The following is a 72,089-nucleotide window of genomic DNA, read 5'->3' as shown; positions in this document are numbered from 1 at the left end:
CAGGATGTGCAACCATGACATACAACTATCTACTGGGGCTTTGGGGAGAAAAAGGGAAGAAAAAAAGGAGGAGGATTGGCAATAGATGTTAGCTCAGGGCCGGTCTTCCTCAGCAAAAAGAGGAGGATTGGCATGGATGTTAGCTCAGGGCTGATCTTCCTCACACACACCAAAAAAAAAGGTCTGATGCCAGTATGAGCCAAATAAGGTAGAAGTGTCCCCTTTTAATGCTTACATGAAAAAAAAAAATAGCCCCTAGAATGGGTGACAGGTGGTTCTGTGGAGAAAACGCCTCCAGAGCAAGAATTAGGACTCGGAAGTTCTTGTAGCAGCACTAAAATTCATCAGTCACAAGGGTCTGGATAGTTCAGCTTAAAATGACGTAATAAGGCTGAACTAGTAGCCAATTCCTAAATGCATAAAAATATTTAATATGTACTGTTTCTACGGAAAGACTGACCCTACTTAGCTGATTTCCAACTTACCTTATTTCCTGGGAAGATCAGTACTCAGCGTTTCACACAGGTTGGAGGGTGCTCTCTCATCTTGAGCCCAGATCCTCGGTTCTGGGGTCAGAATCAGCCGGAGTGCCTGGCCCACCCCCAGAGGGTGGGATTCAGGAGATCTGGGGGTGGGCTTGAGAATTTTCATTTCTAACAAGTTCGTAGGTGATGTGGAAGCTGCAGGGCCAAGAATCACACTTTGAGAACCTTTGACTAATCCCCCTAAAAACTGTTGCCAAGGAAGTGGGAATCGCCTCTGAGCTTGGACTTAATGACCAAGGGCCTGTCCAACAAGCATCTAGGGTTTTTCCTCTAGTCTGTTATGCACTGTTATTGAGATTGTAATTTAACATCAGGTAACCTGCAAAAGTATTTCCTGATGTGCAGAAATGCTGTTCTGTGAATTACTCCTATTCCCCACCACTCCTTTCTCCTCTCACATCCATTGCCTCAGTATTTCTTATCCCTGAAGACTTCCCAAGTCAGTACACAAATTCTTCTTCCCTTTTTTCTTCCCTCACTTATCTTGTTTTCTTGTTTATCTTCATAAAAGGAGAACATTGGGAGACTGAGAACTTTTCATTACTGAACCATGTTTCCAGGGAAAGGCAAAACTCTTATTATGTTAATAAAAAGCAAACAAAATGATTCAACACTGGTCTCAGCCCAGGAGACAAGTGCCCTTTTCCACATTCCCTTCCCAAGGAGCTTTGAGAGTAAACACGTTATTTCTTGACGAAGCTCGTGTGCCAGGGAAGAGCTGCTTTCACACGAGTCCTACTTCTGGTAGACCTTCAGATGATCTCTTAAACAAGACTGCAGCGCTTCGCTGATGGTGGCAGTCTGAAGGTCTGTCTTGCTGCTCCAGTACAAGTTACATCCTCCCTGTGAAGCCCAGGCGAGAGGGGAGAGGATCAGAACCCACAGCCGCTTCACAGAACCAGCTGCAAGGCGCTCCCGGGAAGCACGGCAAACCCTATTGTGTCATCAGATTGCCATTTTGGTTTTGTGTGTTTTGTCTCCTGTACCAGCGTAAGCTCTTTATTCAGAGGTGGTTTTATTCTCTTTATCTGATGTTCAGCTATTAATTATTTAGTGAATATGAGCATACGAATGTTTCCATGGACCTTGTGCCTTAGAAATAGATAATAACAAATGAGTACAGTACGTAGTGGGGCATCTGCCAACAACTGCTCTGAAGGAAACGAAGGCAGGAGGAGGACAGTGTACATCTTTACTGTTAGTCGTGCCCACATGACAACGTTTCGGTTGACGACGGACGCGTGTCCCATGACACAGTGGTCCCGTAAGATCAGTACCTGTAGCCTAGGTGTGTCGTAGGCTGTACCGCAGGTTCGTGTGAGTGTACTCGGTGACAGTCACACAGTGACATTGCTTAATGACGCATTTCTCAGCACCTGTCCCTGTCGTTCAGCGACACACGACTGTGTACTTTTCAAACGAGCACGTCAAGGCAGACTGATGTGTCTAGGATCACGTGGTGATTTCAGAGCCATAATTCACACCGTACTTTCTGACACCCACTCCTCTTCCCATCCCATCTATCTGCTTCCAGAAATGCAACCTTCGTGCCACAGTTCTGGCTAAGGAAAAGCACCACCCTCCACCTGTGAACTGCTCTGGAATGAGCCCTCATCTTCCATTCTGTCTGGCAGTAATGGCACAGGATGTGTCATCCACCATAAGTGACCTCAAAAACACGAACTGAGTGGCTGCTTCTACATAAAGGAGCCTCAGAAACTGAAAATACCAAAGGACACTTTCTCTGTTCGGGCCCACTGAGCCACAGAAAGAAAACCAGTGATTTCTCTAAGCCTCCTTTCCCTTCCCTTTCTTAGGATCCGGTTTTGTGTTTGCAAGTATCTTAGAGAGATGATGCTACAGTGGGAAGTCTAGGTGTCCTCACCAGTGAGCACCTCACCATCACCCCGCCCGTGTCCCTCTTGCTCACATTCAGCCACCTCCTGCCCCACGGTCAGTGGTTTGGCCCCACGAGTGCCTCCCACACGCTCCGCTGCCGCCTGACTCAGAGCAGTGAGAGTGACGGTCCCCACAGGGAACAGGTGTCATAATCCGTGGCATCTCTCTGGGACAGAAACTTGTTGTAACTTCTCTACATCATTCCTAATTTGTCTCTTCAGTGGGGAAGACTGTTCTCCGGGTGCTCCTTCTCTTTGCTCCTTCAGGTACTGTGTGGTTTCAGCTCCATCATCTCACCCCTTGCCAATATCCCTCTTAAAATGCAGCGTCCTGGGTGCAACTCGGCTGGCACGTAGCACAGGAAAGCCTACAGTGAGGTCGGGGGGTCTGGTGCTGACGGAACATCGTACCACTTGGCCTGCAGTTCCGGGGCTGGAGCCAGTCGACCTTGCACAGGAACCATGCAAAGCCCAATTTTCCCAGCCCTGCACTTGAACAACTTGAAAGATTTTAGCCTATAAATGTAGATTCAGGCACAAATTAAGATCAAAGAACACAAATGCATAAATGAGAATGCATAGTTTGGGTCCACAGGAAGCTCACCAGCCAGAATTAGCCATGCCTTATTAGACACAAGACCAGCTTCGTCTACAGGTAGAGTGGAGCCAGTCCCAGGTCACATGACACTCCACATCCAGCACTGGCCAGGGCAGCAGGACTGGACCCTGGACATGGAGTCTATTTTCCCTGTGATGGGAGGACTGGCCACCCAAACAAAATCAAGGCTTTGCCAGCAAAGGCCTGGATCATGCCTGCTGCCTGGCTGCAGGGCCACAGTCAGAGGTCAGCTAGAACACTTCAAGTTACCAGTGGTTCACCTTCACTCCTCTGCCGCATGCCCAGCCTCTGTGCTGTGCGATGCTGAGGTGGGAGCATGCCAACCTCAGTGCTCTAATCCCAGGATGCTGGCTTTCCTGTGGGTTCTCCACAGGCTGGAGAAAGGGGTCCAGCCTCTTCAGCATCCCCATCCTTGTCCCTGAACATCGGCCTCTACAGAAGGCTCTGGGCATCCTGTCGTGTTCCACCAGCCCTGGGGGGGGGGGCATATGTCTCAGTCTCTTCCTTCTTTCAGGATCCCAAACCAGTGTCATTGCTTCCCCGAATTAAATCTCCTCTGTGTGAAACACCTGGCACCGTGCCGCTTTCGTAACTGGGCCCTGACTGGCACAGATGTACTTGGGCAGCCCCGGGGTGCAGGGGGCTGAGGGGAACCTGGAGACACGCACTTGGGCAGCCCCGGGGTGCGGGGTGGGGGGGAACCTGGAGGTGCGTGTCGACTCTCAGGCTGTGGGTGTGTTGGGGTGCATAGACAGAAACAGCACTGCCACAGGGGCTGGTAATCCCTGCATCCCCCAAGGGGTGGCATCCCTGCTTCGAGGGAGGAGGTGGTGCTGACGGCTGTGTGGCCAGGCTGCTGGAGGGAGAAAGTATCCCTGTCCCTGGATGGAGGCCTGTGCTTCAGATGGCAGCTGCATTTCCCTCTCTACAGATACTTCGTTTTTATTCATAATAACGACTCACACCTTCGAGAGCCCCCAGGTGACTACATGACCCCACGCTGACGTCACCACACCTCTGAGGAAGCGGGGAGACATGCCTTGCTGCCAGGCTGAGAAAGCCCAGTCACTCAGCTGCACGTGGCCAACTGACATAAACCAAGGTTTTCTGACTCCAAGTTCTCATTCCTGCCACCACACAGAACTGGCACAGACGTGGTGACGTTGAAAAAGCCTCCCTTGCACCGGATCTCCATGGAGCCTCTGTGGGTGTCCAGGCGGGACCCGGACACCCGGGTCTGAGCCGCAAAGTCTGCGCCGCATATGCAGAATTTCACCTCGGGCATCTTCATGTGCTGCACCAGTATCTGCCCTCTTGTGTTCAAATGCATCAACCCAAACCACCCACCAAGTGCTCTGGAAAGTGAGTCAAAGAAATAGAGCCCTGAGGGAAGGCGGCCCCGTGGGCACCCAGACGGTGCAACCCTGACACAGAACGTCAAGTGTGGACACACAAGACACAAAGGCCACGAGCCAAAATGGTGGTCATCTGGGGGATGGGGTGACGGACTTCTAGCTGACTCTTTGAGGCTTCCAGAAAAGTGCAAGCAATCGATTCTGTAATCAGAAAAAATATAGATTTTTCCATTTAAAAAAAGTAGTAAATGGAGCAGATGAGAGTAACAGGTAAACCTTAGGCCTGCTGTGTGGTTACAGGACCAAGGAGAGTCATGACTCCTCAGGGATCTCTGAAAGGTTCCTGGGAGACAAGGCCGTGTGGTTTTTCTTCTGATTATAAAAGTTATATACGCTCATTCTGGAAAATTTGAAAAATATCAAGTGTATAAAGAAGAAAACACCCAGCGTAATCCCAGCAGAGAATCACTGTTACTCTCTAGGTATTTCTTCAGAAGTCATCAGATAGGTAACTTGATAGATACTAGATAAATAATTGAGAAACTACACAGCATTGTGCATCTTACTCTCTCGTGTAATATATCATAAGAATTTTCCCATGGCAATAAAAATTCTTCCAAAACAGTATTTTTAATAGCTGTAAAATATGGATATACCTAAATTAAGCTTGGTGTTTTCCTAATAGATACTGGGTTATTTACAGTTTTCATATTACAAAAAGTACAGAGGCTTTATACATAAATCTTGGTTTAGATTTCTGATTATTTCCTTAGGATAGATTCCTCGAAATGAAATCACTGAATCAAAGAGAATGAACATTTTGAAGTTCTTTTTTCTTTTGAAAGAACCTCATGGAAAAGTTGCAAGTACAGCAAAAAAGCTGAAGGGTAAGCTGCCAAACCAATGCCCTAGGATCCCCGTTACAATATCCTACAAACGGGGACATTCTCTTACGGAGCCCAGCACAGCTGTCCAGATCTGGAAGTGGGAGGAGGCCATCCAAGATGGCTATGTAGGAGGATCCTGAACTCATCTCCTCCCACGGACACACTGAATCTACAGCTGCATATGGAACAGTTTCCTCTAAGAAAGACCTGAAAACCAGCTGAGCAGCCACTTCACATCAGCAAAAAAGAAAAGGGCCACATCATGGCAGGTAGGAGAGGCTGAGACATGGTCTCGCCAAACCCCACCCCAGCACGTGACCCACAGTCAGGAGGGAACTCATACACCTGGAGCTTCCCCCTGAGGAGCAAAGCGTTCATGACCCACATCAGACACCTCAACTTTTAAGACCTGCACCTGACAGAAAGCACCCAAAACATCTGGCTTTGCAAACCAACAGGGCTCACATCCACAAGACCCAAAGAGCTGTAGTGAACTGAGAAATGCCTCTTAAAGGGCTTGCGTACAGACTCACCTGCCCTGGGGCCCAGCGCAGGAGCAGCCATTTGAAAAGTTCCCAGACTATATTTGAAGGAGATTCATTTGCTAACCTTAAAGCATTGGCCTGAGGGGCGGGGCCCGTTGGGATTCTCTGGGACAGAGGTGCTGGCGGGCACCACTTGCACACTCTCTCTCTGTCTCACTAAAGCTGGCAGGTGCCATTATTTTTGTTTTTCTCCTTCTTCCTCAGAGGGTGAAGATGTGGATCTGCATGCGCTCCCTCTGCCATGCTCCACAGCACGAGCATGTCTCGGGAGCTTTTACACACATCCAGTGCCCTGTCTTTTAAGTCTGGTGCCCTGGGTTTTGTGGCTGCTGCCCAGGGGACGTGCTTTGGCCGCCTGGCTCTTATGGCCAGGGGGCTTGTGTTCCTGGGTCCCATGAGACTTTAACAATCAGAGAGAGCGCTTGGCAAACTACGACCCCCAGGGCACTGCACAGACAGCAGACTGGAACACCCCCAGTCTTTCAGAGAAAGAGGCCCATGTGCTTGCCTAGGATCTTAGGCCTGAGGGGCAGGCTTCTGCTCTGGCACACATCCAGAGACCTACAGAGGGGCTCTAAGGATGTAGGCCAGGGGACGCCCTCTTGGTGCTCTCCCCTGGCCTCACTACAGCTCACCAGTATCTCCCAGGAAAGAGTTTGTACACTTGTCTGAGGCCCCAGTTTTTACCTCTGTTGTCCGGGGGACACCTCCAGATTGCCTCGTCTGGAGTCCAGCAGGGCTTATGCTTGCAGTTCCACAGGACTGTATATATTTGCATACTTTAAAAGCTGCTGCCTGAGGGTCTGGCTTCGAATCAGCCTGAATCTAGGTGCTGACTCAGATCCTCCCTTTTGGGATACTGACAGGTCTTGGCAAACCCTCAACAACTGGAACTATTAAAATAGGCTGCCTGGACAATCACAAAGGTTTGAGAGACAACCAAGAGCTAGGGCAAGCTTGAATGTCAAGGTTCATCTCCTACACAAGACCACTCCTTCAAGAGTGGGAGAGGTGGCTGTTTCACCTAATACCTAGAAACAAACAAGAGAGTCAAGTAAAATGAGGAAACAAAGGAATATGTTCCAAACAAAAGAACAAGATAAAACCTCAGGAAAAACCTTAATGAAATGGAGATAAGAATTCAAAGTAATGGTCATAAATATGCTCCCTGAACTCAGAAGACTGGATGACCATAGTGAGAACTTCAACAAAAGATAAAACATTTAAGAAAATACCAAATGGAAGTCACAGAGCTGAGGAATACAATAACTGAACTGAAAAAGACAATAGATGGTTTCAACAGTAGACTAGATAAAGCAGAAGAAAGGATCAGTGAACTTGAAGACAGGGTAGTGGAACTCACCCAATCAGAGGAGCAAAAAGAAGAATGACAAAAAGTGAAGATAGCTTAAGGGACTTATAGAACAACATCAAATGGACTAACGTTCACATGATAGAGGTCCCAGAAGGAGAAAAGAGAGAAAGAGGCAGAAAACTTATTTGAAGAAATAATGGCTGAAAACTTCCCTAACCTGGGGAAGGAAACAGACATCCAGATCCAGGAAGCCCAGAGAGTTGCAAATAAGATGAACCCAAAGAGACCCACACCAAGACGCATTATAATGAAAATGTCAAAAGTTCAAGACAGAGAATCTTAAAAGCAGCAAAAGAAAAACAACTTGTTATGTACAAGGGAACCCACATAAGACCAGCAGCAGATTTCTCAGCAGAAACTCTGCAGGCCAGAAGGAATAGCACAATATATTCAAAGTGCTTGAAAGAAAAAAACTTCCAATCAAGAATAATCCACCCAGCAAGGTCATCATTCAGAACTGAAGGAGCAATAGAGTTTTCCAGATGAGGAAAAGCTAGAGGAGTTCATCACCACGAGACCAGCCTCACAAGAAGTGTTACAGGGACTTCTACAAGCTGAAAAGAAAAGGCACTAATTCGTAACAAGAAAACATATGGAAGTATAAATCTCACTGATAAAAGTAAATATGTAGTAAAGGTAGTGGATTAATCACTTATAAAGCTAGTATGAAGGTTAAAAGACAAAAGTAGTAAAACAACTATAACTACAATAATTGGTTAAGGAATACACAAGATAAAAAGATGCAAAAGGTCAAATCAAAAATATAAAATGTGGGGAAGAGAGTAAAAATGTAGAACTTTAGAATGCAATCAAACTTAAGTTGTTACCAACTTAAAATAGACTATTATAAATATAGGTTGTTATATATAAGCCTCATGGTAACCATCAAGCAAAAACCTATAGAAGATACACAAAAGATAATGAGAAAGGAATCTAAGCATACCAGAAAAGAAAACCATCAAACCACAAAGAAAGAGAAGAAAGGCAATAGGGAAACTACAAAACATCTGGAAAACAAATAACGAAGTGGCAATAAGTACATACCTATCAATAATTACTTTAATTGTAATGGACTAAATTCTTAAAAGACATAGAGTGGAAAATGGATAAAAAACAAGAGCCATCTATATGCTGCCTACAAGAGACTCACCTTCAGATGTAAGGACACATACAGACTGAAAGTGAAGAGATGGAAAAAGATGTTTCATGCAAACGGAAACCAAAAGAAAGCTGGGGTAGCTATACTTATATCACACAAAATAGACTTTAAAACAAAAATTGTAATAAGAGATAAAAAAGGGCTTTACATAATGAGAAAGAAGTCAATCTAGCAAGAAGATAGAAAATTTGTAAATATTTATGCACCCAACATAGGAGCTCCTAAATACATAAAGCAAATATTAACAGACCTAAAGGAGAAATAGTAATACAATAATAGTATGGGAATTTAACACTCCACTTGCATCAATGGATAGATCATCCAGACAGAAAATCAATAAGGAAACATCAGACTGAAATAACCTATTAGACCAGGTGGACTTAATACATATATATAGAACATTGCATCTAAAAGCAGCACAAGACACATTCTTCTCAAGTGCACATGCAGCATTCTCCAGGATAGATCATATGGTTAGGCCACAAAACAAGTCTTAATAAATTTAGAAAGATTGAAATCATATCAAGCATTTTTCCAACCACAATGGTATGAAATTAGAAGTCAATTATAAAAAGAAAGCTGTAAAATTCACAAATATGTAGAGATTGAACAACATGCTACTGAACAACCAATGGGTCCATGAAGAAATCAAAGGAGAAATCAAAAAGTACCTTGAGACAAATGAAAATGGAAATACAACATACCAAACCTTATGGGATGCAGCAAAAGCAGTTCTAAGAGGGAAATTCATAGTGATAAATGCCTACTTCAGGAAACAAGAAAAATATCAAATAAACAACCTAACTTTACACCTAAAGGAGCCAGAAAAAGAAGAACAAACAAAGTTCAAAGTTAGTAGAAAGAAGGCAATAACAAAGATCAGAGCAGAAATAAATGAAATAGAGACTTAAAAGACAATAGAACAGATCAATGAAACTAAGAGCTGGTTCTTTGAAAAGATAAACAAAATTGACAATCTAGACTCACCAAGAAAAAAGAGACAGGGCTCAAATAAAATCAGAAATGAAAGAGGAGACATTACAATTGATACTACAGAAATATAAAAGGTCAAAAGAGACCACTATGGACAATTATACTCCAACAAATTAGACAACCTAGAAGAAATGAATAAATTCCTAGAAACATACAATCTCCCAAGACTGGGAAGACTGGGAAACATGAAGAAATAGAAAATCTGAATAGAACAATTACTAGTAAGGAGATTGAATCAGTAGTCAAAAACCTTCCAACAAACAAAAGTCCAGGACCAGACAGATTCACTGGTGAATTCTACCAAAACATTTAAAGAAGAAGCTAATACCACTCCTTCTTAAAGTCTTCCAAAAAATAGAAGAGGAGGGAACACTTCCAAACTCATTTCACAAGCCAGCTTATTATTCCCAATACCAAAACCAGACAAGGACACCACAGGAAAAGAAAATTATAGGCCAATATCCCTGATGAACATAGATGCAAAAATCCTCAACAAAATATTAACAAATCAAATCAACTGGATTATCAAATTCAACAATACATTAAAAGGATCGCCATGATCAAGTGGGATTTATTCCAGGGATGCAAGGATAGTTCAACATCTGCAAATCAAACAATGTTATATACCACATTAAGAAGATGAAGGATAAAAATCATGCCCTCATCTCAGTACATGCAGAAAAAGCATTTAATAAAATTCAACATCAATTTATGATAAAAACTCTCAATAAAGTGGGTATAGAGGGAACATACCTCAACATAATAAAGTCCATATATGACAAGTCCATAGCTAACATCATATTCAATAGTGAAAAGTTGAAAGCTTTTTATCTAAGATCAGGAACAAGACAAGGATGCCCACTCTTGCCACTTTTATTCAACATAGTATTGGAAGTCCTAGCCAGAGTAATTAGGCAAGAAAAAGAAATAAAAGGCATCAAAATTGGAATGAAATACGTAGAACTGTCACTATTTGCAGATGATATGATATTATATATAGAAAACCCTAGAGACTTCACCAAAAAACTGATAGAACTAATAAATGATCAGTAAACTTGCAGGATGCAAAATCAATATACAAAAATCTGCTGCATTTCTGTACACTAATAACAACTATCAGAGAAATTAAGAAAACAATCCCATTTACAATTGCATCAAAAAGAATAAAATACCCAGGAATAAATTTAACCAAGGAGGTGAAAGACCTATACACTAAAAACTATAAGATATTGGTGAAAGAAATTGAAGAAGACACAAATGAATGGAAAGATATTCCATGCTAACGGATTGGAAGAATTAATATTGTTAAAATGTCCATACTACTCAAAGCAATCTACAGATTCAGTGCAATCCCTATCAAAATCCCCATGGCATTTTTCATAGAAATAGAACAAACAATCCTAAAATTTGTATGGAACTACAAAAGACACTGAATAGCCAAAGTAATCTTGAGAAGAACAAAGCTTGAGGCATCACACTACCTGGTTTCAAACTATATTACAAAGCTATAGTAATCAAAATAGTATGGTTTTGGCATAGAAACAGACACACAGACCAATGGAACAGAATAGAAAGCCCAGGGGCCAGCCCGGTGGAGTAGCAGTTAAGTTTGCGTGTTCCACTTTGGTGGCCCGGAGTTCACCGGTTCAGATCCTGGGCATAGATCTACTCATCGCTCATCAAGCCATGCTGAGGTGGCATCCCACATAGAAGAGCTACAACTCTACAACTATGATATACAACTACATAGTGGGGCTTTGGGGAGGAAAAAGAAAAAAAAAAAAGGGAGATTGGCAATAGATGTTAGTGCAGGACCAATCTTCCTCAAAAAAAAAAAATAGAAACCCCAGAAATAAACTCCCACATATGTGGTCAATTAATTTATGACAAAGGAGCCAAGAATATACAATGGGGAAAGGTCAGTCTCTTCAATAAATGTTGGAAACACTGGACATGCAAAAGAATGAAACTAGACTACTATCTTACACCATACACAAAAATTAATGAAATAGATTAAAGAATGTAAGACCTGAAACCGTAAAACTTCTAGAAGAAGACATAGGTAGTAAGCTCCTTGACATTGGTCTTGGCGATGAGTTTTGGGATCTCACTTCAAAAGCAAAGGCAACAGAAGCAAAAATAAACAAGTGGAACTACATCAAACTAAAAAGCTCCTGCACAGCTAAGGATATCATCAACAAAATGAAAAGGCAACCTACTGAATGGGAGAAAATATTTGCAAATCGTATATGTGATAAGGGGTTAATATCTAAAATATATAAAGAACTCATACAACTCAACTGCAAAAAAACAATCCAATTAAAAATTGGGCAGAGGATCTAAATAGACATTTTTCCAAAGAAGACATACAGATGGCCAACAGGTACATGAGAAGATGCTCACCATCACTAATCATCAGGGAAATGCAAATCAAAACCACAATGAGATACCACTTCACACCTTTTAGAATGTCTATTATCAAAAAGACAAGAGATGACAAATGAGGATGTGGAGAAAAGGGAAGGCTTGTGCACTGCTGGTGGGAATGCAGATTGGTGCAGTCACTATGGAAAACAGTATGGAGGTTCCTCAAAAAATTAAGACTAGAACTAGCATATGATCCACCAATTCTACTTATGAGTATTTATCTGAAGAAAACAAAAACACTAATTAAAAAGGATATATGCACCCCCCATGTTGATTGCAGCATTATTTTCTTTTTTTTTAAATAATTTTATTTATTTATTTTTCCCCCAAAGCCCCAGTAGATAGTTGTATGTCATAGCTGCACATCCTTCTAGTGCAGCATAATTTTCAATAGCCAAGATATGGAAACAACCTAAGTATCCATCAGTGGATGAATGGATAAAGAAAATGTGGTGTAGAGATATAATAGAATACTATTCAGCATAAAAAAGAATGAAATCTTGTCACTTGTGACAAGATGGATAGACCTTGAAGGCATTGTGTTAAGTGAAATAAGTCAAACAGAGAAAGTCAAATACCATATGATCTCAGTTATAAGTGGAATTGAAAACAACAACAAAAAAAAACCACGTCTCTGTCATAGATACAGAGAACAAATTGACCGTTGCCAGAGTGGGGGGTGGGAGTGGAGGAGATGGTTGGAGGTGGTCAAAGGCACAGGCTTGCAGTTACGAAACAAGTCAGTCCTGGGGCTGTCCTGTGCGGCTGGTGACTACAGTTAATGATACCATGTTGCATATTTGAAGGTCGCTTAGAGAATAGATCTTAAAAGTTCTCGTCACAAGAAAAAATCTCTGTGCCTATGTGTGGTGACAGATGTTAACTAGACTTATTGTGGTGATCATTTCACAATATATACAAATATCGAATCATTATGTTGTACACGTGAAACTAATATAATGTTGTATGTCAATTATACCTCAATAAAATAAAATGAAAAATAAGTGAGAATCCAGATATCCTGGCTCCCAGCACTGGATTTTTTCTATTAAATAATAAAATCTCCTATGATGACAAAAACAAAAAAATCTGGAAGTTAAGGTTGGTGTGTACTACTGTCTAATCTTTGACCTCATTCCTGCTTTGCCAGTTGCCTCATTAATGTCCTTTACAATAAAAGGACCAGTTCAGAGTCACTCATCACAATTAGTTGTCTTCAGTCTCCTTCAGTCTGGAACGGTTCCCCACTCCTTCCTTGATCTTCACGTCCTTGACACTTCTGAAGGTTACAGCCCAGCTATTTTGTAATTTAGTTTTGCCTGAAAATACCTCAAGGTGAGTTTCAGGTAATGTCTCTTTGGCAGGAACAATCGCAGAAGCGATGCTGTGTTCTTCACACATTCTAGCAGGTGGCACACCATTTTGATTTGTCTCATTACTGATGATGTCCCTTCACTGAACGCTTCATCAAGGTCATATCTGCCAGGCTTCCCCACCGTAAAGCTGCTAGTCTCTCCTTTGTAATATCAAGTATTTTGTAGGGATATATTTTGAAACTATGGAAATATCACATTCCTTATCAAATTTTCAAGTTATTTATATCAGTATAAACCCATGGATTCCTATTTTATTCAATGAGTTATAATCCATTACCATCATTATTTATTTTGATGTCAGAATGTCCCAGATTGGCTAGTGGGAATCTCTTCAAGCTGGCTTGTCTATCTTTTTTACCTTCCCCCTCATTCCTGAAGCACATTCTTGCTTTCTGGTTCAACAAGATGTTTCATGTTTGTCTTATACTTTTCCTGCCTCAGACCTAAAATCAGCCTTTTCTTCAAGAAGCTCTGGTTCCCGTCTGTGGAGATTGGTATTTAGAAGCCAAGACCTGGGCCCTAGGTGTGCTTACTGCTCCTGGGGTGCCACTGCTCCCAGGCCTCCCAGAGACAGAACTGGGGGGGGGGGGTTTACATGTGTGTGTGCAGTAGTAACACACGTACACATACGTATGCAGGAAAGAGTCGGCTCCCAGGCCTCCCAGAGACAGAACCGGGAGGGTATTACATGCATGTGTGCAGTAATGACACACATGTACACATACATGCACAGGAAAGAGTCGGCTTCCAGGCCTCCCAGGGACAGAACTGGGGGTTACACCCATGTACACTATTATCACATGTGCAAACATACGTGTGCAGGAAAGAGTTGGCTCCCAGGCTTCCCAGGGACAGAACTGGGGGGTTACACCTGTGTGTGGAAATAACACATGTGCACACATACGTGTTCAGGAAAGAGTCGGCTCCCAGGCCTCTTCCCCATGCAGGTACCTTCCTCACCCATCTCCAGCTGCAGCACCCCTTGCAAGCCACTGCCACCACCCCCAGAGCCACACATGGCCGCCCTGTGCACACTGAGGCTGCACCTCCCCAGGCCCCCTCTCCCCACGTGGGCTCCTCCATGTGCACACACGCTCCTCACTCCACTTGCTCTTCCTGCCTCCCCCACCGTGGACCCTTTCTCGTCCCACGCCAGGCAGTGCAGCTGACTCCTCCCCACTTGTGTGGAGCCCAGCCGCGCTCCACCACGATATAGGACTGAGAGGAAGGACGGGTAGAAAAAGGCTGTTTGAAGCTCTTGATATGTGCATACATACCTACAGCCATATTGGTGTTATCAGATTTATTTACTTACCAAAATCATAGTAGGAACCTTTCAGCTTATCAGACTCTGATCCACACCCTGAAGTCAAGTTCTTTGCCACTGAATTTTCCAGGGATCCTCAGACTGCTGGGCCTTTCACACAGCCATTCCTTAAAGCCACTGTGCGCTGTTACTCAGCCTGGAGCAGACCACTCTTCCGCTCCTCCACTCTCCCCTTCATACTTGAAGATCCGGTTTTACTGCCGTCTCCTCTGTGAAGCCTTATCTACTGTTCCCAATTCAGTCTTCCTTCTTGCTCCTGCAATATAGATACAACAGGGTTATGGCTTCAGGGAGCTCTCGGAGGGCGTGAATTCCATTCCATTCACATTTCATCCCCAGCATTAGATGGGGACTTGCACATAATGGGACCCAGTGGATAAAAGATGGTAACACAATTTCAGGAAAGAGGCAGGAGAATTTATAACTCACCATCCCATCTCTGCAGGTAGCTCAGTGGGTGAGACTGAGGGCAGCAGACAGCTTCATTCAAACTTGATAAATGTGGTGCTGAGGGTTTTTTTCCTTCAATAATTATTAAATATTTGTTTAGACAGGAAAATATTTTTTTGCTGTCTTCTGATCCCTTGCCTGTCCCAGTAGGAGTCTCCACTTGGGGTCGCTGGGGGCAGGGGCAGGGCCATGGGGAGCATCTCCACCTGCTGAATGACCTGGAGTTACTGTGTGGAGTCTACACCTGCAGCCTTTTTTGCTTAGTAAATGTGAGCAGTGAAGGAGAAAACTAAGTTTCAAGAACATTTTCATGAGGCTGGTGGGGCAGGAGGACCTGCTTGGGGATGGTACTACTCTTTGTGAGTTCCTTGCACTCAAGTTTCAAAGGTAATAAAGACAATTAATTGTTTACCCTAGAACTTTGCTGTTGGGGGCAATAACAGCCAAGCAGATGACCTGCTTTCTTTGCTTCTTGAACTTCAAGCTTTGAAACGTCTGCACGATCGGGCAGCACTTTATTTCAGCAGTGGCAGCAGCAACTCCATGTACAATGATCTAATGAGTCAATTGGATTTAATCACTTTTCCCAACTGGTAACACCATTAGATGACACACCGCTTATCTTTTCAGAGAACTAAGTAAGTACACATTATTTTAGGAAATTTGTAAAATACAGAAAAACACAAAGAAGAAAATCACTCCTAGTCTCCCCACCCATATGTGGCTAGGGCTTTATTGCACATCATTCATTTATGACACATTTACTTCATAGTTGAGCCATACTGGTACCTCACACATTCAGAGTATTAGTTAAAAGCAAATGAGTACAATATTTGCACACCCATCTTCATAGCAGCATTATTCAAAATAGCTAAAACGTGGAAGCAACCCAAGTGTCCACCGATGGATGAATGGATAAACAAAATATGGTAATATATACAATGGAATATTACTGAGCCTTAAAAAGGAAATTCTGGTACAACATGGATGAACCTGGAGGGCCTTATGCTGAGTGAAACGAGCCAGTCACAACAGGACAAATACTGTGTGATTCCACTTATATGAGGTACTTAGAGGAGTCAAATGCATTGACAGAAAGTAGATGGTGGGTGCCAGGGGCTGAGGAGGGAGGATGGAGAGTTAAGTGTTTAATGGGGACAGAGTTTCCGTTTGGGAAGGTGAGAAAGTTCTGGAGATGATGTGGTGATGGGCGCTCAACAATGTGAATGTACTTAATACCCTGAACTGTACACTTAATGGTTAAGATGGTGAATTTTGTGTTATGTAGATTCCACTACAATAAAAACCTTGGGTACAAGTGAAGACAAACCTCTGGTTGTGAGACGCGAGGGATGTATTTGGATTCTTTGCTGACTTGTCATTGAGGCCCCTTTCCTCTCTTTTTAGGCTGCCCATGTGCAGTCAGTCTTTTGTACACACCCTGCCCTGTTTGCCTGTGGTCTGATAAAACTTCAGAACCATGAGTATGTGGAGCAGTAAGTCATCTTGGGGTCCGTGTTTGCATGGACCTCAGAGGCCCTGGGACACAGCCTTGACCATACCCAGATTACATTAATTTCTTGGCAGTATAGCGGGCTGGTCTGTGGTTCCAAGGAACAACAATGACCAGCTGGTTTCAGCCTGGTTTGGAGTGTTCCAGTGGGAAAGGTGATGGCAGTGAAGTCTAGGGGATGAGCAATAACTTGAATGTGGTGTTTTCTGACTGAACACAAAATTCACTACTCAAAGGAAAAGCACAGAATGAACACCATCCCCTTTCAGCAAAGACAGGTCCGGTGCACCACTTACATTCTAAGGGTTTCGTTTGGTTTGTTTTTGTGTGTGTGAGGAAGATCAGCCCTGAGCTAACATCCAATGCCAATCCTCCTCTTTTTGCTGAGGAAGATTGGCCCTGAGCTAACATCCGTGCCCATCTTCCTCTACTTTATATGGGATGCCACAACAGCATGGCTTGATGAGCGGTGCGTCGGTGTGCGCCCGGGATCCGAACCTGCGGACCCCTGGCCACCGAAGCAGAGTGCGCGCACTTAACCGCTGCAGCACCGGGCCGGCCCCCATGCTAAGGGTTTTAAAGAACAAAAGTTTTCACACTGCTACTTGGCACAAGTCTGGCTGGCACAGCGATTACGGAAATATCCTCACCTACCTTGGAAGAACAGCCAGAGTCGCAGAAAAAATGCTCCAGCCACCCCGGAGGGTTTGCTCCTCACCATGGGACCCTGTGGGCACGGAGGTTCCCTCCTACCCCCACCCTGGGGTTCCAGAGGCCTCTGCCGAAGGGGAGGAGCTAATGTGGTGAGGGGTCGGTGGACCTGGAGACTTGAGTTTCCTCTGAATCTGAAATGAGGGAAAGCCGCGATGTGCAGGTGGAAAGGCTCAGAGCCGTGGACCCTCTCACACATGACTCAGTGCCAACTTTGCAAACTTTCTTTTTCTCTAAGCAGCAGAACCTTTCTTCACGTAAGTCTCAGGCTGTCCACAATGCAGAATCCGTACTTTTTGAACACGGGAACGTTTGCCGACGTCAGGATCACAAGCAGGGATTCTGCAGTCACAGCAGCATGCGATTCAGTCGGGCTTCAAGACTGTCTGGCTTTGAAAGTATCTCTTTCTCACTCTCTTTCTTTGACTTGAATTCTCTTTTGTGGGATTTTCTACCATTCCCGGGTCCAAAACATTGTTGGAGAATGTGAAAGCCAAACACAGGTTGAGTCACTGCCCAGTTTCCTTCACCTGTTGAAATCCTACCAATTTAAAGCCACAGGCACGTTTTACACCTGCTCCCAGAGCGGCCGTCAGGTGTGGTTTATCCCTTGTCTCGCTGCCCTCCCCTCGGGGAACCAGGAGTTCTCTGCTGTTTCCCCTTTCTCTCTCACAGAGGTCATCTGTTATCACACGGTGAAAACATTATTTTTTTAAAGACTTGCCTTCGTTATGAGGTAGCATATGTTAGAAAATAAGTCACTAACTCCAGTTTAAAGATTTTATTTATTTATTTTATTTCCCCCCAAAGCCCCAGTAGATAGTTGTGTGTCATAGCTGCACATCCTTCTAGTTGCTGCATGTGGGACGCGGCCTCAGCATGGCCGGAAAAGCGCTGCGTCGGTGCACGCCCAGGATCCGAACCCGGGCCGCCAGCAGCGGAGCTCAAGCACTTAACCGCTAAGCCACGGGGCCAGCCCAACTAACTCCAGTTTAGACCTGGGTCTCCCAACTACTGTACCACACGACCTGAGAAAAGTCATTTGACCTTCTGGGCCAGTTTGCTCATCAGTAAGAAGAGCCTACTCTGCCCCTTCCACAGGGCTGACAAGACTCAGGTGAGCACAGGCTGCAGGTACTAACCAATGTAAAATGTGCACGCTCAGGAAGCATATTCTATTGAAACATCAAAAAAAAAACACCTATTTCTCATTGGAATTCTCGAGACTTGCCTTTGAAGACAGCCTCACTTATCATCAAACAAGGTATGAGGTACGAGAGTAGGAATGCTCCCCCTCGCACCCCACCTCTGTGAAGGCAGCAGAAGGGTAAGCACAGGAAGGCACGTTTCCTACCCAGTCGACAGGGGACAGGTGGGGCCTCAAGCTCACTGTGCAATGAGTCTGACTGGATGCCCCTCTGGCTCCCTCTGCATCATTGCTTAGTTGTCAGGAATGATGAATGAATGACTACAGGGACAGGGATATGGATGGCCCCACATGCCGTCGACAACTGCACTAGTTACAGCATCGCGTACGTAGCACGGCGCCAATGCACATGATAAGCATGTTTCGAATATGTATACTTTAAAATTAATACACCTCCGGAAGCACTCAGCCCTTGGTCCACTATTGCTGTCAAGTTTCACAAACGGCGTTAATGGAAACAAGAAAAAAGTTAATAGAATTGAATTAATGGTTACTTCTACTAAACAACTTCTATCAACTTCAAAACAGAAGCATTCCATGTCAAAATATTCTATTCATGTTCGCATATCCATGCGAAAATTTGCTGTTCAAATTATCAAGCTAATAACCAATACTATTCTTTAAAGTCATTGAAAACTTTTTAAAAAATTCTATTCATAAAATAAATGCACAAATTTAGTTAATCCTAATGTTTCTTTATTACAGACCAAAGCTTTAGATAGGAGTCTTAAAACCTTCTAACTAGAGTTGATGAGTGTGTGGGTATGTTAGATATGGTGTGTTTGGTTATTTCTCAAAGATTGCTGTGATTTAAACACTAAGATGTAGTCATATATTTAAATTGCCAAGATATTTGGATTTTTAACTGAGCTATCCGATATTCAGACACCACCTGAATTTGCAACAGAAAAAAAATTGATTTTATCTATTTACTGTCTTTTCATTTCAGCTTATTATTTTGTAATTAGCACCTGGCAAAGACTCAAATGTTGGAACTTAAATCTCTAGGGCAGTCCATGCTTTCAGCCTGTGATAGTGTGACACCAGTGCCCATGAGGATCTAGTGGAGATGTGAGAACAAGGCACCTCATGCGCTCAGTCTGTGGCCGTGTGACACCAGTGCACGTGGGGACCTAGTGGAGATGTGAGAACAGATAAGGGGCCTGAAGCAATGCAAGCACAGACCAATTCACACTCGCTGTGTCTAAACCACTGGCTCCTCCAGGGATGAGGGACTGATTCATTTGAGCTCTTTTGGTCCAATGTTAATGACTTTTTAAACAAATTTTAGAAACCTATAATATGTAATATAGGAATGAAGACCACAGTTATCCAGAATTTTGTAGTCAGAGTCACTTATTCTAGCTACCCTTTATATTTAGATTTTAGATTGGTGGGGACTCTGCACATCTGAAATGAAAGCGTACCTCACACTTACCCTAAAGCTATGGAAATGAGGCAAGCTTGAGGTAAGTAATACATTCTGAAAGATTCCGGTGAACTCAAGTTGATACAAATAAATTCACAAGGAACCGGTTCAACAACTGAAGCACTTCATCTTGTCTTATTGGGTCTCAAGCTGCCCTTTGTATTTTCATTAGCATCTTTCTACTACTGAACATGTCATCTCCATGGATATAAGCCTCGATAGGCAGACAAACGTATACAGCATATACCCAGGGAAATTTGGTCCAAAGATACTTTACTGCTTTGGGAAGAAGGTCTGGAGTATTATCCCTATAGTGAAATATTTATAAATTGTTGCTGATAATCTTAGAGTATGCACACAAATAGTGTTTTAATAGTGAAAAAACACTATTGGAAGACTATAACATTACCAAATGCAGGTAGCGGCTTAATTTTTTTAATAAATGAATACTCAATTTTAAATCAAAGAAACTTAATCATTCTGGACTGTCTTCCTGGTGGTCTCTCCTGCACATTGCTTATCCTCGTAGGCGGAGGGACCTGACTATTGAGGATGCATACAGAGGTGTAAGGAAAGAAAATCTCTCAAGACTTTTATGCTGATCTAAGTAGTCTGAGTTATACAACCAAATGGTCCGGATTGAGGTAGACTTCATGTTAGAAAGCAAAAAGACTGTTATGGTTACCCTCGAAAATATACTGTGTTCTAAACTCTTTGATTCTGCCTGTCTAGTCTTTTTTTGCAGCCACCTTGGCAACCCTGTGGGAGAGGAAGGTATAGATGCCAACTGCTCTATTCTTATATGGGTCACTGCAAGCAAGCAGCTTGCTGATCAGCTCTTCAGGAAGTGGCAAAGACCCATTTCTAGTGCATGGAAAATAAAACGTACGATGACATTGAGACCACTTCTTATGAAGCAGAAGGAATCACCTCCTCTACCATTTTGTAAATGGAAAAACAGGTGTAGTGGCAAGAGCTTGGTGTAGGTTCTCAGATGCTGTAGAATAGGTTCACCAGTTCATATTCAGAACTTCTTAAGCATTGAGAAATTAGACTGGGGATATTGTTTAAAATATACCAAGTCCCTCAGATATTATGGATAAATATTTTGATCCAGGAAACAAAATATGTCTCATTTGAAGAACAGTGTGCAGTTCTAAACATATTTAAGGATTTATTGCTAAGCGGAACTCAGATAACAACTTATAGACATGGTAATGTCCCTAGACAATCTAAGTTCATTACTGAATAGATCTCATAGTGAACTTACCAAGTCTTTCATTTTAGTTTTTAAAATACTGAATTGATACCATGTTTAACATTTCAGTAGCAATACATCTATTTTTAGTATCTCAACTTTTACTTTTAGTCATCAAATCAATTAACACCGAATGTTATGTAGAAGCCAAAAATTTGACAAAGGCAATAGCTAGAATATGGCTAGAAGATTTTACAGTACTGGGTTGATATGTGTGCCCACATTACAGGAGTGCCCACGTTAGGACTGAACATAGTTAAGAGGCCTTGTTAACGTACTTGGAGTCCTGTGACTAGAGTCGGGGACAAGTCAGGGCAGGGGCTGAACTTGGGGCTTCCCTAGTGCATTTCAAAAATTCCTGCATCAGTTACCATGCCTTCCTTCTTTTGTGTAAGTTGTCTTACTGATGTACATATTCACTCTATTTAGTTATTTGAAAGCACATATAAAATCTAGACAAAATTGGTTTTTAAAAATAATCAAAAATTACCTTCCCTGCAAAATGCATAATTTCTTTAAAATGATCTCTTAGGGGGGGCGGCCTGGTGGTGTACTGGTTAAGTTCACGTGCTCTGCTTCGGCAGCCCGGGTTCACAGATTCGGATCCCAGGCACGGATCTATGCGCTGCTTGTCAAGCCATGCTGTGGCAGGTGTCTCACATACAAAGTAGAAGAAGATGGGCACAGATGTTAGCCCAAGGCCAATCTTCCTCAGCAAAAAGAGGAGGATTGGCAGCGGATGTTAGCTCAAGGCTAATCTTCCTCACAAAAAAACAAAAAAATAAAATGATCTCTTAGGAATTTCCCATTGTTTTCAGAAGCCATCTTCCACAAGACAATAGCAAACCATGGATGAATCTCCTGCCCTCTTTAGAACCAGACACTTTCCTTGTACAAGAAAACCTTAAGTCTAAACCTGCATGAACACTCTTCCCAGCATTCGTGGGATGTGGTCTAAGTTTGGTATCAGGTTAATATATATGTATTTGATGTTGGACTGTGGGCTTTTCAGTTCATTTTCAGCTGTGTTTCTCAGTAGCATTATTTTACAGACAATGTAGGATTTTCTATGTCTTCAGTCTTCCAATTCTGAAAGCTGCTTGATAGGGCGTTGGGGAAGCAAAATGAAACAACTTATCTGTAAACTTTGGCAAAACTGTTGTGTTTGTTGATTTTACAACTCAACTAACAGTATTATCTTTTCAAAATATATATCTAGATAGAAAAATTATCTTAAGAAAAACTACTGAACCATTAAAGCCTTATTATTATTCATTGTTATTATTCAATTTTCTCTAGCTTACTTTTAGGTAAATGGTAAATGTTTTAACATTATATTAAACTTTCCATATCATGAATTGTCAACTGTAAGAAACTAACCTCTATATTCATTCCTGACAACTAATTCTGAATTTGTATCTGAAAGTATGACCACAGTCTTTGTTCACAGTAAACATGTCTATATGGTTGCTGAAGTTTGGTTTATAATTTAAATATTAGTAAAATTTTAAATTTTTATTGGAAAAGCTTCCCTTCTGAAAAGGACTTTACATGTTTTTTTTAAAAAAAACATAAGCAATCATATTGCTCATGATTTTATGAGTGGAATAAAGAAAAGTGGTTTGGGGTTTTAAAGAAGGTTTAAACCTTCTTTAAAAGGCTGTGGAGGGGCCGGGCCCGTGGCTTAGCGGTTGAGTGCACGCACTCTGCCACTGGCGGCCCGGGTTCGGATCCCGGGCGCACACAGACACACCGCTTCTCCGGCCATGCTGAGGCCGCGTCCCACATACAGCAACTAGCAGGATGTGCAACTATGACATACAACTATCTACTGGGGCTTTGGGGAAAAAAAAGGAGGAGGATTGGCAATAGATGTTAGCTCAGAGCTGGTCTTCCTCAGCAAAAAGAGGAGGATTAGCATGGATGTTAGCTCAGGGCTGATCTTCCTCACAAAAAAAAAAAAAAAGGCTGTGGAAAACTAAACTTGGCTACTATTTAGTAGCATTCTATGTATTTTTCCTCTCAAATTGTGTAGCTAGATCATTTGAGTGAACGACTAGTATTAGTATTTGTTTTCAACATGACAATATGGGGGATATAAAGATTCCTGTCAGATACAAGAGACTTTTTTTTAATGAGTTTCATATGAAAGTGAAACACTTTTTTCTTTGAGGAAGATTGGCCCTGAGCTAACATCTGTTGCCAATCTTCCTCCTTTTTTTCCTTTTTTCTCCCCAAAGCCCCAGTAGTTGTATGTGATACTTGTACATCCTTCTAGCTGCTCTATGTGGGATGCCACCACAGCATGGCTTGATCAGCGGTGCCTGGGATCCGAACCGGTGAACCCCAGACCACGGAAGTGGAGCTCATGAACTTAACCGCTACACCACCGGGCCAGCCCCCAACGGATTTTTATTTTTATTTTAATCTGTCTTATAAGGTGACCCTCCTAGACAGCAGACCCCAAATAAGCACACAGTTCAGGCTGTCTTCATGTGTCATTATCATAGGTCTTTGATGTTGATAGTGCAGGTGAATCTCACTTTGGCTGTATATTATGAAAAATCTGATAATGTAATCTAGACTTTAACTTTCGTGGACATTTACACTTTTTACTCAGATGGTTCATGAATCACAAATTAAGAAACTCCTGAGTGTAGAATCTGAAGGAAAGTAACTCCTGGGTCCTGCAGTAAGGAAATAGTGTTCTATGGCTCCTTCACTGAATGTGAAGTTTCCCAATATAACATCTTTATTGCTAAAATGATTTTAAACTTATAGTTAATTTTAAAGACTAAGTAGTAATTAGGGCAAATTATCAAAAATGAGAAAAATTCTAAAGCTGAGACTTAATACCTGCATAACAGAAAAAGTAAATTCCAGACGCGTTAATTTAGGAGGTACAACAGAAAGCTCCAAGTACGGCTTTTTTCTAAGGAATGTGCGATGGTTAGACACTCACTCTCACCACCTCCGAAAAGGGAATTGGTTTAAGAACAATAAAATTATAATAACCAAAAAGAGAATGAAATTCCCCTTCAGTTTTTAAAGCTAAAAAGTTTTCTGGCGGTATCTCATAGATGGAATTTTTATTCCTTAGTTGATGAAAGTTCAGCAGGGGCTCTAGTAACATGAGGAGACACCATAAAGTATCTAAATAGCAAAAGGGCGTGCATTTCCTTTATTTTTGTTCCAGCTCAACCAGGACTGCCCTCCTTCCACTCCTCGTTAATAACATATGGCATTGCGTTCACTACTCAAAGCGTTTAGAATAGTACCTGGCACATAGTAAGTACCGTTACTGTTGATAATGTAACCATCAGGAAAGGGCTGTCTAGGATCAGGATGCCCCATACATCTTGACACCTAAAGAGCTACGTACAAGTCTAGAGACAGCACACAGTATTAGAGATAGTATTCATCGTCATTAAGTGACATGTCACCTTGGGGAGTAAACTGACCTTTGAGTAGGGTGACCAACTTGCCCCTGCTTGCCTGGATGTTCCCAGTTATGGCACATGAAGTCCAGAGAAATCCCTCAAGTGCTGAGCAAACTGGGACAGCTGGTCACTCTCCCTCTGAACCTGCTTCTTCATCTGTAAAATGCAGATAAAATAAGACTTACATCATAGGATTATTGTGGTCTAAGTGGGGTATGACATGAACAGAGGCAACATATCAATCAAGAGCATGAAGCCAGGACTCCCAGTTTCAACCCAGCTCTTTCCACCCTATAGCTCCCTACCTTGGGCAACTTATTTAACCTCTGCCTCAGTTTCCTTATATGTAAAACGGGATACTACCATTTACTTCGTAGGATTGTTGTGAATGTTAAAATGCTATCACCCTCATAACAGTACAGAGAGCACAGTGAGCACTACATATGGCATTATTATTATTATTATTCAGCCTATTTCCTAGCAATAGTAAACGGCTGATAAATGTTTATTACTTACTAGGAAGGCCCACTTAAAAGCTAATGTAAAAACTAGGTTAGAGTTTTGGGGCTGAGTGTTTTTTTCTTTTCTTTCCTTAATTTGTCAGGGTTATTTTGTTGCTTTGTTCAGTGAACTGTTAAGAAATACAGAACTGCGCAATAATCATCAGATTAAGAGTAACAGGAGGTGGACAGCCGCCCTCCCCGCTGCGCACCCCTGGGACTCATGGGCAGGAACGTGGCTGTGCTGCCTCAGAGAACACACGTCCACCGCAGGCCTAGCCTGGGTTGCTACCTCTGAAAGCAAGGGAAGGTCGGTGGAGAGGCAACCACAGCACAGCGTGGAATTTCCAGGTCTTATTGCAAAACTTTATAAAGAAGGAGAACCCCATGGACCTAATCAAGGGAGATGAAACAAAAGGATGTGTGCCGACACCAAGGAGGCTGGGTGGCAGAAGGCCTTGTAGGAGCAACAGCCCTTTCCTGCTGACTGCGGGCACCGCTGGTTCCTGGAAGAGCTCTGGGAAACTGCCCGCAAATATAGTCTGGTGTGGAGACAGCCGCTGTGCCAAGTCTGTGTTTTTGTGGTTATCGGGTGGTATGTAGGCCAGCGATCGGCTTTTTGGGTCCAATGTCTTCTTCACTGATTGGCTGTTTTGTTTGATCTGGTTGCCGGAGGTGAAGGGTGGAGGAGTGGGTGAACCCGGTGGGCCGACTTGAAGAGCGCCCGTCTCCCAGCACTGACACCACCCATGCATGCCAGCCTTCATGCTCCTGGGCCACCTCATCATCTTCAACTGGTGCCAATGCTACCACTGTATCCAGCACACGACTGTCTGTGCTTCTACCTGGCCTCACGCCTGCCCGGGTCTCTGCATGCCTTCATCACGGTCACATTTGCCATCCAGATCTTTGCCCTGTGGCCCATGTTAGGGAAGAAACTGAAGGCATGTCCCCCCGCAGCTATGTGGGAGTCACACTGGTCTGCACCTTCAGGAGCCTGCTGTCCATTAGTGCTGTGGGAGCCACACTTTGCTGGTTTCCATCTCAAGTCTCTGCCCTTTCTACCTCATTCGCCTGCAGCTTTTTAAAGAAAACATTCATGGGCCTTAGGATGAGGCTGAAATCAAAGATGACTTGTCCAGGGTCCTCAACTAAGTTAGAGGCCTCCACTCTGTTATTCAGGCAAGCTGACAGACTGGCTCCCAACTAGTGTAAAGATCTGAAAGCAGAGTTCCACTGTGGAAACAGCATGATGTGGGAGGGAGAAGGGCCATCAGAAGAAAAAGTTAACCAGGGCCAGCCCGGTGGCATAGTGGTTAACTTCGCGCGCTCAGCTTTGGCGGCCCAGGGTTCGCAGGTTCAGATCCTGGGCGCAGACGGACGCCACCACTTATCAAGCCATGCCATAGCAGCGTCCCACATATAAAGTGGAGGAAGATGGGCGTGGATGTTAGCCCAGGGCCAGTCCTCCTCAGCAAAAAGAGGAGGACTGGCAATGGATGTTAGCTCAGGGCTAATCTTCCTCACAAATACACAAAAAGTTAACCAAAGGCTTGGGTATTGAAAGTACTTATCATTTCTGTTATTTTGTGGATGAAAAAGCTTTCTGGGGCCCTCTTGAATTATTGCCTCTCACTTATTATTCACTGCAACAAATGAAATGATGCAGTTTCTATTTACTAAAAAAAATACATCCAAAAAAAAAAAAGGTAACAGAATTCAGAGAAGCGAAAATAGTGTGCTACATTTTAACTGAGTAGACTTCAAATATGTAACATTTTTAAAGTTGATTCTACATTGGTAAAGAAATTTTAAGTATACAACTTTTTATAACCATCGTATAAAAACAGAACTGTCTCCATCCCTTCTCAATTTCTAATCACCTTTTAAATGACAGTTTAAAAAACCACCACTAAACTATTAATCTGGGGTTTAGTTTTTCATTTTCAAATAATAAATTCACTCATTTTTAAATTTGCAAGAACTCCCACATGTGCTTTTGAAGCTCGGCTTATATCAAATTTTGATCTGTAAGCCTAAAAAATTGTTCAATAACCAGTAACTAGCATACCATACAAAGACTCAGCATCAAAAGCTGAAATACAGCTAAAATATAATTCAGAATCAGAATTCCTTTATCACAGTGGGTCTCATCGGGGCTGATTCCGCCCCAGGGAACACCCAGCAATGGCATTTCTGGTCGTCACAACTGGGGGAGTGGGGCCAGAGGTGCTACTGACTTGGAGTGGGCAGAGGGCAGGGATGCTGCTCCATTCCTGCAATGCACAGGACAATTACCCCGAACAGAGAATTATCAGGCCCAAAACGCCAACAGAAGCCTAATTTATGTGAACTAAAGAAAGGCAGATTAGACCATGCAGACAGCAAACTGTCCCTGATGGCACCTCCAAAGCTGGCCTCCTCCACATCGGCACTAGCGAGTACAGCCTTGATAAAGGCAAATTCCAAGCTCCCCAACATCCTCTTCGGACACATCAAGAATCTCTAGCCACATCTATTTTGTGACCCTAGTAATTAATTAGCCCTTTTGGGTTATGCTGACTTATTTTCACAATGACAAGTATGTTTTTTAGAAAATAAATGCCGTATCTACATCCTTGTTTAGATTATTCCTGAATCACAGAGACATTTTAACTGTTAAAAAAATTAAACAGTTGTATTTGCAGTGGTATAACAAATTTTAATTCAAAATAGACACTCTGAAAACAATAGGTAAAAAAAAAATAAACTTCAACAAGCTCTTTTTGAATTTACAAGAGTACACCAACAATCACAGACCAGTTTCACAATTGCCTCAAAAATGCACATTATAGCAATTACATGCGAGTATTATATTTTTTTAAATCCATATAGTAACATTATCCGTTTCCCAGAGACTGTCATATCTTCTGAACACGTTGGACAGGTGCCTCTGCTATGTATCACCAGCAGTATGACTCATGGTCTCAACTGGCTGGTCTCCATTCCTGGCTCTGGTGCTTTAAGTTATTTTATATTGTGTGGAAAAAAAAACGAAGTTTAACTGTCCAAAAGAGAGTAATACAACAGTATTCTTTAGCAACACCCTGGCCCATAGCCTGGACAACTGGGCTATGGGAAAGCCCATTTCCCCAAAACAAATACGTTTCCTTCTAGGAAACCGTCAGAGATTTCATACGCCAACCATGGGGACTTAGCTCTGGTCTGTCACTCCACCTTGTCCCCTGAAAATCTAGCTTACATTTCAGTGAGTGTCCACACTCAGGGGTAAAAACTTTATTCCTGAGTAACACGGTCCTTCCCTTTCACTGGTTTATGAACAGTTACGTTAGAAGGAGAGTCTGTGTGTGTGTTTTCAGTGTTTATTCTAAAGGCACTAAGACTTATGGTTTTACCTTTGAATGGAAAAATGACTTATCACCATATCAAAAAGAGGGGGAAGTCTACACTGAAAAGTATTTCTGCACCTACAGAATTACTTTATTTGTAAAATAACTCTTTTGACTTACGAGCTAAATAGCAGACTTCAGGTTCAGTAATTTTTTAAAAATGAAAACATTTGGTTTTCTATGAGTTATAATCAAAAACAGCTGTTAGGATAAACCTAAAAAAATGTAAATCAAAATTATAATCTAATAAGCAAATATCTTACAAGGAAGAAATCAGCATAAGTTAATGCAGTGCATCCTTAAGGAACCATACACATCACGGGGGTTTGTACTCACTTCTCTACACATTTACTGTATCAATTGCTGCTACATGAGAAACTAACTGAGGGAGATCGATGCTTTAATTCGAAGTTAATCAGGTATTCTCAAACAAGCAGAAATTTCCTTAAATGAAAAAACAAACATGAGACTTCAGTTTTTATCATACGATACTGACACTACTGGGAAAACAAGGCGTGCATGAAATATCAAAAGATTTAATTTACATGACAGAGGAAAAAACTAAAAATAATTGTTACAAAATCAAACTTCAGGAAACAATAAATCCGACAGAACTATTCACTTCTTTATATAGAAGTCTTTCTGAGCACCTGAAATAAATCTAAAGAGCAGCATAAAGACCACTGAAATTGATTAGTCCAACATACAGTGAGAAAATGACGTTTTTTTAAATCTCAATTGAAAAAACTACTAATTATCTAGTACTTTAGATTTCCTAATTTTTTTTAACAAGTTTTATGGTTCATACTCAAAGTTCAACCTGTGTTTAACATTTTTCAGTTCAGACATATCAAAACCTAAAAGTACAGAGGGCTTGTGATTTTTTATTGCTTTCATGCAAATGTATCTTCTTTTTCCAAAAAATGAAGCCACATCAATTTTCCACACCCATAAGAGTGAGGATAACAGTTCTATTTCCTTTTTACTAGGATATGGTCTCTTGTGGAAATAATCTCTAAGAAACTGCTTTTTTTCTTCATAAGAACGGTCTTCATATTTTTTAGGATTTAATGCTAAAATCTGAAGAGCATCATCATTAACAAGTGGTCCCTCAGTCCTGCTTTCATTTCTTTGCCTTTTAAAGGGCACGATGCTCGTTACCTTTTCTGGAGCCGGGGCTGCCTCGGTGTTTATGACGAGAGGTCGCTCCTCCCCATCCCTCTGGTCTCCTGCCCCAAAGTGGCCATCGGGCAGCTTTCTCTTCACAGAGAAACCGGCATCATGGGTCACCTCACCGTTGACCAGCAGCAGTTCACTGTTCTCGATGAGGCCTGGCTGGACTTGCAAGTCTGAGCCGCTGTCCTTCGGGGCGCTTCTGCAGCGCAGCAGGTGTACGGCGATGGCTGCCAGGGTCATGTTGCCAGTGTAAACCCCACAGCAATGGATGCACTTGAAGGCTGGAGACTTCAGGATGGTGTGGACTGTGGGCATGATGTGGTGCCTCTCCTTCAAATGCAGCTCATACGCCTCAGTGGTCACAAAGGTGCCAAAGCAGAAGGGGCAGGTCAAGGCTTGTTTGCTGGGGCTTCCGGGCGCACCCTCCGTCTGGGGCCTCACTTTGATGTACACGGGCACGAGCGACTTGGAGTGTATCCCAGCCAGGATGGCCAGGTAGACCTCCCGCTCCCCGAGCTCCTCCTTTGGCAGTATGGTGATGAAGTCAAGATGGGGAAACAGCAGGTTGCCATTAGCATCGATATCCAATTGAAAACCTTTGTTGCTGTAATCCACAGGTAATTTCTTCTTCCCTAGGTGCATAGTCCTACTATGCTCAGAAAGACCTTTAATATCATGGAAAGTGCATGGACAAAACAAACACCCTAGGCCATGCATTAGTAAGTGATGGATAAGCTCTTCCTCCGATACTAAGCATTTACAAGAGAGACATCGAACTGTTTTCTCTCTCATCCACTTTAAAAACGGTGCACATGCTGCCAGTTTTTCAGGCTCCAGCTTTTCAGCAGATTTGGATTCACTGTGCTTATGAGCCACCTCCATGTGGACCTGGTAGACGTTGGAAGGGAAGAGCTCATTGCAAACTGGGCAGGTTTTCCACTGCTTTGCCTGTCTGAGCGCCTGGCTCGCCTCTGCCCCAGACGAGGAGGCCTGAACGAACATGTTCTGAGTGGCATTTACCACCACTGGAGGGGAGGGCATGCTAGCCACGGGACTGGCCATCTGTGCAGCTGCGCCAGACTGCAGGAGCTGGATGGGCATCTGGGGTGGGGCGACGGTCCCAACGCCTCCAGGTGGCACGGGCAGAGTGACAGACACCGGGGCGAGGGTGTATGTGGGAATCCCATTCACTTGTTTCCCTGTGGGTATTAGCTGTCTGAGAATAGAGCCTGACGTGAGGAAAGTGGTGTTTTGCGAAGCCCCAGGTCTAACTGGCTGACTTGCAGGCAGAATTTTGGTATTCACAGACTGACTGAGTTGCAGGACCCCAGGCCTCACTGGCTGACCCACAGGAAGAACTCCTGACATGACAGGCTGACTGAGCTGAAGAACACCGGAGTTAATGCCCTGGTTCACAGGGAGAACACTTGAGGAGACTGGCTGGCTGGGAGAAAGGAGCCCAGGTGGGACCACCTGGCCTGCAGGGAGAACCCTTAGGGGAACCGTCTGGCCAGGAGGGAGAACCCGTGACGGGACCGTCAGCCCAGGGGGGAGAACCCCCGACGGGGCTGTCTGTCCAATGGGGAGAACCCCCGACTGGACCATCTGGCCAGCAGGGAGAACCCCTGAAGTCGCTGTCTGTGCTGAAGGGATGACCCCTGCAGGGGTCATCTGGCCCGCAGGAAGGACCCCTGAGGGGACTGTCCGGCTCACAGAGATCACTCCTGGCGAGACGGCCTGGAGAACCCCAGGGGTGACAGAGGGACTGACAGGAAGGACACCAGACCCAACAGGTCTGTTTACTGAAAGGACTCCAGGCCCAACTGGTCTGCTGATGGGCCCAACAGGCTGGCCGAGGGGAAAAACCCCTGGGCGGAGGGTCTGGTTTGTGGTGAGGACGCCAGTTCCAGCAGACTTATTTACAGGTCCAACTGGCTGACTCAACGGCAACACAGGAGGATTTGCTGACTGATTAAGTGGGACTCCGTGAGAAAGAAAGACAGGCTGAGGAGCTGAGGGCGGCAGAGCAAGGCTACTCTGGGCCACTGGCAGGGGACTGGAGACTAGAGTCACATGGGACTGGGCAACAGCCGGCGGAGAATGAGTCAGGCTTCCAGAAGCACCCGAGGCCACAGTCACTGGCTGGACTGTGCCCTGAACTGGCTGGACCACGGTTTGGCTTTGACTGTTCTGCGGCAAGGCAAGATGAAAGCAAGGAGGTGTGGCTGGAACGGCCGGAGCACTGTTGTTTGGTGGTATCGCCAAATGTGCAGTTGGTTTTGGAGCAATATGCATTTGCTTCAAAAGTCCAGGCTTCTTAATATGTTCTGAAATCACGGATCTAAGCTTATTCTCCAAATCCCTGTGTATATCCGATGTCAAAATGTGATACATTAAAGCATCCTGGCTGCTGGCGTTGGCATTGCATTTTTTACAGTAATACTTGTCAGATGGTGGCATCTTCTCGGTGGAAAGGGTATCATCGTTTTTCGGTTGCTCGCCCATGTCCTCAGTTCTCAACCCAAAGTAGGAGTTAATCAAGTAGTGGAAATGGGCTACCAGCACATGCTTCTTCATGCTGTAGTACAGCGTGTTTGAAAAGTTACATTTTAAACACGTGAAACTTATCACATCATTCCTGGATGATTTCGTTTCACCTAAAATATTCACCGTGTAGTTCTGGACTTTCCGAACAGGTGCATGAAACATCCTGAAGTGCCTTCCCACAACTTTGGGTTGAGAGGAAAATACACAGTTTGGGCAAGGGATCACCAGCTCTTGGTCAATCTCATCTTCGTGGTAACGATGTAAATGATTTTTGAATGAAGTAAGCACTTTTGTAGAGTATTTACAGAGGCTACAACAGTATGGCTTTGTTCGATATCTCTGTTAAAAGAAAAGAAAGTCAAGCATAGTTTAATAAAACTATCAGATGCTACGCCTCCTATAGTTCACAAATAAATGACTCTTCCCTTCTCATGTACTGGATAAGTTACCACCATCACTCCTCAGGGAACAATGCTTTTTCTTAAAGGCCAGAGTAAACGTTCTAGGCTCTGAGGGCCCCCCAGTACAGCCTGTGGCAAGCACCCTGCTGCCGCTGGACAGAGAAGCACCCACAGAGGACGTGTACCTCTATGCGTATGGCTTTGTGCCAACAACACTACAGACATTGATTCAAACTTCATACAATTTTCACATATCACACAACAGTATTCTTTTCACTTTTTTCCTTCTCAAACACTTAAAAATGTAACAACTATTCTTAGCTCATAGCTATACAAACACAGGATTTGGCCCACAACGCAGTTTGCTGACCCCTGTTCCAAGCCATCCACTAAAACCACAAATCTCATCACAGGCATACCTCATTTTATTGTGCTTCGCTTTGTTGTGCCTCAAAGATATTGCGGTTTTACAAACTGAAAGTCTGTGGCAACTCTGCAGCGAGCAAGTCTATTGGTGCCATTTTTCCAAACAGCATTTGCTCACTTCGTGTCTGTGTCACACCTGGTGATTCTCACAATATTCAAATGTTTTCATTACGACTCACTGAAGGCTCAGATGATGGTTAGACATTTTTTTAGACATAACGCTATTGCACACTTAATAGACTACAGTCTAATGTACACATAATTTTTCTATGCACTAGGAGACCAAAAAATTCATGTGACTCGCTTTATTGCAATTGTACTTCATTGCGGTGGTCTGGAACTGAACCCGCCATATCTCTGAGGTATGCCCATACTTAGTCCTATACTTTGAAGTAAAATAAACTCACTTAATTCTCTGCAAGAGAAAGTTATTTTCTCCCCTTCTCATCCTATTTCTCTTAGATCCAATGTTGTTTTTAATCCAAATTCTAAAACCTCTGGACTTTAACTACAAATAACCTAACTTGCAAATTGTTAAACCCATCATTACTATCTTCTATTTCCTCGATCCCTAGAGAAGGTAAGAGCCAAATGGACAGTGCCTGGCACATGCAAGTATCCAATAAACTATGTGACAGACGGTAAAGAAAGAGGGATTGTGCCTAAACTCACCATGAACAATCTTGAGGTAAGTTTCAGGCCACAGAATACTGCACTGACAATATGGAATTTCTCTTTAAGGCAAATACCGGGGAATTCAACAACCTTGGGCATAAGGACAGACATCTGTACAACACCAGCCAACTGGGGAGTGCAGTCTGTCCTGACATGCAGGAAAACACACTGGTTTGTGATAATTCGAGGAGGGAAGCCTTTGGTCTCAGGACAGTCTCCAGGTCCTAGAGCTGATGAGCCACACAACACCCGGCCCCAGTCTCACAAGGAGGAAGGGAAGACCTGGACAGAGGAGGCAGTTCCTCCCAGGTCCCACGTCGGCGATGGCCAGGGTCTCCCCACTCTGCAACACTGCTTCTTGTATCACAGTGGCCACAGGTCAGCTCCCGTCCTTCCTAGATCTGTGCTCCAGGATCACTCTCTCTCATACACATACACACACACACACACACACACACTCCCATTCTGATCACTCTCATAAACACACACACACACACAAATGTTCCCATGATCACTCTCTCATACACACACACACACATATTCCCATTCTGATCACTCTCTCTCATACACACACATATATAATTCCATTCTGTACATTTTGTCATCCTCTCTCTCTCCTATTCATGCAGTGTTCCTCATGGGTCACAAGTCAGAGAAATCACCCAAACATATTCAGCAACATGTTACTGCCTTCTCAGCAATTAACAAAATCCCAGGTTCTGGCATTTCTAGTAGGATCTATAATAAACTGAGGGCAGCAGCCAACCACAGACTTAAAAAAAAAATATTTCACTGATTCTAAGAGACACATTTTTTTTTTCATATTTTACTATCTCTAAAATCTGGGTACACCTTACAACTGATGGCTCAATAGTACAACACAGTTTAAGTGAAATATTCTTTTAGTTTTATTAATGGTTTATTAAAAAAATGGTGTATCTTATACTCAATAAAATATTGCATTGAAAAACCAGATACTCAATGAAAATTACGCTCAATGAAAGAGCCAACAGAATTTACTAACCATTGCATGTTACTATCTGCTACTGTTGAGTAGGTATTTGGATTAGGGAAAGATTTCTTAAATATGACACCATAAACATGATCCATAAAAGAAAAAAGAATGATAAACTGGACTTCATCAAAGTAAGAAAGCTTCTCTTTGAAAGACACTGTTTAAAAAATAAAAAGACAACCCACAGGCTAGGAAACAATATTTGCAAACCACATACCTAATAAAGGAGTTGTACCCAGAATACATGTTGTGAACATGTTCCAAGTGTCAGTGAGAAACCAGACAACCCAACTTTTAGAAAATAGGGAAAAGATTTGAACACTTTACCAAAGGTATCCAGATGCCAAATAAACACTTGAAAAGATGCTCAACATCATTAGTCACTAGGGAAATGCAAATTAAAACCAGAGAAGATACCACCACAAATCTATTAAAAGGGAAAATAAACAGGTAAGTCTGTCAGCACAATAACCCTGACACAACTAAGTCTGGCAAGGATGCAGAGCAACTAGAACTCTCACATGACTGGTGGGAAAGCAAAATGCTACAGCCACTTTGGAAAACAGTTTTGCAGTTTGTTATAAAGATAAATATATACTTATTTACCATATATAACCCAGCAACTTCATGCCTAGGCATTTACCCGAGAGAAATGAAAGCATATGTTCACACAAAAACCTGCATGTGAACGTTCCAGGACAGTGATCAGTCTGAGTGTGAGACCTTGGTTCCCTGGTAACAGAGGAAGAGAAAATAACCAAGGAGAGAGCAGGAAAGAAGCGGAGTCAGGAGTCCCGGGGGCTGGCAGAAACCCTGTCCCCAGGACAGTCCGTCATCTCCCGTCAGTCCATGCCTGCTTCCTCGGAGCCCACAGTAAGTGAGCTCCACCACCTGCTGTCACCTCAGCATGTTTCTGTCCCCCAGACCCCAAAGTCTAACACATCTTTCTTCTCTGAGCCCTCAAGGACCCCACTGTAGCATGAGCCCCACAGTCATCATGATTACACAATATTTCTGCTGTGTTGCCCGAAACTGTCTCTGTTCATAAATCCTATTTCCCCAGAGACAAATTCAAGCAGGAAGGCTACCTTAGGAATGAAGAGGAATAAGAACTAAAACCAGTAGACAACAGTTTCTCCCATGCCAGGCAACAAGGATTTTTTTTCTGAATACAGTATTTATTTAACAAATTCAATCTCTACTATTTCATATTGTTATTTAACAATTTATGCCTAGGCCCTATTCACCCCAACAAAAACAAACTCCTTGAGGAAAAGAACCCTAACTTTTACCTCTTTGCATCAGGTACTCAAAAAGTTTTACCTGCTTTGTACCAGGAATTCAAAAAATGTTTCCCGATGAAAAGCACATGATTATATATTATACTGCATGTTACATTATAGGATCTTTTAAAGAATTCAGATGGGAAAAATCAGTGAGGCCTAAAAAAAGATTTATGAAGTCAAGGTCTTCAAAGCAAGGCCTATTTGAACAGCCATATGCTGTTCTGACCAGAAAAACCAAACTGAAGTGGTTTCAAGGAATCTTGTGCCTAATGGTAGAGGGGGGGTGCCAGGTCAAAAAGGTGAGAGACCAAAAGGTGAAACATGGAAAAGAGGCAGCAAAGTGGGCTCTGGAGGACAGGTGAACAACAGAAATGTCTTTAAAGAAAATTTTGACAGAACAATGACTAGTTACAGGAATTTTTTTTAAAGCCAAAATTCCCAAGGCCAGCATGACTTGGACAAACAGAAGGGAGGAAGGCAGTTAAGTCAAATCTGAGACATGCCGAGTTTGATACCAACAAGGGTGCTAATCTAATGGCTGAATGGTAGGAAAGGTTTTCCAGAAGACAACACTTCAATGAGAATTTAGCAGTATGCCACACATTTTAGCTTGAATCGGCTTAGGTTTGAGGTTTCAAATTATTACAAATTGCGTTCCTCGATCCAAAGATCCACATTTTTATTTTATTTCTGAAAACAGGATGAACCTTCATTATATATGCAGTCACGCGTCACAACGACAGGGATACATTCTGAGAAATGCGTCGTTAGGTGATCTCATTGCGTGAACATCATAGAGTGTACTTACACAAACCTAGACGGTGTAGCCTACTACATACCTAAGCTATATGGTATACCCTATTGCTCCTAGGCTACAAACCCGTACAGCATGTCGCTCTACTGAATACTGTAGGCAATTGTAACACAATGGTATTTGTGTATCTAAACTTCGAAAAGGTAGTAAAAATATGGTATAAAAGATAAAAAATGGTACACCTATATAGGGTACTGCGACATGGTGATTTAGAAGAAATATACATATTTGATCATTCAGATGACCAAAATATATTTCTCAGATATATCTGGTCTTCAACCACAGTTCCTGGCTCATAACTCGAAAAACCCTTAGAATTTCCTGAGCAATATGAGCTCTTGTCCTCAGTTCCTGAACCCACCCAAGAGTGGAGGCTGGCTGCCAGAACTGGCCATGTGATCAGAGGATTGGAACTTTCAGTCCCTCCCCCTGACCTCCAGGGAAAGGAGGAGGGCTTGAGGTTGAATCAAGGGCCAACAACTCAGTCAGTCCTGACTAGGTAATGAAGCCTCCATAAACACCCGAAAGGACTGCTCATCAGCCCTTTTCAGAGATCTTCCCTGTTGAGCAACCAGAACGCTTCCATGTGCTGCCGAGCTGGGCCCCAAGCTCCACGAGGACTGAAGCTCCTTTGTTCGGGACCTGGCCCTATATATCTCTTCATCTGGCTGTTGATTCATAACCTTTCATATCCTTTGTAATACATCAGTAATCTAGTGAATAAACAGGTTTTCTTGAGTTCTGTGAGCCGTTCTAGCAAACTAATTGAATCCAAGAAAGGATTCATGGCAATGTCTGGTTTATAGCCAGTTGGTCTGAAGTACAGGTAACAAGCTGGACTTGCGATTGGTATCCTGAGTTGAAAGGGGTTGTTGGAATCTCCAGTTTGTAGCCGGTCGGTCAGAAGCACACGCCACAACCTAGGCTTGCAACTGGCATCTTAAGTGGGGGACCGTCTTGTGGGACTGAGCCCTTTACCTGTAGAATCTGATTCTATATCCAGGTAGACAGCATCAGAATTAAGGTGAATTCTCAGACACCCAGCTGGTGTTCAAGAACTGCCCGTTGGTGTGGGGAAGCCTCCACACTCATGTTGGAATTGGATCCAGGAACGCTTTGCAGTGTGGTGTCAAAAGTGGGATTTGCTAGACTGGCTCTAGCTCACAGAAACGTGGTTTTTGAAGAGAAAGGATAAAAGGGCGGGGAATGGGGAACCCTTGATGCCTGGATGGCTACCTAGTTACCCATGGTATGAAACTGCAGCTGCACTGTGATCAGTTACTAAAGGTAAAAGATATCAATGGAATTTAGAAATAGTAGTAGACCTGACTCCCAAGGGGTTGGCTCATTGAAAATATAAGGAAATGCAAGATAAGGAGCATGTGAAACATACAATTCCCTGGTTATTGTTATCTGTAATAGCCAAACAAAGGTAAAAGAAAAGTGCTGGGTCAGCCTTGATGCTGAACCAAGCTCTCAGATCTGGGTGGATCTGAGTTTCAGCATTAGCCTCAACGCCACCTAGAAAGGGGAAAATTATGCAGGGACAACAGAAAGCACCTCTAAGACCTCCGGTCACCAAGAAAATAGTTAACGTAGTGGGAGAGCAAAACCACAAAATGACTGAAACCAGGGGATGTAACGGGAAGGAACTGCCTCATTTTGTGGATCAGTATCATCAGCTTCCTGAGGAACCTTTACTAAAATGGATGTGAGAGTAACCCATTGGGGGCTCTTTGGTTTTGAAGCTGCCGAGCAGAAGAGCGTGTTTGGGTTGATGCAGGAGCTGCAGCTCACTACAGAACAATCAGATGGCTGTACGTGATCCAGACACACAGGAGGTTATTCCAGAGGGAACAGCCAGCCTGATGGACTGATAAAAGCCACTGTAAAGTATGTTTATTTTGAGAAGAGGTACTGTCCAACTCTCCCTATAAATGCCAAATAGAAAACCCCAGACGAAGCAGCTATGCTTCATATACAAGCCATGTGGGACTGGCTTTATGATGACCAGGATATCTACCCACTGAATATGCCCATTACCCAGGTTACGGTAAATGCTGTGATTAAGGGGGCCCTGTTGCATGGGCACCCCATGTAACTTTACCACTACAAAACTGAACAACAGTTGAAGAAGCCTTATCAGATTTTCTATCTCAACTTCCCCATACGGGTCTTACTGATACTGAGAACATTAAACTAATTAAGAAAACAGGGAAAGACAAAGGGGAGAGTCAAAGGACTCGACCCAGCAGAGTGGAAGTCTTCAGATGGTTGTTGAGAAAAGGGATGAATAAAGTGAATATTGATGGAGTTGAAACAGAGGTGTTGATGCAGCACTACCAGAGACTGGGTGGACAAATGGAACCCCCTGTTGGTCCCCCAACATTAAAGGGCTCCAAAAAGTCCACTCTCTTTACTCCAGTTTGGAGGAATTTAAGCCAGAAGGCAAAGATTACAATGAGAAACCTGACTGGGAATCCCCTGAGGTGATGGTTAGGCCAGTCGATCAAGATAAAGACTAACCAAAGGGCCAGGATCCCTTGGCTCCACCCCTCACTGGGGACCCAAAGCCTTTTGCAAGAGAATGGGTAAAATGGTCAGGGGGTGGAAAACAGAAGTTTCCAGGACTCCTTGATACAGGAGCCCCACAAACTGGGGTATCCAAACCCATTGGTGAAGCCCTGACTCAGGCTACAACAGAATGAGAGAACATAAAAATGTAGTGGTTGATAGGATTATAAATGGAATGTCTAAGCAGGTATTACGTAAAGAAGTGCATCTCCTTTACTTGAACGTTTTATGGGAAGTAGTAATATGTCTGGCCAGGGAACACTTTCCTTACCTAGTATTGTAACACCAAAACCTAGAGATGAAGTCCAAATAGAGGATACAGTTAGAAATCTAAGAGTTGATGGAATTTAGGTAAAAGTTGATAGAATTGGTATGTTTGAACAGGCTTTATGTGAAGGGGCTGCATCTCTTTTACCTGACTGTATTATGACATTGTATCTCACTGGGAACGTTTCCTCCACCTAGTATTGTAAAACAGAAGGCATGTAAGTCCACTCTTCAAGCCATATTAACTGGACATGCTCAATGGGATCCAGTAAGATTGCCTGAGCCACAGTGTGGAATAGAAGCTGGAGTGCTGGTAGGGACAAATTCTCGTGCGATGGCCCTATGTGGAGCACAGATTGGAGCTTACAAGAGCCTGTGAGCGCCGCCCAGCCACAACTAGTGGGACTTCAGATGAGAGAATTTCCACTTGAGGGGCATCTACTACCTTGCTACCTGACATTATTAATTGAAGTTACCTCTAAGACTGAAGACATAAAATGACCTTAAAACCTGAAATACCCACAATGTCTTGGGTGATGTCAGAGAAACATATAAATATTGCCCAAAAGTATTTCATAAGATGGAAATGGTTTATACAGGATTATGCTGCCTGGGGAATGCAAGGAGGAGATACTCACAAGCAAGGAGCCTCTTTCCCTAGGACTGCCATTGGAACTACATGAGGCGCTGCCTGATTCTGCTGTCACTTGGACAGTGCCCTATAAAGAACCCTCAACTGACCAACAAAGAGCTGCCTGGCTTGTGCACAAAAGTTCTAAGGTGAATGGACATCCTGTTTGGATGGTCACCACTCTGATCCAAGAAGATAAAACATATCAGCTCAGTCGGAATCGCTTACTATTTTCCTAGCAGTGATAGAAAAACTGAACAATGGTAAAAACCCATTTGCGTTTTTACTGACTCATGAGCAGCAGCCAATGGCCTGGCCATGAAGTCAGGCAGGAGGGCAATGGAAACCTGGGCTATTAAAGGGATGCCCATACGGGGCACAGCCCTATGGAAATTTGAGAGGTGCACTGAACTAGGACATGTTGATGCCCATCAGAACACTTTTCCAGGTGTGGAAGGTCACTGGCATGAACAAGCAGACAGCCCCAAGTGCACCTGGGTCCATAAAATGAATGGACATGGGGGCATTGCGGCAATGCAGAATCTAGTCCTCTTGCACCTTCTGACACACAAAATGCCAGTAAGAACCGTTCTGTCTGCCAACAACATAGATGGAGCCTGCAGATGGCTCTGTGGCAGATTCCCTGGTGGGAAGGCCCTGAACATAGCTGGCAAGTGAGACTGAGGCTGGTAGCCCTGGGGAGCATTAAACGGGTCCTGACAGGAACAGACACTGACTCTATACTAGGCTTTGCTTGCCTGGTGGTAGATGCACATGCTCAGAGTGACATAAAAGAACCAAAACAGAAGATACTGCACAGCCAACTGTCATTTCCTCAGACCAAGGAACTCACATTACAGCCCATAATGCCCAACAATGGGCAGAGAGATGTCCTCGTCAGACTAACAGTTTTATAGAGGATTGAAATGGGCGCAATTAAAACAGTTGCTATCTAAAACGGGGGATAAAGGCTGGCTTGCACACCTTCACGAAGGTATGCTCACACTCAACATGAACATGAAGGGGGATAAGGGATGGTGCCCACTGGATAGATTCCTCCACTGTTCCGAGAGATCTGGGAAAGGGAGGTAGGGGTTAGGGTTAGGGTTGTGGTTACACAATTCTTCCCCACATCACCAAAACTTTCTCTTTTCCTACCTAATGCAGTGGTCCCAGGATCAGGAATGATTCCTAAGCCAGACACTGTAACTATACCTTTAAATCTTTATGTCAGAATTGCTAAGGGCTTGAGGGGGTAGACTGTGCCTTCACCTCATCTGGCAAAGGTGGGGCTGACAGTGAATGCTGCTGCGTGGCCTAGTGGTCAGGACAGCCCACTAGCTCTGTACGCCTGTAATCTTACCCTATGTGAATCAAAGTAGACTGAGACGGAGGCACTTGCTAAATTGGTGCTGCTGCCAGCAATCTAGACCAGCACAGTGGCCGAACCTAATGGCCCTTCCAAGGGTGGAGAAATAACAGGTGAGGGTAAAGGGATGAATAAGTGGGTTATGCAATGAGGGAAATCCAACATTTCATTAATACCTCAAGAGAGGCTCAGAGCAAGGGAATAATACTGTCTCTCATGATAAGCATACCAGATGCCCGGAAGGGTGAAGCTGTGTTTGCCTAGACCACTCCTGCTTTCGGAACCTGACAAGATCCAAGGAAGCCTGCAAACCTGAGAGTTCTCACCCTGGGAGACACTTGCATATGATATCATGATGGACAGAACAGTTATTAAGAATTCAGTGAGATCCTACTAATGTGCCAGGATCACTTGACTTTTATGATTGCCTTGCTGTAAGGGATTCGAAAACCAGGAGGTGGACTGTGTTATTGTGATTTATAAGAAATATATATTTTGCCTTCATCCCCAGTTCCCGTCTCACAACTTGCAACACCCTTAGAATTTCCTGAGCAGGAAGAGCAATATGAGCTCTTGTCCTCAGTTCCTGAACCCCCCAAGAGTGGAGGCTGGCTGCCAGCAGAACCAGCCCTGTAATCAGAGGGCTGGAACTTTCAGTCCCTCCCCCTGACCTCCAGGGAAAGGAAGGGGGCTTGAGGTTAAATCAAGGGCCAATGACTCAGTCAATCCTGACTAGGTAATGAAGCCTCCATAAACACCTGAAAGGACAGCTCATCGGCCCCTTTCAGAGATCTTCCCTGTTGGGCAACCAGAACGCTTCCATGTGCTGCCGAGCTCGGCCCCAAGCTCCACAAGGACTGAAGCTCCTTTGTTTGGGATCTCGCCCTATATATCTCTTTATCTGGCTGTTGTTTAGTATCCTTTCATATCCTTTGTAATAAACTGGTAATCTAGTGAGTAAACGGGTTTTCTTGAGGTCTGTGAGCTGTTCTAGCAAATTAATCGAACCTGAGGAGGGGGTCGTGGAAACCTCTGATTTATAGCGAGTCGGTGAGAAGTACAGGTAACAACCTGTACTTGGGATTTGGCATCCTGAGTTGGAGGGGTCTGTTGGAATCTCCGGTTTGTAGCCGGTCGGTCGGACGCACAGACAACCTGAGCTTATGACTGGCGTCTGAAGCGGAGGGCAATCTTGGGGGAGCCCTTTACCTGTGGGATCTGACTCTATCAGAGATGGAGGGAGATAGCGTCAGAATCAAGCTGAATTCTCGGACACCCAGCTGGTGTTCGAGAACTGCCTGTTGGTGTGGGGAAGCCTCCACACACACGCCAGAATTGGGTCCAGGAAGCCTTTGCAGGCACTTACCATGAATGGAGCCTGCAGGACTAGAAGTTGCTCTGAGTGAGTTGAGTGGTGAGTGATGAGTGAGTGTGAAGGCCTAGGACACTACTGCACACTACTGTAGACTTAGGCTACACTAAACTTATAAAAAATATTTTTTTAATAATAAATTGACCTTAGCTTAACTTTTTTACTTTATAAACTTTTTAATTTTTTTTAACTTTTTGGCTCTTTTGCAATAACACTTAGCTTAAGACACAAACACATTGTACAACCGTACAAAAATTTTTTTTCTTTATATCCTTATTCTATAAGCTTTTTTTCTATTTTTAAAATTTTTTTTTACTTTTTAAACTTTTTTGTTAAAAACTAACACACAAACACACACATCAGCCTAGGCCTACACAGGGTCAGGATCATCAATATCACTGTCTTCCACCTCCACATCTTGTCCCACTGAAGGTCTTCAGGGGCACTAACACGCATGGAGCTGTCATCTCCTATGATAACAATGCCTTCCTCTGGAACACCTCCTGAAGGACCTGCTTGATGCTCTTATTGAGGAGGTGTCACTCTTTTCAGAAACATGTCCATGGTAGTTTGCTTGGTTTGTTTCTTTTTTTCATCATAGATTTGCTTATAAGCAGATAATGCACCACGAACATTCCTCTCTATTAACGAAAATCTTTCGGGGTTGGGGTCCATGTTTTCAAATTTTTTAAGGAGCTTGTTGAGGTCTGCAAAAGCTTCTGCTAAACCCTTCACTGTGAATTTTCTTGGGAGTTCTTCTTTTTCTTCCCCTGCAGTTTCCTTTTCTCTTGCCTCTTCTTCAGCTATGCATTCCTGTTCCAGTTCCAACAATTCCTCATTAGTCAGTTCCTCAGGAACCACCTCTAGGAGTTCCTCAATGTCATGTTCATCCACACCCAGGTTAAAGTTGTTTGCCATCTTGACAACAGCCTTGTTGATTTTCGCAACTTCCTCGTCCTTGGCAAATCCTTTGAAGTTATCAACAAACCTCTTAAGTGTCTTATTCCAGATGGCATTCATACACTCCTTGGTGACATCACCCCAAGCCCAAGAAAGGTTCCTGATGCAGTCATAGATGTTGTAATCCTTCCAGAATTGCACCAGTGTCTTCTCAGTCTCTTCCTCAGTTGCAGCAATAGCCTGGGCAAAGGTCCTCCTCAGGTAGTAAGCCTTAAAAGCTGCTATAACTCCTTGATGCATGGGTTGGATCAAAGAGGTGGTGTTTGGAGGGAAAAAGACTGCTTTGATATTGGGATGAAGATCACCAACAAAAGGAGGATGTCTGGGAGCATTATCAACAATAAGCAAAATCTTGAAAGGTATGTTATTCTCCAAACAGTACTTCTCCATTTCGCTGGCATAGCAATTCAGGAGGGCATCTTGGAAGAGGAGCTGGGTCATCCATGAATTCTTACTGCTCCTGTAGTACACTGGCAGTGTGTCCTTATTAATATGCTTCAAGGCCCTGGGATTCTCACTGTGCCAGATCACAAACGGTTTCAATTTGTAGCCTGCAACATTGCCCCCAAGCAAGACTGTTATCCTGTCCTTAAAAGCCTTGAAACCTGGCACTGACTTGGCCTCCTTATAAATGAAAGTCCCTTCAGGCATCCATTTCCAGAATAGGGAGGTTTCATCCATATTGAATATTTGCTCTGGCAAGTAATTTTCCTCCACAATCAGCTTATCTAGAGTTTCTAAAAATTCTTCAGTTGCCATCACATCAGCATTTGCAGATTGATCATTCACTTTCACATTATGTAATGAATAACGATTCTTGAATCGTTTAAACCACCCAGAGCTAGCATTAAATTCAACATTGCAGTCAGGTCCAGCCTTTTCTTTCAACATTGCAAACAAACTTTTTGCTTTAGCTGTGATCATCATGGTGCTGAGAGGGATATGCTTCTGTGTCTGGTCTTCAATCCAGGTCATTAGAAGTTTCTCCATGTCTGATATAGGCCCTTCTCGAATTTTTGTTAGTTTCATTGCCTTCAATAAGGCAGATCTTTTAACAGCTTCCATCACTTTGTTCTTGTTCTTCAAGATTGTAGCTATGGTGGAATGGGACATGCCTGACTGGCGAGCAATACCCATCACTGATTTTCCACCTTTGTAGTCCTTAATCACTTTTAATTTTGTTTCCAGGTCAATCACTCGACGTGGCCTCTTACTGGCAACATTAGCAGTGGCTTTTGTACGCTTAGGGGCCATGATGAACAAAACAACATAAGATTAAATCAAGCACAAGAGAAATGATGCAATCAAGAGTCGAGGTAAACACGAGGTATACGAGGCTGCTGCTGTAACATGGCACACTGTTTTACAGTGAACTTTTTTGTAAGTAAGAGTACATTCTAACATAATGTTAAAAGTACAGTACAGTAAATACATAAATCAGTAACACAGTCGTTTATTACTATCAGTATTATGGTACTGTACATTAATTGTATGTGCCATACTTGTATACGATTGACAGTGCAGGTTTGTTTACTCCAGCATCACCACAAAAGTGAGTAATGCGTTGCACTACAACGTTACAACATCACTAGGTGACAGGAATTCTTCAGTTCTATTATAATGTTACGGGACCACCATCGTATACGTGGTCTGTCAGGGAAAAAAACGTTATGCGGTGCGCGACTGTACTTAATGTCATGTCATTTCTTTTTACTCAGAATAGTTAAAAGTCAAAGGCCCTTCTTACATCAGTGGGATCTTATAATCAAGGACAAATAATAGTTTCACTATATCACTTGATCAACTTTATATGCAGAAAACTCTCAAAGCTTCAATAATCCTATATTACAAAACATTTAACGTTTTCTACTCCCTTGAATGTTTACACTACACCTCCTCCCCACTCTTCATGAGCAACCCCAAAACATGTGATGTTCCTCAGAACTAAACTGACACTTACCCCCAACTTTTGAGGAAACATGAAAATCAAAAACAAATACATACCACTTTCTTTCCAGAAGGTTCCCAGAGAGAAATATCTCCCCATGATGTGTTAAAAAAGTACTTCTCTCCTGGATCAAAGCCTTTAAGGTCCTTTTAAAAAGGGAGAAAAAAAAGAGAGATTATTATGCAATTTCAGAAGATAAATACTGAATTAGAACCTCATGGGGCACCTAAGAAATCTACATACATGGGAAATGGGAAATGAAATGCAGCCCATGAGCAAATTGTGACATAGTACCCATTAAGTATGAGGACTGAGGAAAAGGTTGAAGTGATCCCAGTTAAAATTATAGTTTTATAAGAAATAAATTGATGAGATTTCCCACAAATAATTTCTAAAAGAGACAATGCATGACCAAACATGGTTTTCCCTCCGTGGTGAGCACTCTGGAGGATTTCAGGGTGGTGGGAGTATGAAGTGGGAGCTCCAAGTGTGTGCATGGCCAAGGACGCCAGAGTCAGCCACAGGGAGCACAATTTAGACACGAGTGTGACTAACACACAGGGAGGGATGAGAAGACACAAGAGGATGGAGACACTGAGACCTAACTACCAGATGCAATGGGGTCCAGACTGAATCCTGGTCCAAACAAACCAAATACACAAAATACTTGGGGGAAAACGGGAGAAATCTGAATGTGGACTGGGTATTACTAGATAAGACAAGCATTTAATATCACAGAAAGAAGAAGGTAACTGAAAAAAGCAAGTAATAAAAAAGCATAATCAATATGAACTCACTGTGGTAAAGACTACACACAAATATTTGTATTTACACACACACAAAGTTAAACAATAAGATGTTAACCTCTGAACGCAGAAATGTGGCATTTTAAATTTTATTTTCTAAAGAAGTGATTACCTGTATTTTCTTTCACAGTTTATACTATTTTAACAATTAAAGGTTATTTTAATATAAAAAAATTAGTTAAGCCAGAGAATGATAGCTAATATAACAACTGCCTTCAAATATACCTGTGCTAATACACTACTTACCAAGTCAATTCAGACTAGAGAAAAGTGCAAATTATTACAAGGATTTAAATTGGAAATAACAAAATATTGTGAGATTTATAACACATACAGAAGCAAATGTATGAGAACAACAGCACAAAGGCTGGAAGGGGAAATAAAAGCACACTGCTGTAAGGTTCTTATACTATATGTGAAGCAGTACTATATTAGAAAGGTAGACAAAAACATACAGCTAATAAGCCAATAATGGAGATAAAAGGGAATCAAAAATATTCAATCCAAAAGAAAGAAGAAAAAAAACTAAAAAAGGAACCAAGAACAGATGAGACAAGTAAAAACAAACAGTGAGATGGGAGATTTAAACCCAACCATATCAATAATCACATTAAATAACAGAGGTTGGTAAACTTTTTCTGCCAAGGGCCAAATAATAAACATTTAGGCTTTGCCAGCTGTGCCGTCTCTGGCATAACTACTCAGTCCACCCTAGTGCCCAAAAGCAGCCACAGACAGTATGTAAGCACTGGCGAGCAGGGCAGGGTTTCAATAAGGTCTATTTACAAAACAGCCAGGCTTGGCCCATGAGCCATAGTTTGCCTGCCCCTGGTCTAAATACTCAAATTAAGAGGCACAGACTGTCAGACTGGGTAAAAAAACAAGATCCAGTTATATGGACTGAACACCTCAACCAACTTGACCTAACTGACATTTACAGAACTCTCCACCAACAGCAAAACACACATTCTTTTCAAATACACATGAAACATTTACCAAAACAGATCTTAAGCTGAGCTGTAAAATAAGTCTCAATAAATTTAAAAGGACTGAAATAGCTATAAAGTAGTCTCTAACCAAAGCAAAATTAAAAAGATATCTAGAAAATCCCCAAATTTTTAAATATTAAACAACACACTTCTAAATACTACATAATTAAAGAAGAAATCACAAGGGAAATTAGAAAATATTTTAAACTGAATGAAATGGAATCACAATAAATCAAATTTATAGGATGCAGCTAGAGCAAAGCTTAAAGGGAAATTTATGGCATTAAATATTTAGAAAACAAAAAACTAAAAAATAATTTAAAAATCAATGATCTAAACTGCCACCTTAAGAAACCAAATACAAAAACTAAATAAATGAAGCCTAAACAGAAAAAAGGAAAACATAAAGAGCAGAAATAAAATAGAAAACAGACAACAGAGAAAAATCAATGCAACCAAAACCTGTTACTTTGAAAAGTTCAGTAAAATTGATAAACCTCCATTCAGACCGTACAGGAAAAAAAGACAAGACACAAAATATCAATATCAAAATGAGAGACGGGGTGTTACTACGGCTCCTGCAGATAAGGAAATAATACGAACAACTTTATGCCAATAAATTTGACAACTTAAGTTGAAATGGACAAATTCCTTATAAGAAGACAAACTACCAAAGCTCTCTCAAGAAAAATTAGATAACCTGATAGCCTGATATTTAGTAAACTGAATTTATGGCTAAAAACTTTCCCACAAAAAAAACTCCCACTCTGGACGGCTTCATTGGGAAGTCTACTAAACATTTACAGAAGAAATATTATCAATTCTACACAAACTCTTCCAGAAAAAAAGGGGAAGAAACAATTCCCAATTCATCCCATGAGGCCTGCATGACCCTGACACCAAAACTAGACATAGGTCCCACACAAAAAATGAAAACTACAGACCGTATCCCTCATGAAGACAGATGCAAAAATCCTTAACAAAAAGTTTGCAAATCGATCTGACATATAAAAAGGACCAAGGGATACAGGCTGGTTTAAAACTTTATTAAGGGGCCAGCCTGGTGGCACAGCGGTTAAGTGTGCTTGCTCTGCTCCAGCAGCCAGGGGTTCACAGGTTCGGTCCCGGGCGCACATCGACGTTACCACTTGTCCCGCCACGCTGTGGTGGTGTCCCATATAAAAAGGAGCAAGATGGGCACAGATGTTAGCCCAGGGCCGATCTTCCTCAGCAAAAACAGGAGGATTGGCATCAGACGTTAGGTCAGGGCTGATCTTCCTCACCAAACAAAATAAAAATAAAAGTTTATTAAAAAAAAAAGAAAGAAAATCAAACGATGTTTTTTTAGTCTAATATAGCTAAAAAAAGAAAGACAATTATCTTAATAGATGCAGAAAATCATTTGACAAAATTCAACATCCAGTCATAACTTCTGCTCTCAGCAAAGTAGAAATAAAGACCTTCCTCAAGCTGAAAAAGGGGTCTACAAAACGCCGCAGCTCACAATCACACCATCTGGTCACATAAGGAACAACATTCTTACTGCTAGTCTAAGTTTTACTTCAAAATTTTTTAAAAAGCCACCACCACCAAGTGTTGGTAATGATGTGGAGCGACTGAAACCCTCACACTGATGACAGGAGTGCAGAATCACATGGCTACTCTGGATAACGGTCGAGCCTTTTCCATAAAACTAAACAGACAACCTTATAATTCCACATCCAGGTATTTTTCCAAGAGAAATCAAAACAGATGTCCACAAAAATACTTTTCTAAGAATATTCATAAGAGCCTTATTCATAATAACCAAAAACTGAATGGCCCAGGCGTCCACCATCAGGAGAAGGCATCAACAAACTAATCTACTCATGTAATGGAGCCCTACTCACAACAAAAAGGACCAACCACACATGCGACAACATAGAAGAATCCTCCACAGGAGTGCACACTGTTTCACTTACACAAAGCTGGAGGACAGGCAAATCTAATCGAGAGTGGAAAATTCCACAATAGTGGTAGCCAGTGGTTGAGGGGTGGCCAGGATTGATGTAAAAGGGCTTGAGGAAACTTTCTGGAGTAATGGAACTGTTCTGTATCCTGATAGGGATTACATGAGCATATGCATGGCAAAAATCATCAGCTGAAGACACTTAAGGTGCTCCTCACAGCCCCTCCCCACAAAAAAACTAAACAAATACTAAACTCTAGCTAATGACGTGTAAGTTGAAAGAGTTTAAGGGTAAAATGTACTGATGCCTGCAACTTTTTTTTTTTTTCTGTGAGGAAGACTAACCCTGAGCTAACATCTGATGCCAATCCTCCATTTTTTTTTTTTTTTTTTTTTGCTGAGGAAGACTGGCCCTGGGCTAACATCCGTGCCCATCTTTCTCTACTTTATGTGGAACGCCACCACAGCATTGCTTGACAAGCAGTGTGTCAGCACGTGCCTGGAATCCAAACCTGCGAATCCCGGGCCACCGAAGCAGAGTGCATGCACTTCACCGCTGCACCACCAGGCCAGCCCCAGCAACTTTCTTTGAAATGCATCAAAAAATAAGACAGAATGATAAGTGGAGATATGTATGTTAATTTGTAGAATTTAGGTGGTAGGTAGATGGGTTTTCACTGTACAATCCTGTCAACATTTCTGTAGGTTTAAATTTTTCATAAGAAAATACAGGAAAAGGAAGAAGGAAACAGTAATGTTGTATCACAGGAGACAGGAGAAGAGTTTAAAGGAAGGAGTGCTTTCTGTTGTCAGATGCAGCAAAAAAGAGCTAATAAGAAAAAAAATAAAAAACAATTATTAGGAAATAAATGGAAAGTATTAACAATATGTCAATATATTTTTGTAGATAAGATGTAGAAACATACGTTAATAAATTTTTAGAAATCTATTCATACATATATAGGTCCCTAAAGATTACTGTAGGGGTGGGTTCAGGGCATCTGTTTTCTTTAAAGCTTTCCTGATTCAGCTGCTGCAACCTCAAATTTGTAAACATTGGTTTAGATGTCTCAATCTAATCTACGACGTGATGCATAGAAGTTAAGTGTAGGGGTACCTCGGAAATGGCAACTCTGAACAGGACAGCACAGAAAGGAACTAGATGCAGTGGAGCGAAGAACCACAAGTAAGAGTCGCCAAACTTCCTTGCCAAGGGCAGACTTTCCTGGGGGATTTTTTAAGGAGGCAGAAGAACAGTACCTCCAGGAAGAGCTTCAGAGTAGACAGAAGGCAAGAGGAGACTGATAAGAAAAAACGTGTAACAAGGCAATTACCCTCAAGTTGATTAAAAAAGGCAAAAAAATGATCATGGATCCATGTTTCTACTAGGCGGTCCACATTAACTCCCTTCTATCTCACCCTCCCTCAATAAATCTTATACCTACGAAACTCTAACCTAGGGACCTTCTTTTCTTAACCACCTTTTTTCCTCTACCACTTTAACATTAAAGATTTCTGGCCTCCATATGATAGTATTTGTACCTCGAACAGCTATTAACTGAGAAAACACATAATGACAAAAGCTGCTAGGAACAGTAATACTTTTAAGTAAATTTGGATATTATTAATCACATTAGTATCTATGAACATTTGAAATATAACAGTAATTTAATGGGAGAGATTACTTATTCAATTCTCATACAATGCTTCATTTACCTATGAATTTTCAGACCACCAGAGAAACTGTAATAATTCCCCAATAACATCATGATTCGTCAAGGGTCCACAGCATGTATCAGAAATCTCTACTCTAGGCAACACACACCATACACAGAAAGAACATCCAATGTCTCTCCCACTCTCCCATGACCACCGTTGTGTTCTTTTTAATCAAGCGGCCCAGTACAGCACTGGTTTCCTCTACATGTCAATGAGTGAAACTGAGCAATTATTCAAGGGATGGGCCGGCCTACCTGGGCTGACCGAGCACCAAAAAGGAGGGTCAGGACTGATCCAGGCTGTGGGTCCCGGACACTCAGATATGCCAAACACTCTGACACTAGTTCTGAAAAGAAACTTCCTGTCAGATTTTATATGGGGAAATCTGAGTAAAATAATGAATGTAATCGAAAACATACTAAAGGCAAATGCAGTAGAAAATTTCCCATGACCACTTTATTCCATTAAAATATAATTCAGTGGAAGCTCACGTGCTCTAATTCTCAGTTTCCTGGTGTTCAAAACTGATTCAACGGTAAGAATTTAGAGAAAGAGGTCTCAAACCCTTTTTGAAAATTAAAATTAAAATGACCTGGGAACTGAGCAAAGATCAATACAATAGAGAGAATCAAAGAAACCAAAAGTTGTTTCTCTGAAAAGATCAACAAAATTCACAAAGTTTAGCTAGACTGACAGAAAAAAGAGAGAAGATAAAAATAAAATCAGAAATGAAGGGACATTACAACTGACCTTACAGAAATAAAAAGATTAGAAGAGAATGCTATCAATAATTGTACACTAACAAAATAAACTAAATGAAATGGACAAATTCCTAGAAACAAATTACCTAAACTGATCCAAGAAGAAACAGAAAATTTCAACAGACCTATAATAAGTAGAGACTGAAATAGTAATCAAAAATTTCAAAACAAAAGAAAAGCCCAGGACCAGGGGGCTTCATTGGTGAATTCTACCAAACATTTAAAGCACAATTAACACCAATTCTTCTCAAACTCTTCCCCCAAAAACAGAAGAGGAGAGGCCAGCCCCACGGCATTGTGCTGAACTTGGGCGCATTGCACTCCAGTGGCCTGGGTTCACAGGTTTTGATCCTGGGCACAGACCTACACTGCTTGTCAGCCACACTGTGGCGGCGACCCACATACAAAGTAGAGGAAGATCAGCACAGATGTCAGCTCAGGGCTAATCTCCCTCAGCAAAAAAAACAAAAAAAGAAGAGGAGGAGGTAACACTTCCTAACTCATTCTATGTGGCCAGCATTACCCTGATACTAAAGGCAAATAAAGACATCACAAGAAAATCACAGACAAATATTTCTTATGAATAAAGAAGAAAAAACTTCAACAAAATACTAGAAAAAAAACCCCTACAGCATATTAAAAAGACTATACACCATGACCAAGTGGGATTTATACCAGGAATGCAAGCAAAGTTCAGCATGAGAAAATATCTCAGTGTAATACTCACAGTAACAGAACAAAGGGAGAAACCACATGATCATTTCAATTGACAGAGAAGGCCTGTGACAAAATCCAACACTCTTTCATGAGTTATTTCTGGACTCTCAATTCTACTCCATTGGTCTGTATGTCTATCTTTATGGTAGCACTACACTGTTTTGATTATTATGGTTTTGTAGTAAGTTTTGAAATCAGGAGGTGTGAGCCCTACAACTTTGTTCCTTATTTTTCCCCAATATCGTTTTGGCTATTTGGGGCCCCATACAACTCCATATGAATTTGAGGAAATAAACGCAAACATCTATAGCCAATTGATTTTTGACAAGGATGCGAAGTCCATTCAATGAAAAAAACAGTCTCTTCAACAAATGGTGCTGGGACAACTGAATTTCCACAGGGAAAAGAATGAAGTTGGACTCCTACCACACACCATATACAAAATTAATTCAAAATGGATCAACGATCTAAACAAAAAGAGCTACAACCATAAAACTCTCAGAAGAAAACATAGGAGAAAATCTTCATGACTTGGATTTGGCAATGGATTCTCAGATATGACATAAAAAGCACCAGCAACAACGACAAAAATAGATAAATTGGACTTCATCAAAATTTAAAACTTTTGTGCATTCAAAGATATTATCAAGAAAGTAAAAAGAAACATACAGAATGGGAGAAAATGTCTGTAAATCATATCTAATAAGGGTTTAATATCCAGAATATACAAAGAACTCCAACTTAACAACAAAAAGACAAACAATCCAATTAAAAAATGGGCAAAGGAATTGAATAGAAATTTCCAAAGAAGATATACAATTGGCCAATAAGCACATGAAAAGATACTCAACATCATTAGCCACTAGGATGGAAAGGGAGGGAGGGAGAGAAGGAGGGAGAAGGAAAGAGACAGGGAGGGAAAGAGAGACAGAGAAGAAGGATAACAACAAGTGTTGGCAAGGATGTGGATAAAGTGGACCTCTCATACATTGCCAGTAGGAACGTAAAAAGGTGCAGCCACTGTGGAAACAGTTTCGTGGTTCCCCAAAAGCTAAACATAATATTATCATGTGACCCAGCAATTCTACTCCTAGGTACCCCAAAAAATTGAAAACACAGACTCAAACAGATACTTGCAAGCCAACGTTCACTGCAGCATTATTCACAACAGCTGAAAGATGGAATCAACCCAAATGTCTACCAACAGAGGAACTGATAAATAAAATGTGGTATATTCAGACAATGGAATATTATTTAGCCATAAAAAGGAATAACATTTTGATACATGCTACAACAAAGATGAACCTTGAAAACATTAAGCTAAATGAAATAAGCCAGACACATAACGGACACAAAAGGCCCAATATTGTATGATTCCACTTGTATGAAATATCTATAATAGGCAAATCCATAGAGACAGAAGTAAATTAGAGGTTACCAGGGGCTGTGGTGAGGGGGATGGGGAGTTATTACTTAATGGCTACACAGTTTCTATTTGAGGTGATGAAAAATTTTGGAACCAGGGCTGATAGTTGCAAACCAGTGTGAATGTAATTAATGCTACTGAATTGTACACTTAAAAATAGTTAAAATGGCAAATTTTATGTTATGTATATTTTACTCTAACAAAAAAAATTTTAAATATACTTGGAAGATTTAAAAGAAAAAAAGAATGCAAAATACTTCATTACTTATTTTAAATTGATTACATACTGAAATAGTATTTTGAGTATATAAGGTTAAATAAACTAAATTATTAAATTTAAAAAAAAAAGACCTGGGAAGGTCTTAAAAAATACCAGTGAGAGCTGACTCCATGGTCATGGGACCAATGCAGTTGCACAGGTCCCTGTGCTGAGAAAGGCCAGTGCTGGGGCTTAATGCTCTGTTGTTACCAACTTGAAATTGTTAATAATGTCATCTCTGAATCTGTTTTATAAAAGTCAAGTCTGATAGGACAATGGCGCACGTATCAGGGGCTTGGAGCTTCAGCTCATGAGGGTCCTACCTCCAGTATTCCCGGGACAGATCCTGTCTCTGCTCTCCATCCCCGCCACCTCACCACCCCGACCTCAGCCTCTGAGCCCGCACCCTGAAACTACTCCCAGACTCACGTCCACAACCTAGGGCGGTAACCAAGCTGTCAAGAGCTCCACATTCCATCGTCCCCACCAGGGGAAGCCTGGCACAGACAAGGGGAGAGGAGGGGAGAGGAGGCAAGGTGGCAACCAATCCTGTCCTGGGCTGGTAGCACCAAGGTGTTTGGCAGGCAAACCCACCCTGGATCCAGGTACCATGAACATCCTGGCACAGAGGTTACAATCCCTTGGGAGTCACCCATCTGCTGGGGGTTGGGACAGGGTGTCTGTGGGGCCTGCCCAGGGCGACACGTTTTCATTCTGCACAGTACCCTGCAAATTATGTAGCAAGCCCTTAATTTAACCGATCAAATGCTAAATTTTTAAAAAACTCCTCAAGAGACTCTAATGAGTAGCTAGGTTTAGACCTACTTTTAGAAAAGGAGATAAGGTTCTTGGAAGAGTCTATCTTCCCTAAGGTTCACTTTTCTCAGTCAGGCTTTCGACAAGAACTGTATAGCCTTCGATTTGAGGGCCTAACTCTTGGGAGGAGTAAAGCCATATATGCTTTGGAAATCAGAGAAGGCAGAGTGATATCTCATTGTGAAATCTGAAATGCTGGGAAGTGGAAAAGACCACGGACAGGTGTTCACTTGGCTCCTTCTATTTCCAGGGCTGCCTCTCTATAAGCCCCCAAGAGAATTCCAACAAATTCCCTTTTTAAGCTGGTCAGTGTTGGTTTCTGTTGCTTGAAACCAATAAACTCTAAACATTATCATGGATTAAGAATAAATGCATGTGACATGGAAAAAAGTTCTTTTTTTTTTTTTTTGTGAGGAAGATCAGCCCTGAGCTAACATCTATTGTCAATCCTCCTCCTTTTTTCTCCCCAAAGCCCCAGTAGATAGCTGTACGTCATAGCTGCACATCCTTCTAGTTGCTGTATGTGGGACGCAGCCTCAGCACAGCCGGAGAAGCGGTGCGTCGGTGCGCCCGGGATCCAAACCCGGGCCGCCAGTAGCGGAGCGTGCGCACTTAACCACTAAGCCATGGGGCCGGCCCATGGAAAAAAGTTCTTAATGTGAGATTCAGTGAAAACGCAAAACGAAGCTAGTACAGTATCATATATTTGGTCATGGCCCATTCAAAGAAAATCTAGAAAGATATATAACAATGTTAACAATGGATATTTTGGGGTAACAGTTTACAAGTGAGTCCTATTTTCTTCTCTACATTTCTGTGTATACTTCTAATTTTTCTACAGTGAACTTTTACATTATTTGAATTTTTAAAAATTTCGTAAAATATAGGACGAACTACAAATTAATAAAAACAAAAATTCTCCCCCAGAAGAATTAGTTATATTTAACCCACTAGTCAATGTAACTACTTAACAGTTGTAAACCATTCAAATCTTTTAATTTTCCCTTGTGCAGTATGTATGTATCTGTGTCAGGATAGTATTAGGAAGAAAAAGTAAACAGAACAAATTCAGATGAGCAAACACATTCTTAGGCCGACTAAGGAAGCAAAAGTTAGTGAGGAACATTCAGTTCTACAGAATGTCAAAAACAAAGGACTCCAGGATGAAAATTTTTAGTCAATTTGTTACTGACATTTTATTACGTTTTATTTGCTTTGTTAAAACAAAGCCAATTTTCTAAGAGAATACCATTTAAAAACTGAATTCACATTAAAGGAGACTAAAGAGACGTGACAACCAAAGGCAATACCTGACCCTAGACTGGGTCCATTACCAATGGAGAAAAACGCTATAAAGGATTAAACAAAAATATCCCATCAACATAAAATATAAACTTGATAACCATCCTGTGACAATATAAGAAACTATCTTATTCTTTTTTTTTTTTTTTGTGAGGAAGATCAGCTCTGAGCTAACATCCATGCCAATCCTCCTCTTTTTGCTGAGGAAGACTGGCCCTGGCCTAACATCCGTGCCCATCTTCCTCCTCTTTATATGGGATGCCGCCACAGCATGGCCTGACAACAGGTGGGTTGGTGTGTGCCCGGGGTTCCGAACCCAGGCTGCCAGCAGCAGAGCGCACGCACTTAACCGCTACACCACGGGGCCAGCCCCAGAAACTATCTTATTCTTAGGAAACACACACAACGTATTTAGGTACTAAAAGTCATGAGATATGCACCTTACTCTCAACGGTTCAGGGAAAAACAACACACACAGCACAGGGAAGGATATGCAACTTTTAAAGCGAAGGGGATCCAGTGTTGATAACTGCTAAATCTGGATGAAGGGTAATGAGTCTTCCTTGTACTATTTTTATTCTGGTAACTCTTCTGTAAGTTTGAATTATTATTTCCAAATAGAACAATTTTTTAAAAAAACACTTAATTCACTCAGCCTGGTCTGAGGGGGTTATCAACTGGGTTGTGGTTCTAAATTCCATGTTCCTGGAATACCCTTTCTAATTCCTTCCACTTGGAAAATCCTACCCACTCTTTACAAACAAACAACAGTTCCAATCTCGTCTTCTCCATAAAGGCTACACTAGCTTCCAGCTGGAAGAGCTCTTCCTGCCTGTCTCTTCCTATCATTGTTTCAAGTCTGTCTCTCAACTCCAGCTAGACTGTTGTCTCGCAAATAGAGGTAAGCATCCTGACTAACTCTGCATTTCTTCACTGTAATGATAAAGACACTGAGGCCCAAAGATTAACTATCTGCCCAAAGTCACACCATTAGCTAATAGCCAGGATTAAAATAAAAGGATGATCCAAGAACATTCTCAGTCTGTTTACTGAAGGATACCACTCTACCTTCAGGGTTCATCTTTTGAGCCTTCCCCACGTGCCAGGCACCATTCTAGGAGCTTGCCATATATTATCATTTGAAATGCTGTCAGTCTATACACACACACTTGTTTTCTTAGCTAGTTATTTTTACATTCTCTGCAAATATTACTTATATACACATACTCATCTATTATTAATGGACTATGTGTCTACTATCTACCTTCTCAATCTTGTCTCCAAATAATTACCCTGCTTTCTCCCTCATGCATAAGATGATTTATAGACAGAGCTGCAAAGAACTCAGAGTTCTCTTATTTGAAGACTATTCCTCAGCAAAGTGTCTACCTAACAGCTCCCACTTCAGCCTCTCCCCTGTCCTTTTATTTCCAAATGGACTTTCAGTCACAGTCAAAGTATTTCTCACTTGGGATTTGCTTTCATTCATTCATTTAAAAAATATTTCTTAAAAATATAGCTATATTTGTTAAGCATCTATCTACGACAATTCTGATCATAGGTAATAGAGCGGATAACAAAACCATGAGGTCCTTGCCTTCTACATTCACCCGGGGGGGGGAGACAGACAAGCCAACAACGTCAGGCACGAGCAGCCAGAGAGCAGAGAACACAGCGGGAAAGGGCCGCATTTTAGAGGGAACATCTCTTTGGGGTGGTAATTTTAAGCAGAGACCTATCTGGGGTCCTTCAGAAACCAATATTTGTCTACTAGAGCAAAAATCAATTCTGATCATTAATGAGAATCCTGGTAATTATTAGTCTTTCAGTATCAGACTGCCATTTTATAAATAAAATCAATCAGATTGAAAGTCTGAGATCTGAAAATTAAGAATCTGAACTCTTCCCAGGCCAATAATACTTTGAATCAAATTCTTCACAAGTTTACAAAATTCAAAGCAGATGCAGTCCCTATTTTGATAGTTCTGAATAAAACATACATAGCATTATCAATGGCTATAATGATACACAGCAAGCATTCTTTAACAATTTTTACTTCTTTCCTATATGTGCCAGTCATATATTCTCAAGTTATAAGACAGGATAAAATTATATGAGAATACAACTTATCAATAAATGTGACTGTGACCTTAATTTTTAAACTTTTGTAAGACTGTATGCATTAAATTCATAAATCAGAAAAAAAAAATAAAACCCTATCATATCATGTATGCATCCTCATTTGCTGATTACTCTAACAATACTGGGAAATTAAATTAGGGTTTTCTTTTGCTAAAATAATAAATAATTCAACACATTCCCCCTCAAAGGTCAAAAATGAATGCATTTTATAACTAATGACTATAAAAAGCCCCTCCTAAAAGTAACTTTAAAAACTTGAACAGCTTAAAGTAGCCCATTTTCAGCAGAAAGACATAAATAAGAACTAATGATGCTCTCATGCAGTCATTGGAAGTATTAGCAATTTCCTTCTTGACGAATCTTACCCATTCTTCAAAAACTCCCAGTTCAGACCTCACCTCCATAAAGCCAACCCTGCATCCCCACTCTTACTGCTTCTCCTAAAAGGTTACTCATGTCCTCTTACCTTCAGCAACTCCTTGCAGCTGTCAAGCCCAATATCCACAAGAATGCCTTTCACCTTTTTCCGTACCTTCCTGATGTTGTCAAGATTCTCCACAGGAATTTGAAACATTTTTGAAGTTTTCCTTAAAAGGGAAGAAAACAAAACTGTAATAAGTATGTATATAGATATACAGATATATATTTCATTTTTAACAGGGTTGGTAAAACACTAAGAGTAAAGTAAACTTTCAACAAATTATGCTGGGACAACTAGACAGCCATATGCAAAAGAACAAACTTGGACTCCTTCCTTACACCACAGACAAAAATTAACTCAAAATGGATCATATACCTATGTAAGAGCTAAAACTTTAAAACTCTTAGAAGAAAACACAGGCATAGATCTTCATGACCTTGGATTTGGCGATAGATTCCTAGATATAACACCAAAAAGCACCAACCACAAAAGAAAAAATAGATAAGCTGGACTGCATCAAAATTAAAAATTTTTGTGCTTCAAAGGAAACTATCAAAAAAAAAAAGAAAAGAGAATCCACAAAATGGGAGAAAATATTTGCAAATCATATTTCTGATAAGGAACTTATATCCAGAATATATTAAAAACTCTTATAACTCAATAATTAAAAGACATCCCAACTTAAAAACGGGCAAAGGAACTGACGAGACACTTCTCCAAAGACAAGAGACAAATGGCCATTAAGCACACGAAAAGATGCTAAACATCAGCTATGGGGAAATCCAAATCAAAACCACAATGAGACACTATTTTACATCTACTAGGATGGCTATAGTTTTTAAAAAAGAAAAGAACAAGTGTTAGCAAGGATGGGAAGAAATTACATCTCTCATACATTGTTAGTAGTAATGGAAAATGGTGCAGATAGTTTGGAAAACACTCTGGCAGTTCCTCAAAAGACTAAATATATAGGTACATATAAATCAGCAATTCCACCCAAGAGAAGTCAAAAACATGCATTCAAACAAAAACCTGTACAAGAATGTTCATAGCAGCACTATTCTTAACAGCCAAAAGTGGAAACAACCCAAATGTCCATCAACTGATGAACAGATAAATAAAATGTGGTATATCCATACAATGGAATATTATTTGGCCATAAAAAGAAATGAAGTACTGTCACATGCTACAACATGGATGACCCCTGGGGAACGCTATGCTAAGTGAAAGAAGCCAGACACAAAACACCACATACTGTCTGATTCCATTATATGAAGTGTCCAGAGCAGACAAATCTATAGAGACAGAAAGCAGAGCTGAGGTCTGGCTGCCTAGAGCTGAGGAGGATTGGAAGGAGATGGCAAGGGGGAACAGGGTGTTTTTTTTTTTGGAATAATGACAATGTTCTAAAATCGACTGTGGTGATGTATGCACAACTCTGCGAATATACTAAAAGCCACTGAATTGTACACTTTGAATAGCTGAATTGTATGGTATATAAATTACATCTCAATAAAGCTGTTTTTAAAATATCTGAAAAGGCATAACATTAAAATAAAACCTGTGGTACTTGACCAAAATAGGAGGTACAGGTGTGACCTTATTGTTTTTAATATTCACATAGATAAAAAATAAACATAGTTGTAAAAGTGTGTGTGTATATTCCATAGCTCTGTCCACTGAAAGAGCCTGGAAGCAGTTGCACATCCCAGCAGCAATGTGCACTCCCAGGGCCCAAATCTCACTTTCCATTAAAAGGAACCAGGGCTCCTTGAAAAAATGGCTGATTCTACAGCTGGAACATGGAAAAGACAAGATGAGCCTAGAACGTCTTGTGCCAGAAAATAAGGAAGTTGCTCAAAGAATGATAAGACATGTCAAAAGAACTCAAAAGAATCCAGCTTGAAGAAGTTCCCAAAAGCCAAATGTGAGATAATTTGGGCATCTAATAAACAATGATAGTAACAGAGTATACCCTGTGGCATTGAATTTTCCAAAGATAATGTAACAGTATCTCCCATCCCACATGCTCCTCTTAAAATATGACCTTGACACTCCTCCCAAAAAGTGGGGGCATCTATGCCCCAACTCCTTGAAACTAGGCAGAACTTTGTGGCTGCTTCAACAAAGTATGGCAGAAGTAATGCCATGTGACTTCCAAGGCTAAACCACAAAAATGCCACACACTTCTGCTTGCTCTCTGGGAACCATCAGGCTTAGAATCCAGAAACCATGTTGTGAGGAAGCTCAACTAGCCCACATGGAGGTGTTCCACGTTAACCATCAGTGAGTGAAGATGCCTCTGGAGCCCCTAGCTGTCAAGTCACTCCCAGCCTTTGAGTCTTCCCAGATAGCATAAAACAGAAACAAGCCATCTCCCACGCTTCTGCTTGAACTCCTGACCCAAAGAATTATTGAGCTTTCTTAATAAAATGTTTTATTCCATGAAGTTCTGAGGTGGTTTGGTATACAGCAATAGTAACTAAAATATAACCCACTAGAATATACACAAGACCATGGTGATATAAATAATTAAATAAATTGAAAGTCTGATGAGGAATGGGATATTTACATGGTTTCCAAGCACCTCCCCACAAAATACTTATTAACCAAGGGAAAAAGAGTAATTCACAGAAGTCTGGCAGACAAGTCCAAATTAAGAGACACTGTACACAATAACTAGCCTATAATATTCAGAAGTGTCCAGATATACAAGGTAGCACTATTCATAATAGCCAAAATGTGGAAGCAATCCAAATGTCCATCAAACGGTAAATGGATAAACAAAATGTGGTATATCCATACTATAGAATACTATTTAGCAATAAAAAGTAGGTACTGCTGCAAGCTACAGCATGAATGAATCCCAAAAACACTACGCTAAGTGAAGGAAGCCAGATGCAAAGTCCTCTTATGGTCTGACTCCATTTATATGAAATGCTCAAAAAAGACAAATCTAGAGAGATGGAAGGGAGATTAGAAGTTAGCTGGGGATGGGAACAGCTAGTAATTGCAGACAGACAGGTTTTCTGGGGAGTGCTAGAAATTCTAATATTAGATTGTGGTGAAGGTTGTACAACTCTTTAAGTTTACTAAAAATCAATGAATTACACACTTTTAAAGAAAGATCATGGAAGGAAATACTAAGGAACTGTTCCAGATTGAAAGAGACTAAAGATAAGTGAATACAACATGCAGTTCTAACTAGATTCTTTTACTCTAAATGATATTGGAACAACTGACAAAACTTCAATGGCATCTGAGGATTCTACGGTAATAATCTATTGATTTCCTGATTTTGATGGTTGTGTTCTGGGTATGTAGAAGAATGTTCTTATTTGTAGGAAATAGACAATATTTGGCATAATGTGGCATCCTATTTGGCAACTTTCAAATGATTCAGGGGAAAAAGTTCTTTGCACTTGCAACTTTCTATAAATCTGCAACTCTTTCAAAAAAAGGTTTTTAATGTGCAAGCTATAAAAGCTAAAAACAAAATCAGTCAAATTCAAGTTAAAGAAACACCAGGCAAACCATCAAAAGAATAACTTTCAAAGATTGATATATCCACTGGTAGTGAGAGTAAGTAGAAAAACTGTGATTTCTACGTGTTTAGAGGGCAATTTGGCAGCATCTCCCAAGATTTTAAACGACAATTTCTGTGAGTTGGCAATTCCACTTCTATGCTCCTGTAACCCCTCCTCCCCCAAGGATAAGCTTGGTGCCCCTCCTCAGAATTCTCAGAGTAACCAATTTATACTTCTGTCATTGCACTCATCTCACTGTGCTGCAATTACCTATTTATATATCTATTTCCCCTACTGGACTGGACTTCTTCAGGGCAGGAATCATGTCGCCTTTCCATGTCTGCGGCCAATCAAGGAACATAATACATAGCAAATGTTCCGAACAAGTGAACAAAACATATAAAACAGGGTAAGAATCCTAAAACATGTAAAAAGTGATATGGAGGTTCAAAATGGAAAGGCTATGGAGGTCTGGAGAGCTGGAGGCCAAGACCTTCCAGGTGAATACATCAACATCAAAAAAACGACTGAGGGGCCGGCCTGGTGGGGTAGTAGTTAAGTTTGGTGGGGTAGTAGTTAAGTTTGCGCTCTCCACTTCGGCGGCCCGGCGGGTTCGCAGGTTCGGATCCTAGGCGCACACCGCACACCGATGCACCGCTTGTGAAGCCATCCTGTGGCGGCATCCCACATACAAAGTACAGGAAGACGGGCAGGGATGTTAGCCCAGGGCCAGTTTTCCTCAGCAAAAAGAGGAGGATTAGCAACCGACGTTAGCTCAGTGCTAACCTTCCTCACAAAAAAAAAAAAAAAAACTGAGGTAAGGAGGAAAAGTCTAAAGATATTTGGCAAAAGGTAAGTAAAACCAAAAAGGTTTTCACTTGAGAGGCAACACAGCACAATGGTCTCACAAGCAAGGATTCTGGAGCTGCACTGCCTGAGTTCAAATCAGCTCCACAATTTATTAGCCGTGTAATCTTTGGCAAATTACGTCATCCCTGGACCTCAGTTGCCTGCCTGCAAAACAGAGAGAGTACAACCTACTCCATGAAGTATTGTGAAGATGAATGAGTTAACACAAGAAAAGCACTTAGAACAGAAGCACTGTGACTTTGCTATTAGCTGACTCCAAAAATCTAAATGAAATGCCGGAAATACTGGAATACAGGGCTTTTATTTTTGTGCCATACATGAAAGCAAGATTCAGGTCTGGGTTCCAACACAGGCAGATCCCCCCCAGACACACCATCTTCAGCAGGTCATCAGCCTTCCAGTTTCCTCACACGTTAACACACCGCCCTAACAAATGTGACAGCCAAAGTGGAGGGCACAGCAGAATGCTGGGGACTCATCCCCTCCAAATGACTACAACCATAAATTCACCAATAGCATACTGCAAACCTGGGTTCAAATTAAAAAGGCTCCCCACAATCTCTTCTAAAAATTTTGCCACAACTCTGCCTTCATCCCCCATAATCAATCATCAATTCCTAACCCTAAATACAGCCCTCCTATTCCTACCACCTCTCAATCAGACAGCAGAACTTCTCTTCTCCCTCCTCCTGGCCATCCTCTGACCAGCACAGTTTCCTGCTACATACAGATCTCTCACTTCCATGCTTAAAGACCACTGGCTACACAAAGTCCCAACTGCAACCTAAATATCCAAGTTCCTTCATAATATGGTCAACTCCCCAGTAACAGCTCTAAAGAAGTCACACATAGGTTACTTGACCTCCAACCCAACAGGAACGTGCACTTTTCACAGCGCCTAGTCCTACATGCGGTCCTCTCTCTCCCACAAATGCTCCCCACAGCCCCCACTCCCACCCAGACTCCAAGCCCTACTACTTATTTGATGAAACAGGTGTGGACCCTCTAACGGTCTTCGTGGCACTTGGCAACCTGCATTGTAAGTCAGCTTCCCGCCCCCCAGGAGATCCCTCAAGGTCTCAAGTGGCTGTGATGACCCATTGTATTCAATTATACCGAGTTTTAACAGCATTCAGGCAAGGCTCCCATTCAAATTCAAAGAAAATACTTAAAATATTTATTTATCATTCTGCAACTGTGCACTATTTGAACTGGCAGTTATAACTTTTGACATTCCAAAGCCCAAAGTTAGTAGAAATTTTGCAAACAGGATCTATGTCAACAGTCAGCAACAGCATATGAAAATTTAAAATTTTAATGTCAACGTCTGCAAATCAATCATCAACATCCACATCAAAAGCTCAGGGTGAAGAAACAGAGATTTGCTCTCAGCTGTGCTGCTCTTCCCACTGGGCTGCTCTTCCCACAGTCCTTCCCTTCGGGGGAACCACCGCAGGGCAGAGCGAGGTGTGCCCGCGGCTCCGCGGAGGCTCCGGGGGGCCGGTGCGCCCCAGGGGGCCGGCCGGCCCCCTTCCCCCCTCCCGGCCCCTCCCCCTCCCCCCCGGCCCCGCCTCACCCCGTGCCGTCCCCCCGTCGTCCCCATCTCCCGCCCCTGCCCCCCGTCCCCCCGTCCCCCACCAGCACCGCGGCGACCACCCGGCCCCAGAGACTCGGACGGCGCGGGCGCCGACGGGCCGCGAACCCCCGCCGGGGAGCGTTGCGGGACTCGCGGCTGCCGCGGGTGTGGGCGGGGCGGGGCGGGGCGGGGCCGCCGGGACTCCGCGGGCCGGGCCGGCCGGGCCCGGGTCGTACCTACCGCTGGGCGCCCGGGGCGCCGCCGCCTCCCCCGCCGCCTCTCGCCGCGCCCGCCGGGCCCCGCCTGCCTCCGCCCCGCGCGGCGGGACCCCCGCCTCGGCGCGCCCGCCCCGCGCGACCCTGTCCCCTCCTCCCGGCACCGCCAGAAAGAGAAAATGGCGCTCGATTGGCCGCCGGAAGTGACGCGCGCCCTCATTTGCATGCCGGTGCAGCCAGCCAATGGGGGGAGAGTGTGCATGGGACCCCTGGGCACTGCCCCACAGGCCCCTTGAGGCCCCTGCCCAAAGCTGGACTGGAGGCTCTGGATGACAGTGGGGGTCCCCTGCTGCAGCCCCCTCCCCTGACTCCTCTTCTGCCACAGTGGACTGGCCTGCCAGCCTCCCACCAGCATCTGTGCAAACTCTCGCGAGAGGTTGAGTGGGTGGTGACGTCATTAAAGGGGTGGGGCGCTGGTGTCATCTGCCACGTGACCAATCACGTGGGCTCACCAGAGCTTTGACTTCATTTGCATGGAATGGGGGTGGAGCTAGTAGCAGCAGCAGGAATGGGGGGCCCCGCCCACATCTCAGAGCCAATAGGAAACCAGCAGTGAGGAGAATCCTGCCCTGCCATTGGAGAACAGAACTTGGACTATCAGAACTTTGATAAGTGTGCTCTTGATTGACACATCTTGGTGAACTGACTGGATAGGGTCTCTTGACTTCATAATTCCTTTCTAAGAAAACTAATGTCACACCTTTTCTTGAGAATTCTGATTTTCAAGTTAGACCTACTATATGTTGTGTAGAGAAAAGGTTAATTGCATACATTTGTAAAAACTCTTAAATGGCCTAAAAGTTCACTTTTGCCCAGATCTTTTAAAAATTGTGAAGCAACAATATTCTATTTCTCAAAATGAGTGAAAACATGGAGAGGAGCGTTCAAAATGACTTTGGGTCTTCATCCATTGAGTCGAGTGCGCCCCAGTGGAAGAGAAAGACCACACCGTCCGCAAGGAGCTTGCAGTTTAATGAGAGGCCAGGTGTGTTACGCAAACACCTACTTTTATTTATGGGTCCCTGTCCTATGCCCGTTCCTTAAGGACTATTCCAGACCTTTCCCACTTCGCTGAAGCTCTTTGGGCAACACCTTCCCCTCCTCAACTTCCTTTTCAGCAGAAGACCATGTCTCGTCCCTCTTCCAGAACACCACGACCTTCAGACTTGTTCTCCCTCAACCGCGCAGCCTGTACATGCACACCTATCTGCTCAACAACCGTCCTGACCTTAGAGCTAGTTTCAGAGGATGTGTCTGCCTGTGTTCACAGCCAGTCTTTGGACCTTGTTTGCCCTGCCCCGTCCTGCCTGGCACCTCAGTGTCCATTCATCCCCTCTCCCATAATTTCAGCTTCTCTCTCTTTACTGGTACCTTCCGCTCAGTTTAGCCCAGTGGCTAAAAACGTAACAGGCACTAAATAAACGTCTGAATTAATTTAAAATTTGTGTTCAATACTGGGCTGATGTTACTTGGCCACAGTTTGGTCTTTTTTCCCTACAGGAATACAAGTCATAATTGAAAGAGAATTTGCTCTTTATATTTATTTATGAATTATGATTTAATTTGATAATTAATTGCAGCAGTAAATGAGTATGATATCCTTATATAGCTTCCTTTGAGAAATTATGGGTGTGGTGAAAAGTAAAATTAAAGCCTTCCAGTCCCCTTTAATCCAGACCAAGGCACCCCAATGACAGCTTTTATCCCATTTCTCCAAACAACATCTAGGCGCACTTCACTCCTCATCTTCATGCTCTCTTGCCTCCACCCTCACCACTCTGCAGAAACACCTTGGTCACCAGTGACCTCCTAATTGTTGAACTCAAGAACAGAGTGTAGCTCTCATCTTTCGTTTGTAATCCCTCTCCCTTTCCTGAAGCCTTTCCCTCCCTGACAACTCGCAAACACACCCTTAATCTTCTCCAACTGCTCTGATTGTTCCTTACACCTTCATCAGCTTCCTTTCCTCAACCTATCCTTGAATGTTGGTCTCAAGACTTCTGCCCACTTTCATTCATCTTCAACACATATTTATTACCCATGTCCTGTGTGCCAGACACTGTACTAGGTATTGGAAATCCAAGCCTTTCATTTTATTACTCTACATATTCTCCCCTGTTAATCTCAACCACAGTTTCAGACTTCATTATTTCAATTCCAAATCAACAGACGCAATTCTTTCCTAAGTTTCTGTTTTATTTTTCTGGCTTTCAATTGAGCAGCTCCACTTGGGTGTCCCACAGGCCCCTCAGATTCAAAATATTCACAACTTTTGAGGAGCCCATCATCCCTCCTCAGCAGCATCTCCTACAGGAAGTGGTGTGCTTACCTAGCCTTCATTTTTCCCATCTCCAATTTTACATCCTAAATATTCCTCAACTCTGTTCCCTCACCTGCAGCCCAACTACCACTTCTGCATTCAGGTCATCTCCTGACTGGAACACCAACACAGGTGCTTCCCTTACCTCCAGCTTTGGCCCCTCAGGTACTTCTCCAGTCGGCCATCTTAGTGATCCAGCTAAAAGCAAATCTGACCCTGTCGTCCCGTCTTTAGCCATTCCAAATCCCCCACAGGATCAAGCCCAGTTGGTCAGCATGGCACACAAGCTCTCCAAGGTTGACCAGTCCCAGCCCATCTCCTGCTCCCACAAACACCACCCAGTATTTGTTCATGGAATTCCTTCCCTCCCCACTACCTGCACTAATTTCTAGTCCATTGCCATTCAAGGCTGAGTTCTGCTGGCCTCGCTTCCAGGAAGATCTCCCTGACCACCACCACCACACACATGAACATGGCAAAATGTGGCAGGTCCTTCTCCTTGAGGCTCCCAGAACATTCTGTGTGTGTTATCAGGGCACTCACTGTATTGTTTTCTCATGATCTGCTAACATGTTCGTCTCTCTCAGGGAGCGCTGTACCAACAGGGACTATGTCTGCTTATCCATCATTGTATCCCTGATGCCTACGTCACCTTAATAAATACAATATAAATAAATATAATAAAATGTTATATTTTATAATATGAAACTAAATGAATTGTTTTCCCTTAACATCTTATTATGAAAAATTTTGAACATAACTGAGAAGTTGAAATAATTGTACAGTGAACACCATCACCTGATCTTATAATTAACCTTTGCTCTATTTGCTTTATCACCCAGGTATCCAACTATTCATCTCTAGATCCAACTATTCGTCTCTTTTTTTTTTTTTTTGATGCATTCAAAGAAAATTGCAGATGCCAGTCCACTACATCCCTAAACACTTGAGCCTGGATATATAATGAAGGATATTTAAAACTACAATCAATAGCTTTGATGTTGAAAGGACTGTCCCTCCCCACCACAGAAGGAGTGAGCAATATGACCCAATGGGACTGGTCAAGATAATTTTCAAAGACTCAGGAAAGTGCATGACAGAGATGTCATCAAATCATTCAAAACCAGAAGTCAGAACTGAGGTCTTATCTTCCAGGCATGTCACAGCACACACAAGTTGGTTCTGTGTCTTCTCAACCTACTTGGTGACAGATGCTTTGATTTTCGTTGTTTAGTTGGATTTAAAAGTGAAGATGCTATGCTGAACCTTTCCTATTTTCTCATCTGGTTTCCCCTATAATCAGCATCAGCATTTGTAAGATAATTGTCCAGCATAAAGAGAGCAATCTTGGGGCCAGCCCGGTGGCGCAAGTGGTTAAGTGCGTGCACTCAGCTGTGGCAGCCCAGGGTTCGCCGGTTCCGATCCCGGGCACACACCGACACACTGCTTGGCAAGCCATGCTGTGGCGGCGTCCCATATAAAGTGGAGGAAGATGGGCACAAATGTTAGCCCAGGGCCAGTCTTCCTCAGCAAAAAAAAAAAAAAAAAAAAGAGGAGGATTGGCAGATGTTAGCACAGGGCTGATCTCCTCACCAAAAAAAAAGGAGAGCAATCTGAATGACCACGGAACAGAGAAAAATCTTAAAATGGCCCCAGAAGCTGACATGTCAACCCACAGACACCTTTGTAAAGCACTTTGGGGGGGTGTGCTGTCCTGACGGCCTTAGCTTCTAGATAAAAGCGCCTTTGTGTGTTTAAAAAAAAAAAAAAAAGTGTTCCTTCCTCCCAGAAAACCCAGCTCCACCCCTCACATCAGGGCACAGACCTGGGGCAGCAGAGTGGGCTGGATTTCAGCTGCCAGTTCCCCACCTCAGCTCGTCTCCACGTAGAGTACACACGCTATACAACTATATTCGGCAGCCCTGGTTGGTCTGTGCACAAGGAAACAACTGTAGACATGCTCATCTACAATAAAATAAACTGCTTAGGTTAATTGAAAACTAATGAAATTTGTATAGCGAAGGGAGACGGTTATATCTTGTGAACAACTTACATGCAATCTTGCGTTTCTCACCTTTCTTCTACATATACTTCATCTGTGTCTCCCAGATGCCTAGGAGACAATGACGAGGAGAAAACAAAAACACACTCAGTTCTGCTCTCACAGAGCTTCGAGTCCAGTGGGGGAGAAGTCATTAGCGAAATAACCACACAGTGAAAGTGTAATTGTAAACCGAGGTAAACCTCCTGAAGAAGGTAGGCTCTCCAGGTGTCTGTGATCCAGAAACCTGGTCTAGACTAGCAGTGTTGAAGAAGCGAAAACCTGGGGTCAGAAGGACAAGTGGACACTACCAGATCAAAGCAGTGAGAGGTGGTACGGGAGGTGACACCAGGCAGCGGGAGGAGCCCCTGAAAAGGCCCTGCCTGGAGGGAGGATGGCATAGTCAGGTTGACCACAGAAACCAGGATGACTGAAGTGCCAATCACAGGAAGAAAAATATTATGGGGGGAGAGGGGGAGGCTAGGGACCAGATCATGAGACCATTTTGGTCTTTTTAAGACCAATGAGAAGCCAATGAAGTGTTTTCAGTGGGTGGGTTGGTAGAATCAGATTTGCATTTGAAAAGTACAGCTGGCTATGGTGTGGAGGAGGGAACAGTGATGGAGGAAGGGCAGATTTAGGAATAAGAGTTAGGAGATTGTTGGAGAGGTCCAGGTGGAAGAGGATGATAGTCTGGAACTGATACTAGGGTAGTAGCCGTGAAGACGAAGAGACATAGACAGCGTTGAGAGACATTCAGGAGGTGAAGTGAACAGGACTTGATAAAAGTTTGGACATGGCTGTGAGTGAGGTGTCGAGAATGTTGGCCTTGAGGATGGGTAGTGGAGACACTGGAGAGAGGGTGAGGGGGTCACATGCTGAGGATGGCTGCTGAGACCTCTAGGTGTTGATATCAAATAGACAGTGGGACATACAGGTCTGCATTGAAGCAGAGAGCCTGGAGAAGAAATAGAAATGTAAAGTCACCATAATCTGGATGATAACTGAAGCCAGGAACAGGGATGAAGCAGAGCAGAGAGAGAACCAAATGCCAAGGAATGGACTAGATGGAGACTGCTCCTTGAAGTCCCTTCTACCCTGTGATTCTATGATTTTAATACAGTAATAAAGTTAAAATACAAATCACTTTGTAGACAACCGCCTTCCTAGGTTTATTATGACAAATAAGATCATGGAAACTCGTAAATTGTACAGTCAGTTGGTGTTATTATGTAATTGGCAAAGCATTAGATCCCATACTGATAGAAAATAATACTAGAAATAGTTTCTTCAGAAGAAAATTTTCAGATATGTTAATGCAGATTATCTAGATTAAGTGTTGCAAAACTACTGGGAGGGTTGACAGGATTAGGCTTGCTGTGGTATAGGACCAGTATGATTTAGCTGACAGTTTAATGGTGAACACAACTGAATAATCAGTGGGACAATCATCAGTGGAATAACAGTGTACTATGGTAACAGCAGGAGGAGCAGTTAACCCAGGCGGTGTTGGAGGAGAGCTGGCCAGGGGAAGGGATGTCCACGCTGAAACCTGAGGGATGGTGAGGATACATCCAGGTGATGAGAGAAATAGCATATTCCAGGCAGAAGAAATGGCCTGTCCCAAAGCCAGAAAGGAAAAGAGAGCAGACACATTGCAGAACATAAAAGAAGGCCAATCTGGTTACCAGTGCAAGGGAGAGAAGGCTGGAAAACCAATCAGGGACAGATTATGCCCAGTTACAGAGGGTGAAGTTATTCCAAGGGCAATGGGGAGCCACTGGAGGATTTAAAGCAAGGGGGTGATCTAGTAAGTGTATGCTTTGGAAAGGTCACTACAGTTCCAGTTTTTAGCACCTGTTTGTTTCAGACAATTTCACAGTCTACATAAATCCAGTCTGTCATGTGGAAATAAATGAAAATCATGCTCATGAGAACAAACAGAGGCTATTTATTCAGATCTTGCTATAGCAAGGGAGTCAGCCACCACCACTTCCGTTTGGTGGAGACTCAGAGGTGGGCAGAAGAGTGAGAAACCTTTAGAGTGAAAAAGGGGAGGCTTCAGGTACACTCTGATTGGAGGTTGTTCGCACGGGGAAGCTGGAGGCGGCTAACTAGAATCGAGACAGCTTATGTTTGGGGAGCATACTGGTTTAGGAAGCATATTTGGCTTTCTCTGGGTGTTCCTAAGTTAGAAGTGGTAACAAAAAAAAACTGTGAAGCTGGCAGTCATTGACCAAGTCCTGATCATTCTGGGCTGATTGCTGCAGAGATTGTGTGTCAGAGACTGTCGGAAATGGTCTGACCATT

The 72,089-nt window shown here is 42.5% G+C and overlaps 1 protein-coding gene and 1 pseudogene across 3 annotated transcripts; one reads left to right on the top strand and one right to left on the bottom strand.

Moving 5' to 3' along the window:
* Positions 1–25,362: 25,362 nt before the first annotated feature.
* Positions 25,363–26,169, top strand: LOC131415506 (phosphatidylinositol N-acetylglucosaminyltransferase subunit C-like; annotated as a pseudogene).
* A 1,530-nt stretch (positions 26,170–27,699) lies between these two features.
* On the bottom strand, positions 27,700–65,707 carry ADNP2 (ADNP homeobox 2). 3 transcript variants are annotated; one of them, XM_058557376.1, is made up of 4 exons: positions 65,384–65,707; positions 59,216–59,336; positions 45,921–46,010; positions 27,700–32,465 (listed from the first exon to the last, which is right to left on the bottom strand). In XM_058557376.1, exons 2-4 carry the CDS (start codon positions 59,321–59,323, stop codon positions 29,199–29,201), a joined length of 3,465 nt encoding a protein of 1,154 aa, XP_058413359.1. In that variant the 5' UTR covers positions 59,324–59,336; positions 65,384–65,707; the 3' UTR covers positions 27,700–29,198. The 3 variants fall into 3 exon arrangements, with proteins under 3 accessions (XP_058413359.1, XP_058413360.1, XP_058413362.1); XM_058557379.1 differs by lacking the exon at positions 27,700–32,465 and adding an exon at positions 42,951–45,158 and having other exon boundaries at positions 65,384–65,694; XM_058557377.1 differs by lacking the exons at positions 45,921–46,010; positions 59,216–59,336; positions 65,384–65,707 and adding an exon at positions 42,951–43,477.
* Positions 65,708–72,089: the final 6,382 nt, after the last annotated feature.

This window comes from Diceros bicornis, chromosome 16, assembly GCF_020826845.1.
Source record: "Diceros bicornis minor isolate mBicDic1 chromosome 16, mDicBic1.mat.cur, whole genome shotgun sequence".
NCBI classification, from domain to species: Eukaryota; Metazoa; Chordata; class Mammalia; order Perissodactyla; family Rhinocerotidae; genus Diceros; species Diceros bicornis.
This window is presented reverse-complemented; position numbering and strand designations above follow the sequence as displayed.

Excerpts from the sequence above, each read along its gene's own strand:
- ADNP2 (XM_058557376.1), bottom strand. The coding sequence starts at position 59,323 with ATGTTTCAAATTCCTGTGGAGAATCTTGACAACATCAGGAAGGTACGG. Across the intron at positions 46,011-59,215 it reads GCTGCAAGGAGTTGCTGAAG|GACCTTAAAGGCTTTGATCC; the intron begins GTAAGAGGACAT and ends CCTTTTTAAAAG. Across the intron at positions 32,466-45,920 it reads AACCTTCTGGAAAGAAAGTG|AGATATCGAACAAAGCCATA; the intron begins GTATGTATTTGT and ends TTCTTTTAACAG.